Source organism: Enoplosus armatus, chromosome 2, assembly GCF_043641665.1.
Source record: "Enoplosus armatus isolate fEnoArm2 chromosome 2, fEnoArm2.hap1, whole genome shotgun sequence".
NCBI lineage: Eukaryota > Metazoa > Chordata > Actinopteri > Centrarchiformes > Enoplosidae > Enoplosus > Enoplosus armatus.
Window position 1 is genome coordinate 1,394,836 of NC_092181.1, and position 63,978 is coordinate 1,458,813.

Here is a 63,978-nt window from a genome sequence, read left to right on the forward strand (position 1 = left end):
CAGCACAGAGTTCAGACAAATTAGGTGTAACAATATATTGTACCATATTGTATAATTCTATCATGTATTATTACATCATAATGAATTTATGTATGAATTATTATTAAAAAATAACCATATGTTTTAGTCAAAATGTTACAGTGAATTTCATATTCTGCGTGATTATTTCCACGTCGGGCTGTCTTTTTGTTTTGTAACAGCTGCAGATGAACCACTTGAAATGAGTCAGGCGATGCTTCAGCATCTTATTCTTAAATCTCAAATGTCTGCAGTTAAGTTTAATGTTAGAATTGATTTCTACGTTGTCTTTTCCTCTATTTTTGCTGACTTTTCAGGGTTTTGTTTAGTTGCTACATGCAGGTCCAGAGAAAACAAACTGGTGACATGCAACCAACAAACTTCCTATGTGAAAGCTGAAACTTGCCAGAGTGCTTTTGATGTTTGGCATTAGGAGCAGAAGTTGGCCTCGTAAGCTATCAGCAAGTTCTCATGTTTCGGTTTTTCACAACCACACATAACACAGATAACTAAATGTAAATAATATAATGTATTAATAAATATTGTCTTTGCATTCTCAGCCTTACACCCATAGTTGTGTCCATTATTAACAGTGGTGGAGGCCATAGTCCAAGCCGTCTCATACAGTATCCAACATGGGAACACCCGCATTTAACTTGATGGTTGACTTGTTACAATGCACAATTATATGATCCTTCCTTCAGACACAGATGCAGATTGTCACAGTGTGACATTTGGCTGATGATGACGAATTACACTGTCCACTGATGTCATATCGTCTCCTATTGATTTATGGATGTTTTTCTCACCGGAAAAAAAAAGAAATCACTTGGGACCTTAAGATCACGGTTGCACTGTCACATCCAGACGCAATCATTCACTCAGTTATTACTTATCATTTTCATCATTAAGGGTCTTTAACAAGGTGACTAAAGCTTCATTAGTGACAGTTTTGTCAGGAACACACATGTTTCACTGCATTAACGTTTAGAATCATCACGGAGCTTTAACAAAGACACTTATGATAAGCCCTTTAAATCCTCACTTCTACATCAGTGTCATTGTTATCACACTGCTTTCTAAGTGCTTCATCTGATCACAATCAGTGATGATGAATTACTGCAACCTGAGAACATATTTGTCTTCATGGAGAATTTAGCACCAATGTGAGTCGTAAGTGGGATGATGGTTCCTGAAATATGAACCAATGTTTGCAGAGCACTGGTATTATATTTGTTTTTATACTGTAGTCTAAAAACATACAGTTTCTTTCTTTAGGATGTAGATATCAAAAGTTAATCATACGTAAAATCTTAACTTATAAAGTCACTAGTAACTATAGCTGTCAAATAAACGTAGTGGAGTAAAAAGCACAATATTTACCTCTGAAATGTAGTGCATCTCAAAATCTACTTAAGGACAGCACTTAAGCAAATGTACTTGGCTGCTTCTGAGCACCAGAAGACAAAACTGAATTAATAATATAACTTATGACATGGGGGTAACAGTGTATATCCAAGTGTATGAGTTCCTCCTTTTATAAGCTGAGTTTTCTTGCCATTTGGCCTACTGCCGCATTAACATTCTGCACATAATTGTGAATTGTAAACAGTGGATACGAGAGGAAGCTGTTGAAGGTCAAAGACTAAAGCCAGTTTACTTTGCCAAGATGTTAAACAACAAGCTTAATGTGGTTACAGAAATGCTTTACGGCTGCAGTTGTTTAAGTGTGAGAAATACTCAGCATACAGTAGGTAAGACCACTTCTCCTCTGTTATTACTAAATGGTTTCTGCACATTAAGCAGATTTATCTGTGGTTGATGTGATCATAAATTTGCAGTGGTTTGGTTTGGTCATAACTACTCTCCTTTCACACTTTACTGAAACAACAAGTGTAGAGCTTCTGCAGACCCAAATGATGACTAACTCCACATCGAGATTTGTTTTGAAAAGCTAAGGTCAAACATGGGGTTGTAAAGGCTAAATTCCACCATGAGTTCATGGCGGGACTGGCCAAACGTCACATTTGACAATAAAGATCAGGCATGAATACATATCACTATATTGTCAAAGGAGATGAGGAGAGCATCTATAAAATGTGTCTCAGCCATATACAAATGGCTCTCGGTAGAAGGAAGGGATGACGAAACATGATTAATTCTGGACAAGTGAGCGATCACATGGATCCTCACCTCTCCTGAATACAATGAGGCCTACACAAGCAGGTTTGGGGCGAACATAAAACAGAAGTGACCCTCTGCCTTTAGAGGCCTCACTCCCACCACATCTCTCAGACACAAGCGCACCGCTCAGAGCACACTCGCACTGGGAAAACAAGGACTCTTACAACAGGCTCTCTGAGAGTCCAGTCACGCTACACCTCAGAAGTGCAAAGTGTCAGCCCAAACATTTTTTCAGTGTGGTGCTGAATGTCGTGATCAGCTTGTCAATGTGGAGACCCAGGGTTGTGTTAGCTTTACCTCCCCCTCTGCCAAAGTCGTGAACCTGGGGAGAGTTTATTATTTCTACTCAATTAGAGGTTAATCTGATACTCTGAAGGGCCTGTTTTTAGCTCCACACCTAAATAAGAAAATTGATTCAATAAAGGGGAAGGCAAAGTGGCTCATTAATTATGTCCTTATCACTGTAACTGAGGATGGCATTAGAGGGGCAGTTAGCTATGGCAAGTTCTCGTTAGGGAATATACATCCACTAGGTGTGTCGCTGCACTAACATGTTGTCTCCATAGAAACAATCACATCAATGAATCACAGCATCAAAAATAATCCCCAATGTGTCACACATCTTGAAGTGCAATATCCCAGTTCCCATAAGGCCTTTTACATCTTGTGTTCGTCATCGGAGGAAAGCAGCGCGACCATTAACTATCAAGGTATTTGGTCATAAGGTATTAATTTCGCCGTGTTCTGAAGTCTTTTGTGCTTAAACACAAAACCATGATGACAGAAAGATGGAAACCAGCTGAGCTCCCTGCACAGTTGGCACTTTAAAGTTTACATAAACCTTTTGGTGCTGCTAATAAATTGAGCAGCAGTGATTATTGTAGAGGTGTAATTGTGATCTGTGGGTCCTCAAACAAAACAATTACTGGAGCCAAAGCCTTGATCAAGGCTGAAATTACACTGATGAAACCACAAGGTATTTTTTAGCCACTGAATAAATACTTGGGCTCATTAAAAGGCAACTCATCCTGACTGGTGATGGTTAATGAGCTGTTGGAGACAGTTGACCAAGCAGCTGGTTCTGGTGCCTGTCTCAACCTTGAAAACCTGGGGTTAAGTTAGCTCAAGAGTATTAAAAATCCCATAAATAAAGGGTTCTCTCTTGAAAGGGCATCAAAATGTTCAAATATGATTGAGGTGATGGTTCCAAATGATCCCAAACATCATGGTTTATACCATGTACAAGTACACCTGAATTAAAAATATCACTTACTTACTTAAGTGGATATTGTTACAACAGTTTATTTTCATACAAATTATGAGGTCAGTTTGATTGAGTTTGCATTTGTACTATTACCACTTGCAGAGACAGAAGTTGGACATTTCAACCATGACCATTAATTTAGCTATTTCAACTGTTTATCCATTACTTTAAGCGAACTATTAACTGTAAATCTGTTACTTTGAGATGAATATTTCCAGCTGGCTTGCTAACTCTGTTCACGCACTCTACTGCGCAGTCCTTGTGACAATACATTTACTGAAGATGGGCATCACAACAATTGTGTAATCCTATTTGGTTGTTTTTTTCCTCCTTAACACAAAGATGTGGATGTAGATATTTGTTCATATTTTTTCAATTTAGCTGAGCTACTATACAGTCTTTCCACGTACCCCCTGACAACTACAATGTCAAAGTCAAACAGTGACAGTACAGTGAGCTTGCCAAACACAACAGTTTGACCCAAAGTGTAGACCTAAGCTTGGCATTTCCCTTATACAGCCACCATAACAAATCTGGCAATAAACCGACCTTAATCTAATGTGATGGAGGTGTGCAGACAGTTAATGTCCAAGCAATAAGATGGGGATCGGTTGTACATGCAGCCTGCGGGACAGGAGTATGAGGGTAGATTAGTTTCCATTTGCCTGACATCAGTCTGTAGATCATTAGCATGGCAAAACAGTCATACCAATGCACACTAACAATGGATGCATTGATAGAAGGAGGACCCCAGGGGAAATTTAGGTGGCCCCCTTAGGATGCCTGTAAAGGGGTCAGGGTGGAGCTTCAGATGGGGGGTCCTTTTGCTCTGCTCTCTATCTCTCTCCTTATCTTCTGTCTTTCTCTTATTTTCTTGATTTAGGCTCGTGAGATTCATTTAAATTGAACTCGTACATATAAAGTTGCAGTGACATTTTTAATTTGCGTCACAGGATTACACATTATCAAAATAATGCTGAGATGAAAGTGAGAAAATTGGTTGAGACGTTGAAATAAGCCACTGGGCTTCTCTTATTGCCATGGTTAAATTTCCTGCAGTGTTAACTACACTAGATAAACTAGCCCCAGTGTTTGTCCTACCTACCTCACTCTACTGAAAACAGGCCACACACACGGGCACATGCCCGAACATACATCCACATGCACGCACACCCACAAATCCAATCATGCTAACACGCAAACACATATAGGGTCACCTACATCAACACGTACACATACGTCCCAACCTAGACCCTCATCAGTTCAAACACAAACACACCCAGAAGACCCTGCGTGACTGCAGGAATGAAATAAAACATCCAGCGAATCACAGTGGTCCAGAAGTATTAATTTGATTGAGTCGATAAACATTTTTATGCTCTGAATGAGGACCCAGCGGACCCCTCTTTGGAGGATGGTTGCTCTTGAGAGCCAGTTGGTTTCCATCTCGTTCTTTTTCAGGATGCGATGTACATTTACCACACTGTGTTCCAACTCCCAGTGAGTGACGATTAAAAGTGGAGCTTGCTTAGTTTTCCTTTGTTGCTCCTTTCAAATATCAGTCCTCCTGTAAGTCCAACATAACCCAGAGACCTCCTCTTCAACCTCGGGATACGGTGTCATGATGTTTCTGCCCTTTTGATGAATGACTGTCTGGAGCAGGTTCCCTCTCTGCAGTCTGTCCTCTTGATTACCGCCCAAATGCTCAGCAGCTGGCTATCAACAGTTCTGGTTTACAGAAATCCCCTGTATATCATTTTTCTGTGGTTAATTATTGTAAAAGTATGACCAGCATGTGCATACTTTTCATCTTAACAGCTTCTAACCAAAAGAGTGGTTTGGCAGAAATCTTTGTTTTTGCACAAATAATAAATAAATAAAAGAACCAGTTACATTGGACAAGATACCAGAAAACATTTTGCTGAGTCTGATAATTTGCTTTGCCCATTTTAGTCTCCAAAAAACATTTAATGTTTGTATTTAAACCTTCAGATACAAACAATTAATAACACTCAAAATATACCAAGAGTTATTTTGTGATGACGTATACATTTGTATTTGACTCGCAGTGTCCCTGTTCAAAACTTCATTCTGTGAAGGAACAATTTAGCCCTCCCCTTCTCCTTACAAACACAGAAACGCTGGTGGCAGTACTGAGCAGGGCAGGGATGAAACATTAAAGCATAAAGAAGAAAAGTGAAGGCCCTCCACACCCTCATCGTCAGTCTGTATTTGTGGTTTTCAATGATATCGGAAGTGACATCCCCTTCTTAGTGATTCTGTTCCAGCTTCCAAACTGACGCCGACCCTCAGAGACTGTAATTGGCGATCGTGCTGCTGATGATTTGTGTTCAGATTCTTTTAAACACAAACTGTTTCATTCCACTCAGTTTTGAGCCATCTGTGACTCCTCTGGAAAATGTCTATTCATTTTGTCCTGAACCCCCACATGTTTTTATTTTTTAATCATAAATCACATTGTAAGTAAGTCCAACAAAGTATGATGGAACAACTGTTCACAGCCACCAAATTTTTGCTTTTTTATGTCAGTGTCTTATGTCTTGTTTACAGCAGAATCCTCTTCATGCTTTTTTCTGGCACTTGATGTCAGTATGGGGACTTATTCTTACAATGAACGACCACAAGCCTAATTTGCTTAATTTTCAGTTAAGGTTTGGCAAGTCGTTATAAAGTTATAAAATGTGATTTAGTACTACAGACAGCCTCTGCACCTGCTTTGCAGGGGAAAAAAACATCCAGACGGTGACAAACCAAACAGAATCAAATCTGCAGTTGAGTGAGAGAGAGTCGAGTGCCAAAAACCATAAACACTCAACCACAAGCATCACAGAGGGGAGCAGCCTTCACCACAACACAGCACTCTGTGGCAGACAAGATCAGATCTAAATCATGAATCAGACAAAGCAGACGACATCCAGCCGAGGTGGAGCTCTCCATCTACCCAGAGTAAATAGACAAATCTGAACTTCAGAGCGGGTTTTAACGCTTGTAATTATTTGGTTTACAGTCGCTGCTCCAGCTAATGTAAAACTCACAGATTGTAATCTCGTGTTGGTATATGGTTAATGTGGATCTAGCCCACAGATCATTCATCAGTGTTTTCTCTGTATTAAAGAGCAGGGACTATTGTAAGTGCACTGCACTTCAGAAAGTGCATTTTTGTGCTGGAGGAGATGATGACATGTTATGAGTTATATAGCCTGAGGAAATAAATATAAAACAGTACGTCACTTCCTGGTAGTGATCAAAATGTGATCCGTTCAGTCTGGAATAGATTTTCTTCAGTTTGTTGTTGATGTTTTTTAATTTGGTGGAACATTTGTACATTCAAAGTGACAACAATTTGGGACACATTCCTCAAAAATGAATGACATTAAAGCGATGGACCCAATTTATTTATTTATTAATTTATAATCTCCTATCATATAGTGTGGTCAAGGTCAGTGGCTAAAGATTTTTAATGTAACATATATGTGTGTGTGTAAACCCGGGGGATAATCAGAGATCTGAATGACTTAATGGCAGCATTATGCTCAGTTAGCAGCCATTTCCAAGACTTTAATCTCATCTCATCTAAATCTACTACAAAACTCTGTTAAAAAAAATCTTTTGTCCAAGACACTTCGAAAAGGCCCAAGAAACGCTATCTGACATCCATATGAGGCTATAAATCATGATAAATGGAATTGCTGCCTTCTAAAGAGAAACAGGTTCTCGTGGCTCAATCACTTCCATATGAGACACACACACACACACACACACACAAGGAGTGCACGCATGAATAGGTGCACGATGTACTACACATCCTAAAGTAAACCACAGCCTTACAGACACACACATACATGTGCGATGCACACTCATGGCATGTTGGGTGGCGTGTATTCAGCCCTGGCAGGTGTTCACATTGAACTCAGCGCTGTTTGATTTTGTCAGATGACGGATCGTTCATCACTGGTTAAACGTGCTTCATCAAACTGTCCACGTCTCTTGTTTGAGTCAAATATAACTGCTTTTCATTCATCATCAGCTCACAGCACGCCAACATCTGCTGATATTCTAACTTATTTCATTAAATCATCTTTAAAAGAGCGAGATATCTGCGGTGAAAAACAGTTTTGGATGCAGCTATTTCTATAGGAAATGTTTTCGAAGCCCTCAGAATAAGTTTTGGCATGCCTCTCTGCTTTGTTTAAATTATGTTCAGCTTTAAGTCCACGCTGCAGCTTGTAGCCTGGGGGCGGCGGGCTTGGCCTAGAATTTTATTAAATCATGTTCTGGCATCCTTCTTGATCAACGAAGAAATGAATGTATTCTTATCTGTTTTCCTCAGAGAATAATAATTTAAAGTGAGTTGATAGATTTGTTGTATTGTGAAACGCAGACATGCACATTCACATGCTGGAGAGTGTCAGGTATTTGGCTGATATTCACTTGTTTCTGGCTATATTGAAACTTAATCCCGTGCTTTAGGCTGGTGCTGAACGCATGTTGGCTAAACCTTTTTGAGGAAGACCCCCTCGGAGTTTCCACAAGGACTTAATATTGCTTCAATAAGATGTTTATTGTTCCATGTATGAGAGGCTTAAGTGTAGGCAACACAGGGACACACTGAACCTGCAGCTCAGTCTATAGTGCAATATGAAAGTAACATATAGTTAATACATGGGATGAAAACACAATAAGGACATGCAGGTGTATTTAGCAGCTAAACACTCTGTGATCGCTTAATATGAGCTAGCAAACCAAATATGCACCTTAAAGTGCTTTGTCCGGTATGTCTTCATTACAACAACAACTCCAGCACATCCTACACATTCCCATGAGCACCTCTTCTCTCCATAGCGATAGCACTTCAGCCATGACATCATCACCCCGAGCAGCTTCGTTCCATTTGCTGCTCCCAAACGCATTTTAGGTTGAAATTAATTTGAGCCCCAGTGGGGGAAACACGACGTCGTGATTGGCTCAGACGTACATAGTTGTGATCGGCAGCTCGCAGGAGAACTTTCCATTAAGGGGGCGAAACTTGACCTCTGACCTCATTGGAACTGCAGATATCCCCGTTGGCCCCGGCTATCCGTGGGGCCAAAAGCTCGGTCGGTAAATAGTTGTGATGACCACACTGTGGGGGTCAGAGGTAAGAGGAAATGAGGCTTATAAGACCAAACATGGTGTTTCCTCTGTGTGTTGTGTAACTCACCGCTCCTGTAGCTTTGGGAATCTGGCGCTATCATAAACTTTATCATCATCGGTCACCAACATCATTATCAGAGAACATTCATGTTAAAAATCAAATAGTTCACATGTTAACTAGTAAGTGTCAACAGTTATAGTGATGGCAGATGTTTTGAAACAGGAAGATAACATTCAGCTGTCCTGTCCTTTTATTTCAATTTCAACTTACTTACTTCAACTGCTACTTATTGGGAGTTTAGACACCAACAAGAACTATTCTGATGATGATGCAGATCTGATCTATAAATAAAGTCACATCATAAAGATAAAGAGGTCAGTGTAAATGTGTGTTTTCCTAGCAGTAATCCTCTAATCAGCTTTCAGGTTGTGTTACTTTTCATGCACATTTTTGAACATTTAATAAACTCAAGTATTGTAGTTATATTGACTGTCTGATATGGAGAGTTTCTTAGTGGGCAGCAGTCTGATCTTCCTGAATGAGCTAAAGTCATGTTTCCACAGCGGTCCATCTGGTTCCCGCTGCTGTCCGCTGACTTGTTCATGTGGATTTAACAGGACAATAAACAGTCTGCTGCAGCTCCACTTTGTGATCTCATATCAACACCACATGAGAGGTGATAAAACATCCCTCTTTTGCACTGACTGTAACGTATTAGCAGTGGCTTCATGGTTACAGACGCTATCCCTCAGCCAGGAGGCCTGGTAGGGTTGCGTCTCTCCCAGCTCTGCATGTGAGACATGAGAGTTGCCATGCTGTGTTCAAAAATATAATAAGCATTATAAGTGAAAGATTGAAGTTACTAAAATGGAAATGGATCATTTAGTCAGCATAGAAGTATGTTGCCTGCTATTCTTGTGCCAGTGTTTATGTTAAAGTTGTGGGTGGCAACTTTTAAAATGCAGGACGGGGTGGTCACTTGCAAAACTTAAAAAACATCACTGCAAGTGACTGAATCTGCTTCTATCTGCATTAATTATACCCTGATGTAGTTTGAATCTAAGCAATGGTGTGTGAATCTTTTTATTTACTTTCGGCGTTGATACACATCCAAAATTCAAAAAACATTTAACAAATCAGTATATTTGGTGTAAATATACTGTATGTAACTGTGTAAATGCCAAGCAGGATGTTTCTTTTAGGCCCAGGGAGGCTTCTTGTGATGAAAAATGAGGATATTCTTATAATATAAATGACTTGATTCCAAGTATTCATGGCCATTTTTCTCGAACATCAGTTAACATGTTTTTTTTATGACAGTAACTAGAACAGAATCGAGCTGCCGTTCTCTGCTATCAGCTACCGTTCTTATTATCTTATCTGTTACTCCCCAAACTTAAACATATGGGTGCATGCACAAACACACACACACACACACACTCATTTGCTGACATGAGTACATATGGCTGACACACACGTCAGCCTCCCTGGTCAACCTCCATCACTCATCACATCATATGAACTACTTAAGCGTGACTTTCTTAACATTAAAAAAGTTTTGTGCAGATGGGGACTTTCTCTCTTGGTGTTGTTTCAGTTCTGGGATCATTTTTAATAATGTCTTCATTAAGCCTGTCTCGAAAACCAACTTCTGAACCCTGAGGGCTGAACTGGGACTGTTTTTATAAAGATTCAATAAAGACAAGTGTGGAGATTGTCCAGAAATCCTCCATTTTTTTTCCATTTCTCCTGTAATGACCTGCACTTGGCCAGTTTGAAGAGTGACTTCTGATTCCTATCAATGAAAACAGGAATGTAATGGTATACGTGCTCTTTCTGAACAACAGCGGACCTTGTGGCCAAAGTGCTTGTTTCATTCTGTGTATCAAGTTTCCTCACTTGAAAGAGAAACAAAGGTGTCCTGCTGCATACACCGACATCGCTGTGGCTTTTTCACAGTGAAATAAATCATTTTCGTAATGTTGTGAATGTTACTTTTCTATCACGATGCCCTTTAGCTGACAATTCAGTCAACGCTGGCTTTGCTTGGCTCCACTCAAATGAAGAACAGACAACATTTCAAAAACACAGCTATCTTGAATACCTTATGTTTCACATTTCTATGCAAATAAAGGTTTTTCAGAGTTGGAATCTTTTTCTTTTTTAATGCTAATCTTTTTGTGGAGTTCAGTTGATTCAGTGTTTCGGTGTGTTTGGCGTGGGCCTAAGTGAGAGATTGATAGATGAGCACTGTGTGGATTAGTCTGCTAGATGACTCTGAGTTGAAAGTTTAGAAAGCACACATCATGGTCAGTTGCCTACACACAGTATCACACGTGGATCATCTAGATAACAGATCCATTAAGACCACTTTGATATTACATTATTTCCTCCTTTCATTTGTGAAAAAGAACGGAGCTTTATATGTGCTGCATCCAAGTGCAACGGAGCAAAAACAGGCAACATCTGTGTGCTGAGAGGTGACGGGGGTGATGGCCAGTGAATGTAAACACTCAGAGGATGAATGTGGCTTCTTTTCTCGTGAGATATTAAAATATTCAGTAATAGAATTTAAGCCAATAGGTCAAGTCTGGATTTTTAAATGTTTTTGCCCTGAAACCCATCAGGCTGATTGTATTCACTTATGATTTATAAGTAAAATGAAAAGATTAATTTCGTTGCATTACAAGCCATGTAAATCTCTCAAGCCGTGTTTATTTACGCAAACAAACAGCATGCTGGGAACACTGGACTGCGTCTAATTGGCAGGACTTCTTGACCGCTCTCAGCCGGCTGACAAGTCGACAATGTCGTGCAGCCATGTGTGGAGGTAAACACACAGAGCCCCTTCCCCTCTCTCTTCCTGACTCCATCCTGACACCCCCATCTCGCCCCCTCCTCTCCAGCTCATTGGGTCGACACCAGAAAAGCATTGATCCCACTTGTTCTGGTTCACTAAGGCCTGGAATTCCCTGTTCGGATCAACAGGAAAAGTATCCTCTCTGTCCAACGAGACAGCTAAAAGCCTGTCTGTTTTAAAGAGGGGTGGGGGTCTCGTAAACCTGTCGGACCTGGCGGTGTCCTTTTACCTACCTAGCTTCGGTCTCGACTCGAAGCATTCCCGGACGCTCTTAAATGGCGGTTTATGAGTAACCTGTCAGCTCTGGGATCATCAGAGGTTTACGGGTGACCAATAAAAACGCTGCTGTGGTTCGGAAGCTCCCTAACTCATCTCCCCTCTTCAAAACCCACCCCCAGTTCACTCTTCCTGTCTCCAAAGATTAGAGGAGACCCCAATAAACTCACCACCCTTTCCCCACTACTCCTCCATTTGCCTCCCGTATTATCTAAACCCAGGTTAGATTTTACAGTGTGACGACTTCAGCTCTTCAGCTCTGTTTTCTATCATCGCAAAGCAGTCATGCTAAATGTCAATTATGTGATAATCTGGAGCTTATTAGGTAATTAAAAAAGTCAGATTTCATTCCTGTGACTTGTTTTGGAAAATACGCTTATTCACTTTCTTGTGGAGAAGATCGGTACCGAAGATCAGTACAGACATGAGAATCAATATTCTCTCTGCAAGCGAATCTTTCCAAAAAGAAATGCTCTAAATACTGACTTAATATTCTATTTCTTTATATCTGTGTCTATTTCACTCAGAATTCTTACTCATGTTTGACACAATATCCAGGAGTCCAAATACAAAACACAAAAGAATAAAGAGAAAGGAGTTAGATTTAACAGCTGAGGATCTGTTTTATCAGATGGTTGACTTGGCTGATGAGAGTGATTCAGAAGCTCCAAACATTCGCAGTGAGAACGTCGCATGACATCTAAACAATGTCTAGTCTGTAGGACCAAACCAGTAGAAACAGCTGGGAAAAAGCTTTTTAATTAATGACTCAATGTCAAGTGAACATCCATCACAAACAGTAAAGATGGTGTGTGTCGTTGCACCGTTTGTTGTGTCGAAGACAAATTGAGAAGGTTGTTAAAAGAAGTGGTCTTCTGTATTTGCGTTTGTTCTCTCGTTCCTTGTTTGTCTGTCTCTGCCTTTTCTAAACACAAACATTCACTAACATCATCGTTTCCCATGGCAACATGGTATTTTATGCATTTTCCCTGTCTACTTTACATCTTTCGATGGTCGAACTTTACGGCGGCTGACCTTCCTTTGCTCATAATGTCCATCAAAGAAAACATGCTGTTTTCTTACCTGCGACAGCTAAACGTGGTCAGAGCCGTCCATAAAAGCAGCGGCTGGGGTCAGTGCCACGGGTTTACATGATGGTCTCTGGTTATTGTTTACATGACAGATGGTGGAGTTAAGGCTAAATCAACATGTCGCCCACGTACAACGAGGCTGGGAGGACCCGTCGTCTCATACATTTCTGTCTTGGAGTGTTTGTGTCTGGATTTTATTCTCATTTAATCTAATTACTGATATCAGTTTCATTATATTTACAGTTTTATGGAAACTGTTTTGAGGTTGAAGTTCTTTTATTCAGAAATATTTGGCGCTTTATTTGATCTCGTTCCACTTTCAGTCAGCAAAAACTAAATATATCTAAATCTGCTGGACTTAAACATATTAGGCATTTAAATGAATTCTGGTGATTATATTAGTATGTTTTTATTCTACATCACTGAAAATAAATGACAACTTAAAACAAAAGCTTCTTTCCAGAATATCATTTGGCTATGGCAAAAGAATTGAGACTGGATTCTTAAATGTTAATTTCTTAGTATTTTGAGGTAGACAACATGATGTAAGCACACTTTGGTGTCGCACTTGAACCCTAAAGTTACAGCCACTGCCACACAGGTGCATCATATTTGGTTGATTGAAGTCAGTCAGCAGCGTGTTTTCAGCTGTAAACAAGATGCAGCAAACTCCTGAGTTACAATAGATTATTTTACATTTTGTTTAATAAGACATTTGAATGCACCAGTGATTTTATGTTGTGAAAACGTGGGACTGAAGCAGCATGCCTCACATTTTAAAAATGTTTCTAACAACCAACACAATTGCAACTGGATGGTAGCTTTATATTTTGTAATGTCTGAAAATGCAAACCGCATTTGGATATGTTGATTTAAAACCTTCAGAGCTAAGAAGTGAAAGATGTAAATATTACAGCATTTTTCTGTCGCACTAAGGATTAAAGCGTCTGCCCACAATCTTAATGAAACATAACTCAGAATCTATGAATGGAAATACAACAGAATGTGCACTGGCTCTGTGTGAGGCCTGAGATGATTGAACGATCCCCAGCTGGGGCTGAAGTGGGAAGTCAGTCCACCTGGTTTCTTTGCATTAAAGAACAACTCAATTCTCTTCACTCTGAACAGCAAAAGACCTTTGTCCCGGGCTTTTACCAGGGCAGTGATTTAATGTTTTAATGAAGTTGTTTCACTCTTGCATGTTCCCTTACTCTCCGTACAGCTGTAAAAATAAGTACTGGCCTCCACTGAGGGACTATTCATTTCAAATGATATTCATTCTCCCCAAGAAACAGAAGTGAGATCCGTCCTGATCGTGGAGAGATGCAACAGTGTCTGCTGACAGTGTCAAATTGGACAGGAGGATGCCAACTTCGACACAGTACTTGGTTACACACAGGTGTCCTGCATCAGTCAAGTTCACATCCATATAGGATGTGAAGTCCTTAAGATGCAACCTGGAGTAGCTCCCCATAACCATTACCAAAGCTGTCTTATCTCAAAGTTTCCACATATAGCAAAATCACCCTTATAAAATTCTTAATTAAATTAGAAATGCTAAAAAACTGGAATTTACACAATACAACAACACCAACAACAACGTATCAATGGAGAAGAGATTACAAGGGGGGGAAAAATACACCTTAATGGTGTTCAAAGGTTTCTAAAAAAGAGTAAAAATCCTCAGTACTACCACACTGTACTATAACAGTGTTGAATCTTGCAATATTTCTTACACTTGAAATGTGGGAATTAACACTGCATATTTGGCTAAAGCTTGTAAAATAACGGACTTGTTCTAAATGTATATCTCAGAAGTGGAGAATTGGAAAAACATCTGCCTGTGGTGACCACAGCACCTCAGCTGTCAGAGCTACATATTTTAAAAGGACATTCATCTTTAAAACGACACATCCACGTGTCTAGTTCAGGACATTTGATTTTTGCCTTTCAACACAATGCATCTTTAAAAAAATATATATAAATGCTGTGCTGACGATGAAATAACTACATTTTGACCGTGCATGTGAAACACAGCTGCCTCTGGTACCACAGCACCTCAGCTGTCAGAACATAATCCAGTCATCCATTAACTAAATCCCCGATAAACACATGCCAAGCCCATAGTAACACTTTCCCTAAATGCTTGTATGTGTGTCCCAGAGCCTGACCCTTTGCTCTCTCTAAGTGGACCATAACTCTCATCTAAAAGTCATCGGGTCTGGTTTACAGCCTGTAGGGCGATCAGAAGATGGAGCACTGTTAGCTCTATCGCTATCTGCGCCGACCAGAGCTGCTCTGTAACACTTATCAGTTATGTGGATTAGTGACGAGATGAGAGGGGGGACAAAGTGAGAGAGACAGAAAAAAAACAGACAAGGTGAAGAAAGATAGAGGCAGGAATGAAACAAAGGAATAGAAACAGCAAATGTTTATAAAAATGTACTTTTTAATTATAATTAAGCTCAAATGCCACAAAAAAGGAATCGGGCCATAACAATATGATGCGTTAGATAGCATGAAAATGCATTTGTTGAGCTATGGCAATTGTTTCTTTTTCCTTCGTCTGTCTCTCACTCTCTTTTAAGAGAGGACGAGACATGAAAGGAGATCCAGGCAGGTGTTGCCTTTCCAAGACGTGATTGCGGGGATCATAGCCTGTCAGCGATGTAACAGCGATCTGAGACGGCACTCAGACAAACTCGCTGATAGGATAAGACAGAGCTGTTGAGCTGAGAGAGAGAGACTGGTCCATGTACATGTCGAATAGCTGATGGAGAGAGAGAATTAGAGGATACTGAAAAATAGATTGAGGAAGAGGGAGTGAAATAGACAGCCCTGTGAAACTGAGAAAAAGACTGAAAAAGCTGTTTGAGGACCGAGGAGGACTGTTTAGAACTTGAGGTGATGGGTTGAGGTGATGTTTGTTTAAACTGTCTATAAATCTCTCTACAAGGAAGAATTGAATTACAACGAGCGTGGCTGCAAAGCAGATGGAGGGAAGTTGAGTTGAGTCAAGACTGAGAAAGAACAATCAAGTCCAATTCAGGCTGAAAACAGCTAGCCTGGCTCTGTCCAAAGGTACAAACAAATCTGCCTCACAGCGCCTCTAAAGCTCACAAATAAACACATTATTATCTGTACAAAAACCAAAGTGTAGAAATGGTTTTACAGGGTATGCATAAACAATTGCTGTTCCATTTTCCCAGGACCTGCCTCTTCAAGTTTTATCTTTTTTTCTGCTTGGGCAATGCACTTTAAGGTGCCTGGAGCACAAAAACATCACTTCTCAGGTTCTGTGTGAATCCAGCCAAACGCTGGGTTTCCATACTCACGAGGTAAATGAAAGACTAGACGGAGAAACACTCCAAGTGAAATCCCTCTGCTTTGCAAAAACAGCAGGGTTTCATGCCTCTTAAAGATTTTTACTGAGATGCTCTTTACTTCTCTGTTGTCCAGCTCCAAAGGTATGAGGGAGACGCTGTCTTAAAACGCTGCAGCAGATGTGTTACAGAGCTCATTTCCTTAACAGAATCCACACTTTGTGGATTTTTACTGCAGCGCAAAGCTCACCGTAATCTTTCATGTTTACCTTTTACAGGAAAGAGGTCACAAAATGACATCTGTGCATCGAAGACACAGTTGTTCAAGTGTTACTCCACAGCCAATGCATGTGTCGCAGATGGACGGACTGTGTGGATGAGTTTCTTTCCGATTGGCATGTCTGAGGTGCAAAACAGAGAGGTTGGTGATTCAGAAACATGGGAGGGGAAGCATAAAGATTTATCATTAAAGAGTGAATAGAGGTGGCCTTCGCTGGCCTCTGGACCTTGGTGTAGCTCAAGACGTTGTTAATGACATTCATTAAAAGCCTGAACATCACCAAAGGCTCCTTCACAGGCCGGTGCTCAAAGGTTGACCATGGACTTAGACACATGAAAACTCTCCCTCTTTGCTATTTTTTTTCTCAGCCTTTGTGGGTCGGCCACTGGAACGAGATGGGTTTTGAATGATGGCTGTCCGTTTGTGTGAAGTAAAAAATGTGGAGTGAAAAGGAGGGCCACTCCTGTTTGCGATTTGCCTGGAGACTTCACAAAACTAACATCCTATAGAGTGGTTTCTATAGAAGCCAATGTTTTTGTCTCTGGAAGTCATGGGGTTAATGTTATTCGGGAAGAACCTGGGTTCCAGTTGGTTGTTGTATGTGGTGAAGTGGCCCTTGTTGACTCTGTGTGTGTGTGTGTGAGTGTGTGTGTGTGTGTGTTTGCCAGTGCATGTTCCTGGTGTGCTCGTGCTGGTGTATAGACAATCAACACGTGTATTCATTTGTGTTTGTGCAAGAATTAGGAGACATGATCCTTAATAACTAATAGTCTCAGTGTGTGAAAGGAAAACTGTGAAACACTGATGTGTTGTGTGAATTTTACATCAAGTTTCTCATTAAGTTAAACTTTGGGGTTCCTAAACATTTAAATTTGCACTGCTGACCAATAGCAGGGGAAGAGGGAGCTATCATTAGCATATTAGCTGTGTTGCTACATCCACTTTTATTTAATCCTGCTTTGTCGGAGTAACTGCTCGGCAGAAGAGAAACTGTTTTCAGACAGTTATAAGACAAAAGTCAATGCTACAAACACATCTTGTGAATAAACTGCATTGTCCCATAGCGACCAAGCTAACAAGCTTGCTAACTGACAGTTAGCAGGTAACTTTCAGGATGTTACATTCAATTATGAGTTATTAAGAATTGAAGCAGGGGTTCTCTGAGCTAGCAAGAGTGCCAACTGACGTTTAGCAAGCCAGCTAGCTCAGAGAGCCGACCCCCTCCTCCATAACGCGAAATTTAATGAAATGATATACACTCCTGAGAGCAAAATGCATGGTGGGAGAAAACTGCACAGTCCAGAGAAAATAGAGCGCTTGTGAATGACGAGTGCTAGCATCTTGCCAGCTGGCTAGCGAGTAATCCTCACCTCGACCTTGTCATGCTCTAGAGGTCTGATGAAAATCTTGTCAAACAATTATGAAAATGAGACAATGAGAATCCAGCTGATGTAATAGGATTTATTTGTTTGAAGACTGACAACAACCCACTGTGACTCCATCCTTTTTGTAACTGCATTTTTGTTTGAATTTCTGTGGTCTGTCTCTGCAAAGTGTGTCTTCACAGCTCATGGTTTGTGATGGGGAAACAGATTTCTCTAAATATGTCTTTTTTCTTCAATGGAGAACCAATTTCCATTGAGTGCTGAGCAGTCTGGAGCACCTCTGTCATTGCCTTGGTAATATTAACTCAGTCTGCTTCCTTCTTTTCCCTCTTTCCACAGCTTCATCTTCTACTTTCTACTTTTTGTCTCAAACTTTTTCAAAATTTCCATAACTCTCGCCTAAAGCACGATTACAATTTTTCTTGGCAGGTGAGTCTACTGAGTTATCAGGAAGGAACACTGGCAGCAAAGTGGTAATCGTGGATATCGGAGAGCAAGATAGAGGGGGCTCATGACGGGGGATTTAAGCTCCAAGCAAACTGGCCTTTATTGAGGTGTAGAAAAAGGAGGGTATAGAAGACTATAGGAGTGCAGAGCCTGTATGCCAACAAACCCCTTAATCCTAAGACATGGAGGCATGACGAGACTCCCAACACTCACAGCAGATTGACACTGTGATTGAGACGTTTAGATTTGGTTTTTGTTTGGGGGCACGTTTTTCCTCCAGGCTGGCGGGCATTAGCTGTTTTTGGGTGTAAGTGCTGTGTTTGAGTATGAAGAGTATGCCTGGGGGAGTTTTCTCTGACCGAAGGTATTTGGAGAGTTCATTTCCAAAACACTGGATATCCTTTTTGGAAAATACCTGCAGTTTCTTACTCAATGTCCGAAAAACAAGAAGGTCCCAACTGCCACCATTTTTTAATCTTTGAAAAGTCAATTTGTTATCTTGTAACAGTTGTAACACTTATCTATTATTCATATAATCTGTTTATCGTATCTATTATTCCATTTCATTTTTACATCTATTGTCTCTCTTTTAGCATAGTGCAAAACCTCTTTTGTTGATGTTTCAAATGGTCCTTAAACTAACTTGGACCAGTTAAAGATACAGCTGAGTGTTTTCAGCGAAAGCTAATCACAGACAAATGATTTTGGCTCAGCAAGACTATAAAATAAATCATTTTGGACACATACAAATCCACACTGACCCTACATTTCAATTGTAATGTACTGGATCCATCTCCAGTGCAGCTGGTGCGTAAATTTAATAATCCTAAAGCAGCATTTGAAAGATAATCACTGAAACCCTCCGCTGATTAAAGCAAACACAAGAGAAAGTGAGAAATCTTCTGTTTATGCAGTAGGAATTGCCACATTCATTTTGGACTGAATTGCTATGTATGGCTGAATTAAACAGACGGCCGACCACATTATTGTGTGAGACTGTTTTGTGAAAACAGAGGAACATAGACTATTTTGATATTTCTGGGTGCTTTTGGGTCTAATTTGATATAATTTTAGACCAGTCATGTGGCTGATTTAAATACCCTTGTTTCAATTGTAAAAAGATAAACTTAATTTTGGTAATCATTAGTCATCACAAACAAAAAAGACATTACAACTTGATCAAATGCCTGGTGAAAATGAGCAGGGCTTTTATTTTTATGCCCTCATGATGATGGTCAGATGAAAGAGGAAGTGAAGAGGAAGTGATGGAGGAGAAACTGCTGTTAAGTGGATTGACCCCAGCCATCATGATTAAGGCCATAAAGAGGGCTCTGGTCGGAGGTTATTAAAGGATTATAAAAGGCTCTAAAGGGTTATAAAGGACAGGTCTGGAGAAGATTAGCCAACACTGCTGCTCAAATCAACACCGGTCCACATTCCACACCACACGTTTACACAGCAGACAGATATGGAGTCAGTTTAGCTGACTTGCAAATAACTTTCTATCACTGCCTTGTTGTTTAAAGTAAAATCGGATGGCTATGGAAATGACAATGCCAGTCAGTTGGTGGGTCCACTGCTTTGATCCAGACAGGGTTTTTAGCTGAAAATGATGCTATGAGATCAGTGAGAGTGAAGCCAAAACAGTAAAGTTGTGATCCGTGAAACCGAGGGGAGCTGCAGATTCATGTGATAATTCTCTGTAGGTTCATCACCTCTTTCACAGTGTTCTCACTTTGTCATTTAATATATCTTTATAAAAATATAGATTTATAGGGGCTTTAATTAAAAGATCTGAGCGCTCCTTCAACCACTGCCAGTACCCAACACTTTTAATTAGTGCAGAGTGCCTGAATTTGCCTGGGTCACCCAAATCACTAAATCCCTGCCTACATCATCCTCCCGCGCACCACACAGGCCCAGAGGAATGAACTGGGTGGTAATGGGAACCAGACTAGCTTCCTCAGCTAATCATATGCAGCCACCAGTGAAGACAGCAGCACCATCACTCTCTCGCTGCATCGCTCCATCACTCTCTCTCTTTTCCTCTCCTTGTATGACCGAGGCCTGAGTTTAGTCCCAGCTGGCCCCCCTCTGCATCCACTGTCCCCCTTTGCTCCCCTTTTCTTTGTTGTGCCCCTTTTTCCTTCGGTCAGTCTTGCTATAAGTTCTTATTCTCTCTCACACACACACACACACACACAGACTGTGTTTTAGCCATTCATCAGTAGCTAATCTCAGCTGTCTGCTTTGAGGTGTTTTGAGGCCACGTGCTCATAATGAGAAATAGCTCCCAGGCAGAGTGAAAGATAGATCACTGTGTGTGTGTGTGTGTGTGTGTGTGAGTTTCCTCACTAGTGACCAGAGGTCTAACTTACATAAATATTTGGTCCCATAAAGGCCGTTAGCAGCGGCTTATGAATCATAAAGCTCGTTAAACAGGAGTGTAAATAAACAGTAAAGCCAGTACTGGCGCCCCGCCGAGCTCCCTCTCCCTCCATTACTCAGTCTGGCCTCCGCCTGCTGTGGACGGACGTATTCGGCTCTCCACCTGGGCAACAGGTCCCACTGCTTGGCTTTCTAACCTGTTCAGCTTGGCTGAGTCGGACAGAAAACAGTAAATTAGCTGACGGTTGATGCTTGAGTGTAAACTTGTGTAACAGCTCATTGGAGGCTAATGCTCTGGATTTGGTCGGAAAAATCCTTTTTCACGCTTGTTTTCTCAGAGGTGATTTCTTTTACGGGGTTTGTCGTTAGGAAGGAGTCAAAGTTTATGATGCATGAAAAAGCAGACCAGACATGCGCATGTGTGTGTGTCAAACATTTGGGGCCTGTTTTGAAGTATTAGTACCTGAGGTTTTCCATTTTGATGGACTTTAAAGAATTGTTTTCCTCTGTACTCCACTATATTTACTTGACGTACGTGTGTAGGAAGTTACTTTGCAGATTTATGAGCTCATAATGATGTTACATTATTTTTATGGGCATCTAATTTTTAAGAAATACTTTCTGTCTGCAGTTGATACTGCAAATATGTTTAAGCATCAAATGTTATGAAATGAAATTATACAGTACCGGTGCTCCCATTCAAGAGTAGAAAGCAGCATACATTTAGAAATAAAAGTATGTACAAAATATAAAAAATAAGAAATAGAAAATAAAAATATACACATTTACAGTATTTAAGTGAAAAATAAAAGTAAGAAATATATACAACAGCAATGTATATGTATGTATATATACATACGTGTCTGACACTCAGAGGGAGGAGTTGAACAGTTTGATGGCCACAGGCAGGAATGATTTCCTGTTAAAGCCTTTGACTTCAAGACAAGAAACACACGAAGCTTCTGCATTCAGTGTTTCTATATTTCTGTTTTTTCAGAGGATTCAACACCAGCAGAGTATGTAATATATTACAGTCTGATGCAGCGAAGTGAGACTGAAAAGGAGTTATTTTATTTTTCAGAGTAACACCAGTTCATTTTATCGTGACAGCTTCTAATTTTACGTTAGTAAAGTTCTGACAGCTTTTAGTGTTTAGTTAAGAACATTGTACAAATGCAAAATTGGATGAATACTTGCTTTAGCAAAGCACTTGAGTACTTTTTTTCCCCATCAATAAACACAATTTGTGTTTGCATGCTTTGTGTGTGTTTTATGCAAAAGTGAGCAAACGCCCCTCCAGAAGCACATGTGCACATCGTCTGCATGGAACTACATTTATCAAACCGAACATCTACACAGATACAGAGCCGACACTGACAATGATGAAGTGGAGGAGAGATCTAAGGCCAGGTTGATGTGTGGACCATGATATCACTACTGAGTCCAAATTACACAGTAACCACAAAGATCCACACAAAGTGATCACCTGGGCCATTGCTCCCGTGAGATGAGAAATGTTAAGAAGCACTTTTATGAAGCATTTCCAAAATAGATAATGAGGTAATTTGTGTTTCAGTTGGACAGATGCTAAGTCATACTGGTAATACGATATATTGCACTTCATACCTTCCTGTCCCTCCTGACTCAGCCTCCACTCTCCCATATCTTCTTCCTCTACATGCTCTAATACACATCTTAACAAAACAATCTGTTGTATTAATCTCCTCAGCTTATCTTTCTCTTATACCTTTTCCAAGCATTTCTCTGTCCTACACGATCACACAGGTCACAGGAATATTTTGTTACAGCTGTTGTCAGGGCGCTGTGCCTGTGGCCTTCACACACCCCAATGCTTTTTCTTGAAGTCTTGGTAAACTAGAAATGTAAGGTACTTTTACAGTTTTACTTATTGTGAGTCACTCCTTAAAAGAGCACCAGCCGAATCAAATATAAAGATCAAAATGTAGATATGTCAAATAAAGTAAATTCATGATACAGTTCTGTTCTTTCACCAGTCGTCCTGCTGTCAGTAACAAGGTGTTACTTCATTGATCCCTGAAGGCAAATTCTTTTTTCACTTTTCCTATTCAGGGAGGTCAGAGCGCAGCGTCAGCTATACCCTGGAGCTGGAGGGGGTCTTGCTCAGGGACACTTCAGCAGGTTGGATGTTTGCTGATACTGGTTTAGACCCAGCCACTCTGCCTGAGATCATTACGTAGAAATTATGTTTATATACTTCTAACAGAAAATACTTTTTGAAGGACACGTAATACTGCTTGGAATTATGTTTGGCCATGCTAATGACTTGAGGGATGACAATGTCAGTCTGTTGGTTGGTCTACTGCTGTGGTCCAGACTGAAATATCTCAACAACTATTGGATTGCCATAACATTTTGTACAGATATGGATAATCCCCAGAGGGTGAATCCTATGACTTTTCCTCTAGCGTCACCATATCTACTGCTAGTGGATGGACTGCCACGAAGTTTGGTACATGCATTTGTGCACTCCTCAGGATGAATTGTCATAACTTTGGTGATCCTCTGCTTGCGTCGTCATCAGGTCAAAATTTCAATTTGTCCAATATTTTATTGTTTTATCCCATCTGCCTCGGCTGTACTTTGTGTTTAAGGTTAATTAGCAAATGTTAGCATGCTTACATGCTAAACTAAGATGGTGAACAAGGTAAACATTATACTTACCATTCAGCTGAAAGCACAGCCAGGCCAAAGTACAGCCTTACAGAGCAGCTAACATGAATGTAGACTCTTAGTTTTGTTTTATCAACATAATGCAGAAACGTTGTTAATCAACATATTTGCCAAGTCGGTAAATGTTGAGACAGAACGTACATGCAAAATGTTGAGTGACAACGTATTTCATTTTGTTGTGTTTAGGCAACCCAAAGCACTTGGTTAAGGTTCAGGAAAGATCGTGGTCTTGGTTGAATATTGGGACAAAAGTCGTGCGCTTTGAACTCCCACCATCCACCTCGACCACCTCCCTACGACTTCTGTGCAACACAAGAGTGTCATACTTCGTTCCCGGGAAAAGACATCCATGAGGATACGCAACTGCATCAGCTGATTCCATTGCCCAAGAAGAGCCACACTTGGCACAGGAGAGCAACCACTGTTCCCTTATTAGTCACTGTGCTGTATATGATTCTGGTAAAATGGTAAGTTTGTCGAACTGCACTCTAAGTGGAAAACTTGAATCTGTTCTTGATAAGTAAACAGCTCAGACTGCAGCCTGATGCAATGGAAAATGTATTTTATGATTTAAAGTAGAACACAGTTAGATTCTTACCCCGCCACTGTCAACTGGTGTAAATAAAATGACTTGCACTTATGGATCCTAAAACAAAAAGTAGTTTGACGCCCACAATGCAAACACACCTTCAGCTGGACCGTGTAATCCAGGCAGCTATTTTCTTTTTCCATTCATTAGACATCTGTGTGAGTGGTATCTTCAGTGCTACCGGCTCCTGTGTTAACCTCCGACATGCTCTCCTTTTGTTTGCTGCTGCACGGTTGATGTGGTGACCTCGTGAACCCTTGCTGTGATTGTTTCGCGCAGTTAAGTGCCTCCTGATTGTGGGCAGAGCTGAGGGGTGATAATGTCTAACAGATTCTCCGCCTGTCTCGCACGCTGTGCATACATGCAGCAGCACGTAGGCACTCATTTCAACACCCAGACAAATCTACACACTGACCGCTCTCGATCCCAACAGTAAACAGTTTAGTGATTCTACTGATGCTTCCGAATGTTTTCAGATGGAGGAGGAAGCCTCGTCAACACGCAGCTGACATGTTGACGAGAAGATGTTGAAACATGTCAAGTGTTTTCTGGTGTGTTTGTTTTGGGGGCTGCATGACTGTCTGTAAATGTTCATGTTGCTGACCTGAACCTCCACTTCGCCTCGGTATCCCTGTGATTCGCTGTGCTAATATCCTGCTCTCAATAATGTGCACATTTATTTTGTAATTTTTTTTATAGTGATCGAAGGACTTGATGGAGGATGAGGTCTTGTATGAGAAGTGTGTGTCAATAGAGCCCACAACATAAAACACATGTATACATACACACACTCAAGCATGCACCTCAGCGACCAATTTCACATCAGCCCCTCACCCTTCTTCCTCCTCTCACCACTGTAACCTCAGCCTCCACTATGGTGACTTGAGCTGTCAACAGATGGCCAATCCCACACGGAGAGTGTTGATTTAGTCAAAGATGTGAAAACAAACCAGGTGTCCCCATCTCCTCTCCTCTCTTCTTGTCTTTTCTCTCCTGCAGCTCCCCTACTTTCCTGTGGTGATGAATCTAAATCAGTGGTGATACAAAAGCCACCAGTATACTGACACTGTACATTGGGACCATGACTGCAAGCATATTTCTCATCAATTTCTCATTAAAACCACTGTTGGCTGGAAGTTAGAAGCTAGCAGCATTGATGGACCTTTGGTCCAACGCTTCCTGACACAGATCAAGGAGAAAGTGCTGACACTATACAAAATTATAGGAAACCATATTGAGGGCTTGCTCTGCTTAAGATAATTAAGAAAATTAAAGATATTGCTGGTGACAGGGCCTGGGAGAGGTGGGGTGTAACATGACAGAAAAAAAAGCCCCGGCCACCTGGAGGCAAGGGAGCTGCAGCACCCTCACTTACGGTGACTGCCGGGCATCTCACATTTCTATCCACGTTGCCACTTATTTCTACCTTTCACACACTGTTAGTACCAGACCTTCCTGGTCTGAACTTTGTAAAACATTTGTTACAGAAAAAGAAGAAGGTCACTGTAACCTTCGTTGTTTATTCATTGGTACTTGAGCAGGTAGATACCTTCCTAATCTCAGTTGGTCTTCACCAGGCACATCACTAAATAATAAAAAGCCAAACAACACAATATTCAAGTACATCGTCATCTCACAAATTATCTGGGAACCCAGATTCCCCCTGAGTGTTGCCAAAGCCATGGAAACTTTGTACCAATAGGCAGATCCAAGGTCAGCCCTGGCCACTATTTTAGGCACATTTTATCATCTGAGGCATAGCTCTGCACTCTGGGGCTTAACATTCACAAATCTAATGGAAACTCAGTTTGGGAATCTGTTTATAGAAGCTGCTGAGTACAGGAACAAAGATGGGGCAAGGGACTGGTCATCATGTCCTTTTTGACATGAAACATTATTAAATGCCTGCCTACATGTTTCTGTTCATCTGGCTGTTAAACATGGCTTAATTCCTAAGAAAAAACATTTTAGTGAAGCAACAGCTGCAGGTAATTGATGAATAAAAATGTGTGTCTGCTGTGTGTGTGTGTGTGTGTGTGTGTGTGTGTGGACACTCAGTTAAGTCTTATGCCCTGAATCTGCTAAACGTAGAGGCAGATGTCTCACACAGTATTCCCCCTGTAAGGAGTTCAGTTACACAAGATCTGGTTTAGGCTTGCGTGTATATGTGTATATTCAGTATATCTGCAAATTCATGCATGCTGCATAAACACTGTCCATTTGCAACGATTTTATTGCCTGTTGCTGGATAGAAAGATGCAGAGAGATACAAATTACACATGCGTGGAGCAAACCTGCACACACTCACATTCACACACACCTGCCCGTCTCTTTAGGCATCTTTAATCCCGGCCGTCCTCCTGATCTTTTCTTCTCTTCCTTGCTCTGTTTTTCTTTTCTTTCTCAGTTTCCATTGAAGGCACTCAACCATCTGCTCTTCTATTCAGCAGGGTCTTCGGCCCCGGGCCTGGCACCGAAGGTCAGAGAGTGTGTGTGTCAGTGGACAATGACCCAGCCGGACAACCCCCCCCCTCACACACTTCAAACACAACTCACTGAGACCTTACACCGCGACCAGTCCATCGGCATCTTTCAAGATGGGTGTTAGGTGCATGGAGAGGTGAGAGAGGAGGATGGAATTTATGTGTGTGTGTGTGTTTGAGTGTGTGTTAAGTGTGTGTGTGTGTGTGTGTGTGTGTCTCCATATGAGCTTTGTCTGCTCACGTCCACGTTTCTATCCATCATCTTTTCATGCACAAGAGGATCAGGTCCTTGAAAGCAGCACAGATGAGCATCTGATCAATATAAACAGTCCAGAAGTGCTCACGTCTGCTCGTCTCCCATGAGTAATTCTAGCCTTTACTCTCATTGATTTCTAAAGGAAAGATCATTGTGGGTGGCTGAGCTGTAAGACACTTGAGGTTTTTTTTTCTTTTTGTGTGTTCCTTCATGGCTCAATAGTGCACCAATCTACCGTTGCCAGAGATAAAGCTTTGAAGGACCAAACACTCCGAAAGCTTTTGCCGTGCTTAATTTCATGACGTTGCATCTGAGGAATATAAAGATTCAAATTGAATTTTAATTTCAAAGATATAACAAACAACGATAAACAGTTGTTTATTTGCACAACAGCAACATTATTATTTATTTGGAGTCATATTTCTGTCCAATATGCACTCTCTTTTAGCTCTGTTTTTGGTCTCTACCGACTCCTGTGGGACATATCTGTCTCTTCAGCTGCTAAATGCTCCACTATGTTCGCCAGCTAACTCTTTCTGTCTGCTGTTTGGTGCTGAGCAGTAGCATACAGTGGGTTTTTTTAAGCTTTTTAAAATTAGTGTGGGAAATTGTGAATGAAGCGTCACCTTAAAGACGGATATCAAATGTTAAACGACCACAGGATGCTCAGTGAATAAAGTCATATTCCATATTTGACAAACTGCCCTGTCGATGTCATACGTTATCTTCTGAGAGATTTCACTTTGTTTTAAAGATATAGACATGAAGCTCCATTCGACGTGTGTTCACTGGTTCAGTCGTTGTCCACATCTGCAAGAATGGCCGCTGTAATGCCCCTCATATTTCATATTTCCTCAGGGTATAGGAGAATCGCTTTTATTCAGCGCAGGGATCAAGACGAAACCTGTGGCCAACCTGTGCCACTGTTTCAGAGGAAAGCGACACGTGGACTTTGATCTGTCACGTCACATTTAGTGTGAGGATTTATAACTCTCTTCCATCTGGGAACCATCTCACAGAGACTTCAATGGGCGGGTAAAGGTCTCGTCTTGTTATCCCTCCGTCTAGAGAGAAGAAGAAGGAGGAGGAGGAGAGAGAAAGTCCTGTCATGTTTTCACAGACGGGTTATAAATTGGCGATACTGAGAGGACGGGACTCATAATACCAGTTAATGGGCCTCCAGTAAAAAGCTGAGTGGCCAAAAATGGTTTGAGACAGTTTTTGGTCTCAAAATGAAACTCAATGCCCCACATGAAAATATATATTGTATTAGATAATGTGAACAAGACAAAGTGTAGGATTAAAAGGGGGATGTTTACACCAAAGTGCAGTACAACCAAGTCTTTGAGCCTTTATATTTATTACAGAGGGCTTGTTTTGAAGTTCAGGACCTCTTAGCTATAATGAAACCACTTTTGTCACATTATTCTTTCTTGTTTCTACAGTCTAAATATGCATGGCCCCCATTCAAAACATTTGCTGATTAATGGTTGGTCATTTCAAGGATATTGTATTCTATTATGTCTGTATTTTTACAGCAGTTAATCATAAAAGAGCCCATCATAAAACAGCACATCCCATGAGAAGCGCTGCTCGTTTGAGAGTTCAGAGATTGAGCAATAAATTGAGCAACATCTGTGTTTATTCCTCACTTCTCCAGAACTGGACATTTGTTCAGTTTAATTTCACTGCCAGTTGCAGTCCACCCACGTATTTAAACAAACATGCAAGATTATTTTTAGTCTTGTAATGCAGATGAAAAATGGAAAAGCTTCACACAAAGGTGCAAGGAATGGATTAAACAGCGCGTATCATGTTTGTTCATTCTTAAGGAATGCTCTAAAACAGCTACTGAATGGACCTCGTGACGAGATGATCTACTGTGAAACTACTACAAGGTCAAGAATGAACTTAGCGTCTCGTTATGTCTCTGGTTTCTAAAAGGACACTTTGAAGCCTATGAAGCTTGGGTTTACACTTGGAGCCAGAAATTTAAAATTTGGTTGGTTTACGTGGAACAAGCAAGCAGCAACCAGCACAGCTGAGTGTGATTGGCTGCCATAGACCTTTTTCACAGCAGACATTTTGGCATGACGTAATAGGAAAATCACAGGTGTAATTGATAACATTAGAAATTGCTGCATTCCATTTAGTTGAGCTAGTTCCAGGGTCTTGGTTTTCTGCATGTTGGCTCACTGGCTTTGCTTACTGGAACACTTCATGGAACTGAGCCATTGTTAGAGAAATGTGCTTCACCTGTGCTTTTCCTGTTTTGACAAGTCAAAATGTCTGCTGTGAAAAAGGCCTATTCACACATCCTGAAGTCTCAATATCCCCACATTGAACAGCTATTTTCAAAATGCCCTCTAAGGCACACAAAATCACAAAAAAATGGTTTAGTATTTTGAGAGAGAAGTTGTGGGTTTTCACGTTGACTTTAATCCACTCAGTCACTTTGATCGAGGAATTGACCATTTATTGGAAATGGTTGGGGTGGTGGAGGGAGCTGCATCAGCAAACATTAGCATGAGCATATCAGCAGTAATAGTTCCCATTACTTGCATTTCCATCCACCTGTTTTATGTGCAATTTCAATTTGTAAAAAAAAAAAAAATGGGGGTGGAAACGCAGAAAATAAAAAAAACTTGTAATATCGCTAAAAAGTTTCCACTGCAGAGACGAAAACATTCCTCAAATGAATTAACCAAACATAAATGCTATATTTCTAACTTGTTTTCTACAGTGTTTTTGCTTGATTGAGGTTTGATTGGCGCTTGCACTTTGCACCCTTATCTCAATGAGTCCAACTCCTAATATTCACATAACACCAGTGAAACTAGCCTTGATGCTCGTCACACAGCTGTGAACGAGCCGATGATTGTGCAGTATGAATGACACAGCTGATGTCAATCAGTGGGACTCCAGTGAGCTGCCTGAACTCGTGCGATGCTTCATTACAGCCACATACTAGTGACCATTAGAACAAGTGCATCATGAGGCACGTCTGCAACGGCATTAGCACTCACCCATGGTGGTAACTGCATGTGTCACCAACATTAACATTGCGTCACTACATCCGCAGTCTTCAGCCACACAATAACAACATCTAGCATATATAGCCTTGCTCAGGCCAAGAGCAAAGAAAGCAAAAGAAACACGTTAAGTGCAAGACTTCTAAGGGGAGTTGATAATAAACATGCTGGTGTGTGTGTAGGTATATACATGCCTTCATGTGAACTAGTCTTTGGATTCTTGCTTCTGTATGTGTGTGTGTGTCTGGCTGCCCTGACTGAGTGCACTTCAATCTCTCTCTCTCTGGAATATGTTGGCAGGACAGCTACTGAGTTCCCTATAGTAGATCCTATCGGCTCTCGCTGCTGAGTTTTCTCTGCTGGCGGGGAGAACGGGCTCTAATGCTCTGAAAACAAGCCTGCCGTGGTCTGTAGATGGACAGAATAAATGACTGGTAACATTAGAAGAGGCAAAGAACAGAGATGAGGGGTGAGAGCGAAGACAGGGAAAATGACCAAGTTGGGGGAAACTGAGAAGTGAACCAGCTTGTCATGAAATGGCAAACAATAAGACGAGACCATTCAGAATGTCTCATGTAATAATCTGTCTCGTCAAGCAGCCTGACATTTATCTGAGTGAGGTGTTTGAAGCAAATGTAGTCGGTAGATCTCAAGATTTTTTATAAAACATACATTTGTATTTGAAACCTGTTTGGTTTGAGTTAAAGAAACGCAGCTTGTGATAAAACATGTCAAAGACAACATCTTGTTACAGGTAGGGTAGGGGTTAGGATGGCGAGCTGTGTCTTATTTACATGTTGTGTGTTGTTGAGCGCCAGGCTTTTCAGTCAGTCGGTGGGAAACACTGCAGAAAACATGATGCAAATATGGCTTTTATGTTAGTTTCACGTATTAATTGGAGGAACTTTACAGTCTTCTTATCGCTCCATACAAATCTGATGTTTTTGACATTTTTCGTGTCTTCAGTGGAGCGGAGGCTTCAGTGGATGTTTAAGTCACATCATTTTTTCGCTGTCTGTCTGTCTTGCATTTTGCTTTTATCAATACTCCAACTTTTCCACCCCAGCCAAAAATGTTATTTTGAGGTGTCATTTTCCACATTTTCAGCGTTTCCACTTTTTTCAAGTGCAAATTGAAAATTAAAAACCCATTTAATGTATTCAAACACATGTTAAATACTAAATAAAATTATGAATTACTTTTGAGGTTAAGCAATTAGTAAAGTAATGTGATTTTTCAATACTGAAGATATACATTCATATTGGGACATTTTGCCATACACAGGTCCATCCAGTGCCAGCATTCAGTGCCAAGTAGGAACTAGTAGGAACTTCATGTTTATTAGCGTAGTTAAAATTAGGCATGTGGGGGATAATACAGTATCCTCAGCAACAGAGTCAGTGTTGGCTTTTGTTTTGTTTAACCATGGTAACCTAACTTTAACCGATCAATGCACCATAGCAGCGTGACCCTCGCAGGTCTGTTTGGCGAGTGGATTGGAATAAAACACCTATCCAGAAACAGGCTTTCTCTGTTTAACACAGGATTATGTTGGCTGTCCAAGCACAAACACTCTGTCAACTATTGTAGCTTAAACAGTTTAAGAAGAGAAAGTACTGCCTGCCTGCCTCCCACCTGCCAGAGTGTGAGTCCTGGCCAGACTGGGAGCAGCGAGGAGGACTCACGCTGATACTGGCGGTCCAATCTGCCGGGGTCATGACCTCAGCTCCGTCCCAGGTCTCGGAGGATCTCTTCCCTGCCTGGCGTCAGCCCTGGCCTCGTTCCGCAGCGCCGCTCTGCTTGTTTGTGTGTCGATCACGAGGTGCTGAGAAGCCAGCGCTGGAAACAACGTGGATGTGTGCGGTGTTTAAATAAAAGTTATGTGTGAGTGTGCCAAAGCCAACAGATTTGTTCCTGATGTGCCAGACATACATCCCATTAAGCCTTCAGAGTCCATAAGTAATTTACATCACAAAGACAGCATCCTTTCTCATTTGACTGCACAGGTTTTACACAGTGAATCGCCTGAACAAACCACAGATTTAGCGAAGAGTGAACTCGAGAAAATGCTGCTGTTTGCAGAGTTGTTACCATCAAAGCTCGAGCTGCAGGATGTGTTTCAGCCAAATCGACTTTAATTTGCCATAGCTGAAAAGCTCAACAGAAGAATATGTTCTTTAAAACTCTGCCATGTAACCTGGTGTTTTCAATTTATCTCCCCTTGGCCTGCGTCAGCTTTGGCTAAAGACAAACTATGGGAAATTAAACTTGTCAATTTGAAATGGACCCCTCAATCACTCATCGCCATGGGACTGTTGAAGGAGGAGGGGCGAACAGCGGCCGCAATTAGTGTCTTTTCTACCGCGGATCTCAGAGGTGATGTCATGAAGTCTGCATGTGCTGTCAGTGGCACAAAGTGAGAACACCCAAAACCTTTGCATGTGTCATCATGCTCAGTGCACATTCATGCATCTGCACGCAATCTTGTTGATTTGTGAAATAATATAAATACATTGCAAACTCATTATTCACTTTATACTTCTTCTAATACCACTTTCTTTTATTTCAACACCTTTCATGCTTCTTTTTCACTCTGGAAACTGATGCTATTTCACAATTTTCTGTTCCCAGTCTGCATCCAACTCTTCAGTCGTTGTGTCGATTTTTTGTTGTTGTTTTTTGATGCGGTCATTTGTCTCAAGTCAATATTTTCTCATACCACTGACCAACATTCACGCTGTTTACTCAACTGTTTCCTGAGCACAAAACCTCTGTTCTCAATCATGGGCTCCCACAAATGCCAACCTTTATTGTTCTGAATGATAAACTTGATTATGAAGATGAATTCCAGAAAGATCAAGGGAATTTTCTGACCTCCATGTTTAACAATTTATGGGTATTTGATGAACTGGTTTTGTCCCAAGCCCTTGTTCTCATCCAGGTCTATAAAGAGCAGCCTTTATATACAACAGACGTACACAGTCATTTATAGAAACACACTCATGTGGTTTGACGACGCGCTCACGGTCACTGAGCGTTCATGGTACATCCCATCCAATTAGAGTTGGAGCTGTGATGAGCATCCCTTCATATGGCCTCCTGCTCTCGGCTTTTCCCTGAGAAGAGGAGCAGACAACTGCCTAGAATTAAAATCACACAGTCTCACACACTTGAATGTGGCACCAAAGGGCACCAGCACTCCAGTCCGCCCTGTCTTTTCTCAGCATCCCATAATGTATACAGTAAACACATGTCCTGTCTTATACAGGAGCTGAAACCATGGAAATGGGGTCAGATACAAACCGCGCTCTTGACAAATATATGAAAGACGAGACGGATTCAATGTGCTTGTCAAGCAGGAAACGAGGAGCGAGGAGGAGGAGGAGGAGGAGGCGGCCATTTTTTTGCCTTTGTTTGGAAAAAGCATCTATTGAGTGGCATTTGGTGTCATGCCAGATTCTCTCCTCCACAAACGGGCACAAAGTAAACTGGATTAGTCACTGAGAGGCCTTTCTCCCGTAACTGACAGCCAAGGAGAGCTGAAAACTTCAAACACGTTCAGGACGTTTCTACCTAAAGACCAGACGCTCATTCAAATGGAAATGCCTTTATCATCACTCTGTGCGTAGCTTTCTGACTGTATGTGCTGTACATGTGAAGGGGAATGCAGGATTATAGGCCAGGAGGCGGACTCAATGAGGAGCTCTCTCCAGGTTTTGTTCAGCCAAGGCCTCTTTGGTGTTTAATCAATGTTTCTTTTCGACTGCTACTACACTGCTGCCCCCTGAGTGCTCATATAATGTTGTGCTGTTGTTTGTATTCTACTCATTTAACCTGTTAGTGTGTGCCTGCAACATTTCTTGTCACGCTGGTGTTTTGTCGATTGTTTCTTACTTTCAGTGGTGCAAATTTCAATTTGTTTCAAAGCTATTAACAGTGTGTTATTTTGTTTAATTATGTTGTACTTAATCACTAACCACATCATATTAGCCAGTGTAAATGAATGCTTGAAAGTCCAAATTACATTTGAAATGTAACAAATAAATGTTGTCTAATTTGTACCTCAGAAATGGATTGTTCAACATGTGTGATGACAAATGAGAATAATAATTATCATTATTAGATTTCACTCTGTTTTATTTCTACAGTAGCTCTACAGTATGATATATTCTAATGATTTATTTACCTGCTAAAGTACTAATAAATGAAAAGCAAGACTGTACTTGGGTACAGCAGTACTTTGATATGAATGTTGCGTTAATTTAATGTGTTAGCATGTTAACATTATGTCTCTGAGGTTACCTTTTTCATATACTTTTTATTTATTTAGATTCTCTATGAAATCAGTAAGTCTACGTTAATTTAAGTATAGTTTTGATGAAGTACTGTGCAGAACTACATTCAGAAAGGTGAGATTTACAGATAAGCCTACAGTTGTGCTGTTATGGCCTTCACAGGAAGATAGTGGTTTTATAATATATAATGACAAGGTGATCTCTCAGAAACCTCAAAGCTTTGTGACTAAAGCATCACTGATATACTTGGATACACTTCAGTACCCACAACTGTTACTCTGCCTCTGAGTTTTACTGAAGTAGTTTCCAGCACAAATACAATTGTTGTCCGCTGCAGCATTTTTGATCCATTAATAATTAAACAGATGATCATTTTGGCATCTGGAGAGAATTTGATTCATTACTTATTAACAGACTTAAGTGTTTAATGAAAACATTTTCTCTGCACTGCAGGAGGCCCCATCTCACTAATGTGTGTGTGTGTGTGTGTGTGTGTTCTCCCTGAGAAGCCAGCTGCTGAGGCTCAGGGAAAAACGTGCTAACTGATAACAGCGACCCCCCAAAAAACACATCACACACCTGCCCCCCCTCTCTAACCCACACACACACACACTTTAAACCCCCCAAACCTCCTGTTTATCCTGTTTACAGAACCCAGCTTCAAATCACCACCATAAAGACACACACAGGCAACACACAGACAACTCCAGTATATCTTGAAGTTTTTTTCACTCAACATAAAATCCAAATCCATTGCCCTCCTCAGACTGTAAATCTTTTATATACTGTAAACTACTCAGCCACTTCACAATACTGACTAGATGTAGAGGGCATAGTTTTAACTCAACACTTTCCCTTTTTTATGATCTAGCAGCCAATACATTTGGTGCTCTTGAGAATTTTTCCACATGTTGATTAATGTGTGTTTACATGGCACATTTCGAGCCTCTCATTCAGCGTGAGTGTGTGTGATTGTGATTGTGAACTACTGTTTATCTAAGCCCAGTGGAGGGAAACCTTTCATCTGCCCTGCCACCATAAAATAAAACTCAGCACCAGACTCAAACCGCTGGACAAACACAATAAACTGTGGATCACAGAGCAATCTCCACACAGAGATCCCAACAGGAAAGTCTGGATCTGCTGTCGCATGGGAGATTACCGAAAAGATTAGTCTGTGTTTATTTGGGTTCATTTTTACATGGAGGGGCATTAAAGACCTTAATAATGTGCTTGTGTGGGTTTGGTTTAAGTGCTATGACACATCTGCTGGTGAAAGATGATTATTGAAGTGGACAGAGTGCATGTATGTTATACTCTTTAGTTCATAATGGCATTAAATGTGAGCTTATATGTATATTATTCTATTGGGTTGTAGCCTGTTTAGAAAGATTTTTAACATGTGTGTTACTTTACTTCTAAGACTAAATTCTTGTGCAAATTCACTACAAAGCATGAGCAGAATCCCAGCAGGAAAACAGCAGGTTTTGTTAGAGGGTAAAAAAACATTCGGATGTTTTCTTCTCTCATTAAAAACCCCATTCGTTCCTATTTAACCACATCCTCAGATGTCCTGTTGTGATCAAGGTTTTGTTTTACAAGAGACAATCACATTTACAGGGAAAATGAAAACATTTATTGCCTCTAATAACCTTTATTTGGGCAATTATTTCATTCAAGTAGGAGGGTGTTGCATGTGTGGACCTGATGCAGACCATCCACCCGGACTAAATACTCGTCTGCTCTCCATCATGTCCCTCATCATGGCAGCCATTTGTGCAGGCTCGTCTATCAGGGCTGGTCCAGAACAAAGACCTGGCAGCCCAATTGCCCGTAACCCTATACAGGGACATGAAACACTGACCTCTGACCCCACGTGTGATACAAGTGGCAGTGTTGTCCCACAGGTCAGCGGTAAACGTGCCAAACACATTCCCGGCCTCCATCGCGGCCGTGCTCCTGTGGCGTGTTAGCGCTCGAGCAGCTAAAACACTTCTGACATTTGTTTTTGTGTCTCAGTAAATACAACTCTCGCTGTGAAGATAAGATTGACAAGGTTTCAGGTAGTTTGGGAGTTTGGGGTTTATCTGAGCTAACTTGTAAATGTTAGTGTTTGCATGAAACATAATACAGAATTATTCAAACATCCCATCATAGAAACATTACATGCCTGGAGAAAATCCAAACAGAGTTGTATGTTGAAGGTGTGGCAAGCTTCACTGTGAGGCGCTGTGTTTAATCAAATCAAACCTTATACACCTACATCTGTTTCCCAGCCCTGCTTAAGAAAACTAGTAGTGTGGTCCTTTATAAACCCATAATCTAATACACAAGCATACATTAAAGGGTCAGTTCATCCAAAAGACAAAAATTATATATATATACTTTTTTAACTAACCTCTAGTTGAATCTTGGCATGCAGATGGTTTGGGTTTTATTTGTCCATTTCTGTTCCCACCCCAACATAATGGAGGTGAATGGAACCTGGTTTGCTGTGTCCACAACACTGAAAAATCACATTTTAACAATTCCTTAGCAAACAATGTCCTGGTTACTCTGCATAACAGATGAAGTTGTGCTGATGATGGTCCTCAACCCTGGAATAAATTGTTTCTTTTCCCATCTTAAGAGCATCTTCTATCTTTTTGTCAGTGTGCCACCAATTTTTCTATGAAATGGGACTCTTGATTTTGGCTACACAAACCTGACACTACAGTATCTCTTGAAACGCTTGGATTCAAGAGCGCAAACTCTTTCACAACCCTTTTACTCTGGATAATCCACAGAACACACTGTCAGCACCAAAAACAAAGATCCATTCACCTCCATTATTTTAGGGTGGCAGCAGAAATCACTGAAGCAGGTATCTCTGATCAAACCTATCTGTATGGATGGATACCACTTGAGGCAAGTTATGAAATAATTTGCATGGTTAAAGCAGCACAACCACACAAAAAATAACTGTTGTCTATCTTTATGACCGTTAACTGAATTTTGTGCTGTTTCTTGGACCATAAAACAATAAAAACGCATTGTTTGTGTCAAGAAAAGCTGAGTAAATGCTCCGAGGTAATTTGATGTTTGTCTTTTCACGGCTCAGTTTCATCTCCACACTGTTAATGGCGGTTATATTGGATGACTCTCTGGCTAATAGTAAACACCCTCTCAGGTTTACAGCTTACAGCAGGCCTCAGACCTGCGAGCACTCTCTCAGCACGCCGGCATGGTGAGGGCCTGTAAACTGCAGGGGAGGAGTTCCAGTGTATGAATTGACAGGCAGTCTTTAGCAGTGTATGGTTTTATTACTGGAGGTGGTGGTAGGGGGCTGCAGATGGGGAGGAGGGGGTTGAGGGGGGGGGGGGTCACCTCCAACAGCTCTGACAGTGAAGGCGTCAAGTCCTGGCATGAAGACCAGTTTCAGTTTACCAGCTGCTGGATTCAATGCAGCAGAACGGAGGGAAAGGAGACATGAATGTGGTGCATAATTGCATGCATGTTTGCAGATACACACACACACACTCACACATGTGCAGACATGTACACACATGCATATACTAAACTAACTGCACAGCAACACCTACACACACACACACACACACACTACTGTGTCCCGTTATGCTGTTAATAATAGTTTTTCAGCCATCATATGTCAACTGCTATATGTTTACCGTTAACATGCAGACTACTACATGTGTTGTCCCCAGCCAGATGTTAAAAATCCATCCTAAAATGTATCCATCGTTTTATTCTCAACTATATATTTACATATAATTCCTTATAACCGTCCATAAATATTCATTGCAAGAGGGGGAAACAAGAAGACACTTTTAGTCGCCGACATATGAGGAAATCAAACTCAAACCATCCTTTTTTGTAGCAAATTGACATCCTCACATCTGGTCAGATATGCAGGTTTCCAAAAGTGATTTGTAATTTATTCTGTTTGCAAAAAAAGTACTACATGGTTCTTTTCTTCTACATCCTTTTGAATCTGATTTGAAATGTCATTTGAAGCTGTGGAGAAATCAGATAACATCTGATCATTGTCATTAGTTATTTGGATACAGGAGCATCCTTTCCAAATGTCAGCTTATTCTTAATAATCTTAATAATCTTAATAATCTAATCAGAAAAGACCTGAGTCACAGAGGTAATCCACAATTTGTAAGTTTCTATAATGAAATGTTCTCATTTTTATTCCACACAGCTTTCCCTCTTCTCATTTTAATGGTACAAGTGTGACGGTCCTTGAATAGTTTCATCACAGAGCAGACAGTGAAACTGACATGAAGTCCAGAGGAGACCAATAAAGACATGAACCAGATGACAGGGAGTCAATAAGTGGGAAAAGGAGAAAGAGAGACACAGTCAGAGCGAGAGAGAGAGAGAGAGCAGTAAACAATAACACAACTCTCAGCTGAAATATACAACAATATTAGTCCAACAGCAGGGAGCTCTGGCTCTGAAAATAGTCTGTGAGTGACTGGTTGGACACGGTGCAGGTTGTACTGTGTGTGTGGCAGGTGGCAAGAAGAGGAAAGAACCGTGAAATAGAGATGAAATAGACAAAAGAGCAGAACTAACAGAGAAAGAGAGAAAAAAGAGGAAAATGGAGAGAAATCAGTGCAAAGAGAGAAAGAGAGGGAAAGAATTCCCCTCAGACTTCTCCTTGACTCCCAGCCAACACATTTACAATCGAGGAAGTCTCTACTGACTCGCTGCTGCTCCCTGCTTCTCCTCCCCTCCTCTCCTCTCATGCTGGGACCCCCTCCGCCCCCTCCCTCCTGAGAAAGTGGGACTCCCTCCCTCTCCCTCTCACTCTCTCTCTCCCGTCTGAGCTTTAACACAGTGCACAGCGGAGCTGGCGGTCACAGTTGTGTCCTGGATTGTAGCAGCGAGAGTGAGAGAGAGCAGCCCCCCTGCAGCCTGTGAACCCACCACCATGGATGTCAAGCTGCTGGCACTGATGGCTCTGCTGGCCGTGGCCACACATGTACCAACCTCCAACGGTGAGTCCAAGACACTATTTATAACCTTTAGTGGTTGGTCTGATCACATTTGAGGGTTTTGACTGATTTTGCTACATTAAGTGTCTCAGTCTGAAAGATGGGGGAGAGATTTTGTTTGTATAGTCTGGATGTTGAGGCTATTTGGATCATTTTAATCTCGGCTGTGTGTCAAGATATATTAGAAAACCAGGCAGATGTCTTAAATCTAAGATTCCTTTTGGCTTCAGAATTTAACTTCTTTTTCATTGTCAAAGCTGAACTTGTGACACTGTTGGTAGTTCTCTGTCTGGGTTTATTCAACTCAGTTTTGATGGTTGATGAGTTTTGTTTGTTGCAGACAAGAAAGGTAGTTTTTAGACAAAATCCTTGTTGTACTTGTGGCTTTTGTGCTTTGTTACATCTCATGTTTTTCAGAAATGGAAAAATAGCAACCAGACAGTGGATTTATATTCCAAAATGTATTAATCTGCAACTAAGAGAAAAGTGCCAAAACTTCACTGGTTTTGCATTTTCAAAGATGCATTTTTGTTGATTTTCTCGTTTTTTATAAATAATGGTTAATTGCAGAATTAGATTACTAGTATAGAAGTTACATTACAGCATATTGACTGTAATCAGTAATCTACATTACAACTGCAACATGTTAGGGACTTTTTTTAAAATTAGAAATAAATCAGGTTGCAAATGTTCCTGTAATTATGATATTCAGTATTCAGGACTAAATGTACCACAGGAGGAGTGCAGTTTCCACAGTGACCCCACATTAATCTCCCACATGTTAGCCTTGGTAGGAGACAAGCCGGGGTGTTGACTCGCCTGGCCTGCGTTATGCTAAGCTTGTTGTTTCGGCCCCAGTAAGACCCCTGATTGCATATTAAAGAGTTCAGTCTTAATGTGTGTATTTGTCTTTTCCCTTTGCTTTCTTTTAATTAGTTTCTAATTAGGGATAAACAATGCGGTGGTGATAGGAGTCGATGCTCGCCTTTGGCCCCGGTGCTGCATGCTGCATAATGATCCCTTTAGTTTGCATGAGAAAAGATCCTGAATGGGTGTGAATCATTAGGCTGATATTACTGAGGATTTAGCCATTTGTGGCAGGACATTTGGCAGTTGCATTATAAACATGCATATCAACAGGAATATGTTGAAGCCCAGATCAAAGGTCTGTCGGTTACAGCAGATGCACTTGATTTAGTTCATTTGTGTGTTTATTTGAGCAGGAAACGGCTGAAGAATGACTTCTTGTAATTTGCCAAATATCTGCAAAATCAGTGAAATCAGCTCAGTGATATTTTAAGATTTCTTGACACATACTGCAGCCTCAGTGAAGCAGTCTTTCTTTTAAACCATTTGTACGTGATATGTGGAGTATACAGCATCAAGGCTATTAGGATGGAGTCCTGATTTAAAGTTTTATAGCAGGGTGTTTCTCTTCATCTTGTCACTGACATTTTTACAACATCATCATTTCTTTGGAAAATGTGTAAACTGTAGCTCAAACAAGGCAAGTGAGTACAAAACTACAATCAGTTTGTAATAGCGTGTACTTGGAGTTATTAGTGTGCATCTGTGGTCCTCTGGGCCTCCACAAGCCTCCATGGAGGCACAGCGGTGATTTGTAATCATGTCAAGAATGTACTCGAGGTGATTTCCACAAAGGCTGCTGATGCCGTCTGAGCCGCAGAGTGGTCTTTCAAAAAAGAGGCAAATATTGGAAATTGAGTGTCGAGGACCCTTCTCCATTAGAGTGGCCGGGCTGAATGCTCTGGGAGTGAGAAGCTGAAATTCTGCGTGTGTGTGTGTGTGAGACACTGGTCAGAAAAGGGCTAATCTCTTTTTAATGAACATGTTGTTCAGAGCAATAGCAGGTAAACTCATACGTTCCCATGCTTTGTGAAGGCTTGTTACAGTAGATTAAACATGCTTTTAATTTGTCCACTGAGGGCAGCGATGCATTTGATCACAACTGAAATGAAGTAGAAGCTACTGTGTTTGAATTTTGATTTTAATTTCAGTTGATGTAAATATCTTAAATCCTTCTCTGTTTCAGGAGCAATGAAACGTTTAAATTCTTATAAACAAAATGCAGGCAGTTTACCATGTAACTGTCACTTCATCTGCTTCTGAATAGCACAATCATTAAAACAACTGAGTTCATTATGTGGGAATTATGAGAGATTATAAAAGATCAAACCAAAGTGAATTATTTAACTTCACTTCATAAAACTGGTCAATGCTTCTGTAAGTGGGCTGAAATCACAGCTTGTTCCCACAACACTGAGAGTCCTGTGAATCTAGTCTACTTGTTTTAACTGCATCATTTCTTGTCTTGTAGTTTTAGCACTTTTTCTTTCATTAACACTAAAACGCAAATCTTCCTTGTTGTGTGTTCGCAGCAAAGCCCATCAGCCTGGTAGAGCGGTGCTGGTGTCGTTCCACCCTCAACACGGTTCCTCAGCGGTCCATCAAAGAGCTCAAGTTCCTCCACACGCCCAACTGCCCCTTCCAAGTCATGTAAGTAAATGAGTGTAAAATGACTGTGGTGATTAACTTCCAAGACATTTGTTCCCTGATGTGAACGTTTGATGGTCGTTTAAAGGACTCTGTCACTTAGGAAGCTCTTTTAAGGTCAATCTTTTAGAGTTTGGTGAATTTTAATGGCTGCGTCGGTCAGAGTCACGAGTCAAGTCAACCTTCTAGTATCCTGCTCTCCATGAGCTAAAGGTTAACGCACCTGGTCCACCTGTCTGACAACCTCATTTGTAGCTCGTTGCGTCCACATGCAGCGCTCGCCTGGAGGTGATTCTCTCTTGATTACGTAGCTGAACGCAGCAGCACCTCGAAACACGCCTCGGCATCATGTGTGGAAATCACTTGTTGAGTTTTTGTCTCTCCGCCAAGAGGAGAAGTAATGTGCAGGCTGTAATGTGACATCTTGACAATAATTCCACCGAGTGGCACTAAACATTTTCATTGATCGCAACAGTGCAAGAAGAATCTAGCTGATCTCGTCATGTTGGATATCTTTGATGTGCTTGTGCAAGCGAGTGTGATCTCCCACCCAGAAACATCTTCGTAGTGAGATGCATTTGTGGGGACAATAAGTGGGGATGTACCAAATGATGAAACTAAAAAAAGAGCTTAAAGGAATACTACAGAGGTACATACTTACTCACACGTTTGCTGCAGGAATAAATCTTCATTAAATGGTAACTTTCTACAAATTTCTACATATATGATATAATGCTATTTTATTGAAATTAATTTACAAATTATTACAATGAAACTAACAACCAACAAGAATCAGAAACTCTTCAAAAATAATAATGAACAAACATATACAACACCATTAAAAAGCACCATTCTGTTGATTTTATTCCATTTTGCTTTATCAGCTGATTTCCCCGTCTACCCAAGCTGATGACTCTTTTTTCTTCGCCTTACTAAAAAGTCAATCATTCAGATTTCAGCTGTTATTCATTTTTTCCTTTCATCCTGATTGATTTATATCATATTATTATTGATTATTTCACAAGTTTGATGTCTGTGTCACATGACATCTCATCCTTCTCACTATATGTTACAGGCCTGGTGCTTCATTATCCTTTTTTACTTTTACTTTCCCTCACTGTTCATCATTATTTGGTATATAAAATAAAAAGGTCGTGGTGAATGCAGTGTAGATAGAACGAGAGTGTGAAGCATGGTGTTAATATCCTTCTATTCTTCCCCTAATGAGAGGCCTGAGTTTAAAACAACATGATCCTCTTAGAAAGAGGAAAGCGGTGACGGCCGGAGCTCAAGGGGGCCATTTATGTTTTGCAAAGGAAGCAATAATTAAGGGTCAAAGTGATTACCTTTGTATTTCTGCTGACCCCCTGTGTTCCCTTATCCACTTTTTTTGGTTTTATTTCCCGCCTCAAAGTGCCCAGCAACACCAGACAACAATTGTCACTGGTCTGGAACACATTAACTAAAAAGCCTCATTCATTTGTTTGCAATTGAAAACTGGATGGCAGAAGCCTCACAGCCAAAAGACTAAAAGGCTGTGGGGCTTCTGCCAAAAAAAGGGAGGAGGGCTGGTGACTGTTAGGAGGGGTGAGCGAGTGGCAAAAGGTCAGAGAGGGCACACGGCGCTCCAGCCGGGCCACAAACTCCCTCTAACCTCCCTCCAGAAAACTGCCAGAGGAGTCAAGAAGTCATTGGGACGAGGAGCCCGCAGAGATGCTCCGATATCTCCGTTGAGGCAGATGAAAGAAGTAACACTATACCCTCTTCCCTCCCACCCATGTCCCACCCTGCGCCTTCATCCTACCCCCCGCCCCAGCATGCTGTTGGTATTAACTTGCTGTGAAGTAATTACTACCTGCTGCTTGTGGAACTCCGGCCCTCAAATTCCAGCCAAGTCAATTAGGTTTTAGGCTCTCAGCTGGTCATCCAGACAAGCAGACAGATAAACAGGATGAAGGGAGACTCAAAACAACAGAGAGCTCCCGAGCAGATGAGGTGGCCACCCCTAAAATAAAAGAGGAGGGGAAGAAGGAGGCATCCCCGGAGGAAGAGCAAACACAGATCCAGTTACTGAGCTGTTTGGCCTCCTGACTCACATGTTAGTTTGAGGGATTTGGGGGCTGATGCTTGGATTGATGCTCCTGAACTGCTCTTTTAAGTTCAGGGGCCATTTGCTCATTTGCTCGTATGTGTGCATCTAAATGGGGGCGAGGAATAGGGGAGGTGGCATGTTAATGGGGTAGCAGGGGTGGAGGAGAGCGTGGGGGTTCAAATTGAATCAGAAAGCAGTGAAGAGGGAGCAGTTTGAGACGCAGAGGAATGTGTTTAATTTGCAGCGTGGTGTGATGGAGAGATGGAGGGAGGAGAAAGAGGAGCAGTGGGGCGAGACACCTCTTGAGTTGTTAACTCTCATACACGACCTTTTGCCACCGAGGTGTGAGATCCACATGTTTGGAGGGGGCGAGACCCCGCTGCCCTCCCCATGGTCGCCCCAACAGATCTGAAAGTCACCCCGCAGATAACAAATCCTCTGCTAAATATCTGGCTCAGCTCTGCATCAACAGGCCACAAGAACACACACACACTCTGTGACCACAGAGCTGTTCACCATGAAGTGGGATCACTCAGAAATCCTGCTTCACTCTCATAGATATATCTAAAGCAAATGATATCCATTCTGATCAGTAAACACAATCGATCTCTGTAAAATCCAATTTTTCTCCGAGCAGAATTTATATTTTCACTGGTTAAAAAAGAAATCACATTGTAAAAGTATGTTTCTGTTTATAGTCTCTTGAAACAGCTGTCCAAATTAAATCGCCCATTTAAAAAATAATTTCAAGGCATTCTTTAAATTTTATTTACGTATTCATATCAAATACTGATTGATATAAAAAAAATCAAATGTATTATTTGTTATTATTTATTTATTTGACCTTTATGTAGAAAGCCTCATTGAGATTAAAATTCAAGTGTTCTGGCCAAGATAGGCAGCAGTAACAGATATAACATATATATAACATATAACACAAATCAGAATTAAACAGAAATACAATTATACAATCATGACACATACAAAAATCTGATAAAATCATTTACAAGATTTCATCCTATAAATAATATACATAGCCCCCAATAGTGATGTTTTGCCAAAAATCCTATTGAGCTCTTCCACACTACAAATGCACCTTTGAGGGCGTGATGTGGGACGTATCCCTCCCATAATGTAGGAGCCATGACTTTTAAACCAGCCTGAACAAAACGCTTCCCCATACAAACTCGACATCAAACTGTGAGTTAAGATGTTTTGTGTGCAGCGTAGAGACAGCTTTACAAGCCACACAGTACAGTGTGATCCGCGAGGTGAGCCTCCCCTCCAGCTGTCCCTGAGTGGAAACAGAGAGCTGTGATTTTTCACCGCCGACCGGAGGGTGACAGCCTGTTATGTGCAGTAATCCTCTGGTTTTCAGCTTGGATGTGTTGTAGGATGTGCTGAGGTTTTTAGGGCTTAGCTGAGGTGTTTCTGATCTCGGCCTTCGTAAACCGTATCCGATATTATCCTGACATATTGTGCTCGTTTCAACATCAAGGTCAAGTGTCAAAACATAAATACAGCAGATATTTTTATTTTATCTTATCATGTGCACTAACAAAGGAAAATGGGTTCCTTTTTTGGCTAAAAATAATGCAGGTTAGCCGATATTAAATTAAGCAGCACCAGTGTGATTTGTTACTCTCGACATAAAGGTGACAGCTTGTTAGAAGTAGTAATCCTCTGGTTTTAACTGGGATGTGTTGGAAGATGTTGAGGGGATTAAGTTGAGCTTTTGTTGAAGTGAGCTTTCATATAAAAAAGCTGAAGTTAAGGACATATCTTTAGAGCATTATCTCTTCAACTTATTACAGCATATACAGTATTACAATCTTTATAGTGCTGTAGGGAATTATAAATGTTACTTATGGGGCATTTATGTTTAAAAGACCATGCCAGCATTTTGTGTGTTTAGGTTTATTCTACATTATATACCATTATCCTAATTATAGGCCATTGTGGGTTTTTAGTTAATTTTCCTGCGTTGCAAGAAGCTATTCTTTTCCATTCATTTCAGCCCTTTATACATCAACTTGCACAGAGTTGAAACTTGCTTGAGAAAGGTATTCATCACAGTGAAAAAAGTCGTCAAGTCAAAGTTATGTTTACTTTTGTGAGTCGGAAAAGTTCTGAAAATGATGTCGATTCATTCAAGGACACTCCGACATCTGAAAGGAGGTTTTAAAAGTGTTCCTACACAGCCATGATGTGGAAGTTGGAAGATCAACTTACAGTATGCTTTGGAACAGAGGTTCTCAACCTGTGAGGCAGCTGAGGGAGAGTTGAAGGGGGGGTGCGGAGGGAGAGATATTACGTGAGGGAAAGATAATGTGTGAGGTGAAAAGTAATGAAGGTACTTTAAAACCCTTAGCGCCCAACTGAAGCAATTATGTGTCAATTCATACTCCGTCTCATCATAACTCTGTCAAGCCTGAACACACAGACACAATACACACACTTTTAGATTCGGTGTGAGTTACACTTTCCAAGGATATCGTATTATCTCTGATGTCCATTACAAACAAACATCCATAAATCCCCGTTCAAATGTCTGCAGAAAAAGACAAGAAGAAAGAAAAGAATGAGCTTCTTTAAGGATCCATGTTAATTAAAATGTCAGTCACATTTCCTTGAGGCTACTGAGAGGTCTTGTTACAGTCTGGTTGACCACACAGCTAATACAATAGATACAATCTCTGTACTGTACACCATCACCGGATGTTTGGCTACAAAAGAAGCCCAGAGGTGAACATATTCTCCAGTGCACGTCCTTGATTTATTAACATGTGAGTTTGGATAAGGCTAAAGTACTTTGCTTCCTCTCTTTCTCTGCTGCTCCTGCTTCATGTGAACAACAGTGTAGGAAGCAAACATATATTTATATATATCATGTCTGTCATAACAGTAAAATTCATCCATAGGACATTTTAGCCGAAATACATACACAGAACGTGGTGTCTAATCCGTCACATTCTACCTTTTTCTCCCACAGTGCCAAGCTGAAGAGCAACAGGGAAGTTTGCATCAACCCTGAGACCAAGTGGCTGCAGCAGTACTTAAAGAACGCCATTAACAAGTAAGAGAAACACCTCCTCGCTCTCTCTGTGCAGACACAAGCATCGCTGACAAAGACAGAAGTGAAATACAGCTCTCTTCTCCACTCAGTTTAGATCTTACAAAGAAGAAATAAACCACTGTTAAAAATGGCCATTTCTCAGTTTCCTGCTGACAAGTACTCTCTGAAATCACTGACGCGGTTGACGTAAGCAGCTGAGTTATTATCTGTGAAATAATTAGCATCAAGTAAGAATAGTTATAAATCTGCCACTGGTTGGTCTGCTTCCTTCTTTCTCATAAGGATGTGTGTGAGACTTCAGCCAAGACTGCAGAAGAGTCACATGTTCAGCACGTTTACCCTCTCAGCTCACACTTAATGCACCTTATCATGAGTTTTATGTTGATGTATTTTTTAAAAGTGATTTTTTTATTTTAAGAAGCATTTTCCACATTATTATTATCACTAATTGCAGATCAGCGACGGAGTTGCTCCCACCATTGTGGGTGAAAACTATTCATAGTAAAAACTGCAGCAGCTCGTTCAGTTTTTAATGAGCAATGCAGTTAAAATGTGTGCATTCCTCATAAAAACATGTCTGGTGGTGATTATCACCAGGCTGCATGTCTGCTTCTTAAAACATCTTTAAACGCTTCAAACGCAATGTGAAAACAAACAATAAAGTAATTTCTGAGGATTTATGAGATATTGTTTATTGTGTTGGTGAAGTACCTGCATGAATACAGAATTATTTTTATTATATGTAGTTTTATCCTGAGAGTTATCACTGTTCATTGAGGCCACATAGCAGCAAACAGTCTTTCATACTGTAAAACTATGACTTCTTATTCTGTCTACTGTATGTGTCTCGATGCACACTGTGTGTAGAGAGCCGAGTATCCACTACACGTCCTAACTGCTGGGCAAAAATGTAGCAGCAGTAGCAGCTTTGTTTTAAGCCTTTCCGCCAGACAGTTGTAGCTTATTAAGTACGTTTTTATGTACAGCAAAAATGTCTAAAAATGACTAAAACAGCAGTTTTGTGTGTGTGTGTGTGTGTGTGTGTGTGTGTGCGTAGAGTGCGTTGAATTCTTCTCCTTCCAAACCGTTTTTCATAGAGAGAGGGATTTTTTTTTCTACAGCATGGCTGCTCTTTGTCAGCGTCACCCTCTTTCATGTTCAGTTACACTTACACATAAATTACATTTATATTCTATGATGTTCACCTATCAAAACTGTTTGCCAGCATTTGAGGCCCCTACCATGTCCATGACCGCTCTGCTAAGAACAGCATGCACACTTAAATGGATTTAACATGAACAAATTCAGCTAATATTTACTCTTTCCCACCTTCGAACATACACCTTAAACCTCCTCAGACATGCAGACTTTTTGGTGTGTCAATAACTGCCCATTGAACATTTCTGTTCTCCTGAGAAACATTTAACCTAAAGAACCTTCATTGGAGTTCAGATAACAGGATTTCCAAAGATACCAATAATGATATGTCTCAATTAGAGGGAAATATGTATGAAAATGTGCATCAAACACTAACATTTTCCATTTGATGTAATGTAGCCACAGAAAACTGGGATTGCAGATGAAATATTTGAGTTACTGTAATTAAAGAGCCAAAACAACACGAAATATCCTTTTTAATCTCTCTCCAGGGTGAAGAAATCCAGAAGACGCAACAACAAGAAAAACTAAACACAAGGGAAGACATGTATGTCGTCAGACCTGGCCTCCCGTGGGTCGAACGTGTATACCTCCCTGTCACTGCTATGGATGTATGTAAACACGCTGTATGTACCTGTCCACCTCTCTGGACCGCTTGCAGAACCAGCACTTCACCGCCAAACCGCGTCGTCCCCAGCACCACCACCCATCCCTCTGGACACTCGCGCAGTCACCTCCAACTCTCCACGTTAGCACCAAGTGCCTTTACACCTTGGAACGACGGGACGCATGCTGACGTCAGATATATGTGTGTGTGAGTGCTGGGTGATTGTGACTGGGTGTGTGTGTTTGTATGTGCTTCACATGAACTAACTCTGTGTGTCTGTATATAGTATTTTCTGACTTCATGCAGCTATAAAGGAACAATTTGAGCTTTCTGTCTCACACAAGGCTTTGTGGGTAATGCTACCTTCACTTCCTGTCAAATTAACTCTAAATATGAGCTGCTGAAACGCTCACATAAGCCTCCTAGGAAGAATCTGTTGGCAGGTTCTGGCTAAATAGCCCAAATGTGGTTTGGCAAACTGAAGAAATATATCATTCACAAACGATAAAACCCAAGTGAAAGCCATCAGTTATATTTACTCCAAGACTTCCACTTTATTGGTTTTAGGAAAGAGTGAATTCTTCATCGACTTTACATTCATTCAAAACTATTTGGGATGGTGGTGTTAAAGACTTCTGATATGAGGTGAAGTTGGCATTACTCCAACGCTGAGGGGTCATGGGACAGACAGAGAGGCTGGCCAATGGGGTCACTAGCAGTGACCAATCAGGGCAGGCCATGCTGCAAAAGTATCTTGAATTGTCTTCAAGCTCGCTCCACCATCAGACAGATGGACGCTCACACACACTGCTAAGAAACAAGCACTGATCTTATGGTGCTATAAGGGGTCAGAGCCATTGACATCATTATATTTCACTGTTTATCTTATGCAAGATTTAAGATGGGATGTTGTGACCTTTATGTCTTATATGAAACACAATTATGTTTTTACCAGTCACAAAATATTTAACGCGCTGTTGTTAGAGTCTGAAATGGAAAGCTGATGTTATGTCAAGGCCATACTTTACTGATAAATACTATAAAGAAGTGGAATAAAACACTCATCAATGCAGCTTTTTTGTTGATTGAACATGTCAGTAGGTATATCAGAGACCAAATATTTGAACAGTGAAACATGCAACATGAAGAAACCTGTGAACCTCACAAAGCATGACTTTCTATTTGATTTATTGTTAGAAAAAGGTAGAAAATCATCATACGTCTTAATTTTGTACATCACAGGGACTAGGTAAATGTTTATCATGACAACAGAGCAACTCAGCTGCAGTATTTTCATACCAACATCTGTCCTTGGTGGGAATGAGAAGCTAATAAATTGTCATATAAAACAGCTGAATTATAAATGTCACAAAGGGAATGTTCACGGTGGCAAAAAGAAAGTTTTTGATTATCCTTTTTTATATATATATTTGAGCCACTTTATTATCAGATCTGTCTTTTAAATGTAATTGTTTTTATTTTTATATTGTGTATAATCTTACTAAATGCTTTTTTAATGTAATGTACAGTAGGCAGTAGCTACTAAATGAAGGCTCATCCATAAAATGCAAGAAGCAGTATTAAACTTCTTTTTTAAGGTTTCATGCAACATTTTATATATATGTCATGGTTTATTTGCAAATATGTTATACACAGTATGCAACACCTTCATTTTCCAAAGGGATGAAATGCATTTTGTTACGATGTTGATAAAAAAAAAGGGACAGCCAAACAAATCAAATATGGTCCGTTGTTCTCTCCACAATCTGAGGTGAAACAAGAGTGAACTGAATAAACTCTGTGAAGTCCAACAGACAGTGACTGAAAACAAAAGCTGCTGTCATTGTGTTACATGAGTCAGGAAACTATTCGGCTCAGCCCACCGGTCGTCCCTGTCCAACACTTGATTCGTTTTTTACAGTTTTACTGAGGTTGATGTATGATGTGTCAATAGAGCCACTGAGCCAAAGCAGAACAAGATCTTTGAATTGAGATCCAAGCGACCAACATGTGCTTTCAATCTGGACACTCCCAGCACCCCATGGGCTTTCTTTTCAATTTCACTCAACTGCTGCCATGCCGCAGGATTAGAGCCCCCCCCAAAACAAAAAAAAAAAACTGTAATGGGAGTCCTGGTGGTTGTGGTCATCGTTATGGTCTTGTGTTTTGTTTTACATGGTCTATTAGCTGAGTGCCTGCTTTCGGGTGATAATCATATCAATTTGCACCTAATGGTGCAATAATCCTTTAAGTGTAATTCACTTCCCATTAATGTAATAGAAGTTAATGGACATTCATTTTATATCATTATACTAATTTGTTTAAATATTGCTAAATAAGATAAAATGTTCCAGTTATTAAATGATATGCAATGACAAATGTCTAATTTTATTCATTGTGTGCATTTCATCACAAAAACCGCCATCCATTCCCAAATTAGTTGATTAACTATAGAATTACTTGTAGAAAGAAGTTACGTCTTGCACTGGCTGTGGTAAAACCTTATTAACAACACAGTTAGAGGCATTTGTTTCATTACTGATTTATGTTAATCAGATACAAATGTAATAACGGGTCATTTGTTTTATTAATCAGACTTTTACGTTTAGTGCTGTGGCCCCTATGAAAACATGCAATATTTTATAACATTATATAGACTCCTTTATCATAGTGCAAATAGAGCTTTTACAGAAAGTTTTTGAGTGTATTATTTGGACCAAATACACTCTTACTCGCCATTATTGTGTTAATAAATTAAAGTGGGTGCATGTGTTCTACTTTGGACCCCGAGACAATGTGAAATAATTTCTTTTGAGGCAGCTTCTGACATATATTCTTTATATAAGTGAGATGTATTAGAGTATTACCCCCTGTATTATCACTGTTTGTAAACCAAGAGGCAGTATTTTAGCTATGATACCCAAGCTCCTTTTCAATAAATTCATGTGAAATAAAATCAGTTATACGTCTGTATTTTATCTGTCCAAAACTTTGTTTATTTCTTTGATTTAAAGCTTCCTTCACCAGTGACTGGTTCATTTTGTCTCTCTGCACTCAGTTTGTCTGTAAACTGTCTCTAGTTTTATATGGACTCATGGCTCACACACAGTCTATGTGGGTACCCTGTCTCTGTTTACATGCTGCTTATCTGCAACATAGATTTTGAAAGAAACATTATGCCTAAATTACCTTTTTTTATCATTTAACTTTTAACAAAATGTTCGTACTGAGACTGTCCTCCCAAGAAGAACGACAGCATCAGTCGTTTCAGCAAACCGACAAATGTTTACATTCAAGAGTCAACAGGGATTTGTAACGGTTCTGGAAATCACAGATAAATGGCATCCTGCAGATAGTGGAATCAGATCAGAACAGACTTCTATGTGGCTTTCTATGAGGGCAGACTACATATATTGCCAGCAGAGGAGTTGTTGTTCTTACTGATTCTATCTGTAAAATGGTCAATGCCAACAAATTTAATTTGTTTTCCAGACAATTTCTGCTCTTGCAATACCGTATCTGCTTGTAGCAGCTAAAGCATGTTTCGTGTTTTTATTTTCGGCACTCAAAGCACTGAGCAGGGTGTTTTTAGCTGGTTAATATTTACCCAAAAGAAAGTGTTGAGAAATGTCTCTCTTTCAAGAACTGTCACGAGGAGTTACTTACACACTGTGATGGCAGAGAGAAGTGGCTGCACCACACCTCAGACAGGTGGGTTAAGTTGCACCACAGACCGTGCAGCCTCTCTTTCCACAGAGAGAAGTGAATCACAGGAGACCAGACTTCCTGCTGCAGGTTCTTTAAAATAAGCCTGTTCAAACAGAAAAGCATCACCAGGCCAAAACCTCACGCAAACAGTCGCTGCTTTGCGTATTAACAACCACTTTGAGCCTCGATGAATAATTCAACAGGACTATCACTTGACATTTTCTATTCAGCAAATCTTTTTCCAGCAAAGGAGTAAAGAGGAAAGGCCCATTAACATCCCTGTCTGATATTTTAACACCTGGGGTTTCAAAAGTATTCATTTGTGCTGCTTCATTATTCGTCCTCAGCACCAGGGGGGGCATGTAGTTTTATAAAGCTGTCAGCTCCAATAAAGTGGAACCATGTAGAGCGGATTAATTTCATGGTACAGCTCTTACCTCTGACCTGTGTGTAGATATATACGAGGAACATGAGACATGGTTTGGACGTGGACCAAGCGGTTTGGAGGGTGAGAGTTGCATGTTTGGGCCTTTTGGGCACATTCAGAAATGATTATGGGATTTCTATACTGTGCTTACTCAGCTGAGACCCGGCCATGATGGAGGCGGCTGACACATGTACAGAATGTTTATTAATATGTGTTTTCACTGACGCGTTGCTCTGATCCGGTTCAGCAGAGGAATTTAGAGGTTTTTACAAGAAGAGAGAGGCCTCAGATCAGTGTGTGAAATATTCTTAATAAAACTAGATAAAACATTACAAGCCAGTTGTGACTAATAAAACATGGTCCAGTGGGCTAATTAGAGTCTGAATCAGACGTACACTGTCCAACCGAGAACAATAAAAAGCACAGATTGATGAAGAGACATATCAACAGATGAAGCAGCAGAGTAAATGTTGACACAAATTGTGCAGGAAAACTGGACTTCACATACAGTTCAAGGAGACAGCGAAGGATCTATGGTGAAGTGCACTGCACGCTACACGCTTATTATACTGTACAGTATGAGAGGTCATGCTGTGAGTGCTCCCAGTCAGCATAACATTATGCTAACGTGGAAACTGTATATGAGGTCCAAAGGTGATGCAGAAACAGTTTGGCTGATCAGTAACATGATGCATCACTCTTAAAATCCAGATATGGTGTTGAATTAATACGGACTCTCAAAGACTGAGATTTTGACTTTTAAACAAAGTAGTTTTTGCTGATGTTTAGCAGGTATGCTGTTGACCAGGTTCACCATCTTAGTTTAGTGTGTTAGCATGCAAATATTTGGTAATTAGCACTAAAAACAAAACACAGCTGAGGTAGCTGGGAGTGACATTAGTGTTGCAGGTATTTTGATGGTCGCGCTAGATGAAAAGTTAAGAAATCACTTAAGTTATTACAATTCTTCCTGAGGGGGACATGAATGTCTGTACCAAATTTCAGAGCAATCTATCCAATAGTTGTCCAGACATTCCTCTCAAAACCACACATGTCAACCTCACTGTGTCGCTAGAGTAAAGGTCAGGGAATCACCAAAGTCAGTAGGAGTCATCCTCCGGGGACCATGAATGTCACATTTTAGTCTGGACCAAAATGCTGAACCAGCAGACCGACCTTGCCATTCCTATTGTCAGGCTGCTAGCATGGTTAAAGATAAAAGTGATTTGTAAATAAAGCCTTCATCCTGCATTGAATATAACAGTCAGCTAAACACCTAAAATGTAAAGAGATGTTTTCTGTGAATCTCCTCTGATATTGAATCAAGTTGTAACCACATGAAAACAACACTGCTTCGCTCAGCACACAGCAGCCTTCAGCTCAAATCACCTGAGACAGAGGACATAACCAGGGTGGACAACAAATTGCCCGGCTGATTTGGTCTTGGAGGTTGTGGGTAATCCGGTGTGATTTGAGGCTCTTGACTGTACATCTTTGAACAACTTGATACCCAGCCGGCTGAATGGAAGTTAATAGGAAACACGTTGGCTGCAAAACTGCACAGGGCAGAGAGAGAGTGTGTGTGTGTGTGTGTGTGTGTTTGTGTGTGTGTGTGTGTGTGTGTCATAGGGGTAGTGACAGTGAAGGATGTCAGTGGGACGGGTTCACAATCTGAGTCGCTGTATGAAAAGAAATCCAGGGGAAAGAGACACTAACATGATGTTTCCTGCTCAGGATATGTGAACATGGACCTGGTGCTGAAAGATCAAGTGAACATACACACTTGCACACACACACACACACACACACACACACATTTGGTATGGAGGCTGACTTTACACATAAAAGGAGAGTGTAAACACACACACGCAGAAGCAAGCATGCACATACCATCACAAGCAAACACAAGAGCACTAAGTTGTGACTCTAAATATGAAGACGCAAATTTTTATGTAATTAACTAAATGTGCCATCCATCAAGTTCACATGGTTCCTGAAGTTTCTTCCATTTCTTCCCTGTTAAAGGTGTTTTTACTTTTTGTACTTATTCTAATCAAGGCTCTGGGGACTATATTTTGATGATAATACTTTTGTACTTTTACAATAAAGCTTTTACTTGGTATTTTTACATTGTGGTATTACTATTTTTACTTAAGTAAAGACCCGAGTACTTCTTCCACCACTGCTTAAAGCACCTGTTTACTGATATGAGATGATGATTTGACATACAGTTGGAGATATACAGCTGTGGAGGCTGCACATACTATCAAACTTTAATTAGGCAGCGTGCGTTCACACAAGTCATTGCAGGCTCTGAATATACACTGACGTATATGAAGCCGCAAAAGACGGCACACCTGATTAACCTCACCTCAGAGCTGACCACTCTGTGATCCCCTCAGCAACATGTGCTTGAGTCCCTCATCTTTCTGACTGTGCGGTGACCCCTCCAAATACATGCAAGACGTACAGCTCCAGGCCTGAACACAAAGACTATCAACGATGGCATCAACAAACACAGGCTCTAAAAGACAGATGAGGTTTGATCTGCCGACAGTGATCGCTCTTTTCATGTGAAAGAGGAGAGAGACAAAGGCAGTGCCATTGTAGAGGGAGAGAAATAAGGATTGAAGATTCCAGCCGTCACAGAAACCACATATCCCACAAGACACTTCTTCTCTATCAAACCGACAGGCGTTAGCATAAACAGCTCTGGGGGTTTTGGAATGTCCTCAGATCCATCATGGCCGAGCGTTCAATGTTTCCCTAACCTTACAGCGGAGAAAAGGGTCATGGGTCACGCTATTGGAAACAGGTTGATCACTGTTTCCATACAGGCACATTCCTTATGTTTGAAGGGGAGACAAGGCAGAGCAGAAGGGGGGAAAGAAGGAGAGAAAAAGAGACGAATATCATCATTTATCAGCAATGAGTCCCAATTGTTCCATTGCAGAGAAAAGGATGTAATACATCTTTGTTTATTAGCATTTCCAGAAAAAAGTCTGAGGGAAAAAACATAAGGGGGATGTCATCATTCACGGCTCATTTTGGAAGACGTCACATACAAAAGACTTGCAATGATCCTCATTTAATGAGTCATTCCGTCTTTGTTGCCTGGTTATCAGACTCCTCTGCTGGCATTTAACAGACAAGCATCATTAACTTAGAGGAGAGCTGACTTCCCAGCTATTTCCTTTTGTGAGGCGGGCATGCCCTGCAGGCCATTACTACTGAACCACTCTGATTCCACTGTAAAAGGTGGCACACTGTTTCACAGTTCATTCACTATTTAATGTGCAACCAGAGAGATTTTGATAATTCCACATAAGAAAATAATCACAATATGCAATGGTTTAATACAGTTGATAATGAATACAAAAGAATCATTCATATCTGCAGCATGTGAAACTCATGTAGAAATTGTTATCTATTATGTAACAACTAATAAGAAACAAGTACTAAACACTACCAGTGGTTGAATGTAACGTGTATTTGTACTTGACATGAGTTTTTCCATTTAATGCTACTTTATACTTTTCTCCATCACATTTCAAAGTATTTCTTGTATTTCTTTACTTCACTTCATGTAACTGAATGCTTTAGTTACAAGTTACTCAATATTTTACATGCAGTACATATGATGAGCTTATAAAATTAGTTGCATCGTTGTGGATTTAACAACCCAACAGTATCAGTATATAGTTACAATTAGCTCCACCTCGACCAACAACTAAAAACTACTTGCACATTAATGCATCAGTGATAATAATCCAATAATAGACTGGTAATATATAATAGTATAACACTCACAGAGGCCATTTTTCTGCATTATGAGTACTTTTACTTTTGAATAAATTATTGATAAAAATACTTTACTTTTACTTAAGTGACTAAGTGAGTTCATCAGCGATGAGATTCCTCATATCCTTTCACGATCATATTCCTTTTAGAAAATATCCCGGAGTGATTATATAGTATACATTATATATTATATATATAGTTTTTCAATTTTGCTTCAACATTTACCTATAATTACCAAACTGTTCATTATTCGATTAATAAATAATGAAAATGATCACCTTATTTTCAAGATAATATCACTTCACTTTCACATAAAGTGAGAACTTTTCCATTGTTTTAGGGATTAAGGCCTGCCTGAGTATGTGACTGAAGTTTGAATATTAGATAAAACCCGCCATGACAGACATTTCTTACAGCGTAACTCCACACAAAGAGCCGGCCCTTTGAAAGCGACATTTCTCTGAAGTCTGATGAACCACGGAGAGCAGAGTTCAGGCAAATCTGCCAACATTTCTCTACAGCACATCGTAATTCGCTCCCCAGGTCTGAAACAACATACATTTACGGCCACTGCTTTCTCTCAGCCTCCTCACTGTTTACCATTATTCTCAGTGTATTATTGCTTTTACTGTCTGCTGTGTCATCTGTTGAGTTTTCTTTACACATCTGTAACACTTTCTGGTGACGGAGGAGACGGTGTGAATTTTCTCTGTGGTGCTTTAGGAAGCCCTCCATCACAGAGGTGCTGTGGCAGAACCAACTTAACAATGTTCATCTTTCATACAGCTGGATGGAAGAATAAGTCTGATAAGAATGTTTTAAGGAATTTTCTTTTAGTATTTGATTATATCTTACATGTTAGTCACACTAAAGTGAAGTTTAAAGTAAAGCTGCATTGGAAACATATAATGTTTTCATTCCGCAGGTGGATCCTCTTACTTGTTTGAAGAAAATTAATATTGTACAAACCTAAATACAGCGTTCAATACATTTTGCCAAATCCAAATTCCACACCAAAAAATCCTCAGGTAATTGTTAATGCAAATATTTTATTTTTTTTCAAAGGTAAAGCTTTTAGTGGTTTGGTCTCAAGTTAGATCTGGTTTCAAGCCAATGTAAATGAATTATAATGTTACCAAAAGTGTCAGTTCCTGTAAAACCGGCAATTTGAGCAAGGTAACGACAAGCTGGGTCCCTCCTGCACAGTTTCTAAGGCTTTGGCCCAAAGTAGAACACAAACAAGCTCCCAACATTTTCTTTTCAGTGTGGTTATTGGAATAAGCCATCAGATTATATTGGACTGGACTTTCCTGGCTGACCCTTGAGAGGTTAAGTTTTTCTCATACCCAGTATGGAGTCCAGACCGTGAACTCGCTTTACTTGGGAAAAGGGCAAAGTGAAGTCCTCATATGTGTTTCATAAGTTTCTGTCTCATATGGCCTCATTTTGTAGGTGTGATGTTAAATACAGTGTATGGACACATGGGCGGGACACAAACACCAAAGGACATGACCAAATTTAAACACATAGAACTAAACTCTCATTGGAGATAAATTGCAGGCAACTGATTTACAACAGTTATTTAATCATGTCAATTCAAAGTTCAACACATGTATTTCAACACTGAGCGCGGCATTACAGGTTGAGTTTTACGTCAAGACTTTCTAATTTTTGGATGTTGTAGACACTGTACAGAAATTCTCATGGCTCACACGGGAGGCAGGGTCACTCCGTGCATTTGCCAAGAATTCAGACGTATCTTGACCGTTTATTCCTATGTGAACTTGAATGATAATTATGTAAATGCACGAGTATTGGATGGATTCCTCTGGTATTACTGCTCTGTTCTGAAGGCAGCAGTAGCATCAAGTTTAGAGATGCAGGCTTGTTAACTGTAAGGTCACCAGTTCAAATCCCCAGACTGGCTCAGAAATGTGGGTGGGAAACACACTGACACTTCTCCATTCCCTCATCAACAATACTCTTAACCCCCATCTATTACAACAGAGCTGGTCAGCGGCCAATGTGTGTGTGTTGCAAAGGGCAGCTTCCAGGTGTGCATGTGCTGAAAAGAAGTTTAACGACATAAGCATCTATTGTTCTATTACAAAACACTGAGGGAAAACCATACGCTCCATGGATACAGCATCATATGGTACATTTTAAAGATTGCATTTGGGTTTACTGCCCAGTGGAGTCTTTGTCAGTTACTGCAGCCATAGTCCAAGTCAAAATTTGGGCAAAGGGGCACAAGGACACTTGGTAGGTGGGATGAGCGTGCAGCAAGTCTGCTTCTTAATAAAACTATATTGTTTTCTACTCTCTCTACTCTGTTGTGGTTGCTTAGTGTAGCTCCTTGCCTAGCTTATCTTACTAGCTCGTCTTCTAATCATGCACAGTTAACATAGCATCTCTTACTATAGCACAATGTGCTAAATGTACCACCTTTTGCAGATAGAGTGTGTCTTCTCGAGGTGCGTGTCTGTAAGTTAGAAAAGCTCTGCTACTATAGATGTTATGGCCACTCCAGACAGCTTTGGCCCAAGGCTTCCCTGCCCCGCTGGTAGTCCTGACAGGGTTAAACGCATACTAGTAATAGGGCACTCCATTACCTGCAATGTCAGATTAGCATCATCAGTCACAGAATACTGATGACCCGGAGCCAGAGCATCCAACAAGCTAATCTCAGGGTGCTGGCATCTGTGTCAAAAGATGATGTTCATACATAACAGGACAATGGGCTTTGCAGCTACAGGGTTAAACCTCTATCAAAATGGCTATTTGGCTTTATATCAACAATGCAGGGGCACCTCCTTACATGGCATTCAAGAAATGCTAGCTATAAATAAAAACAGAGCTTTTTCCACCTCCGTCAATCACGAGAAAATTTCTCACGACTCGACAGCTTTATATTGTGGACATTAAACTGACAACAAGTGAAATACACCGACCACTGGCCCTGTTGGTCAAACATGATTCATAACATTGAAATCCCTCATTCAAAAATACACACACACATATACATAGACACACATACACACACTCAGAAATACACAGAGGCCTCATTTAACGGTGTAATTTTGGGTGCAGATTTTATCAATTTGCAGTTAGTAAACAAAGCGCTCACCATGGGTGGGAAAGTACGATAAAATGCTGCAGTGAGAAAGCGCTGAGCCGTGACTCCCTCCTGTGGCGAGACAGGTCACATGATTTGACAGCCAGAGAGGGATGTCACATAGGTCAAAGGTTGTGGAACTACCTTGGGTGGCATAGTTTTGCTTTCCCCTGCAAAATCCTCCCTCAGGGAGCCATGAGCGGACTCATAATAGATGTGAACCGGGACAAACACATGCTGATCCCTCGGTACCCTGCTGTGACTTCAAATCTACACACTATTCCCCTGCTAGACATCAGGGTGCGTTGGGAAAGAGCTGGTGAGAGATTTTGACGATGAGTGTATAGATTTAGAGCAATGGACGGACGACGGCCCAGCGGGGTTTTTGTAGGCACATAGTCATGGGAGACTTTCAGGGCATGTCCATGCCAATGTGAATAGAGTGAAAGAATCAAATACTTCTTCTTCCTCCTCTTCTTTTCCCTCCTTTTTTTTGATTTACTAGTTGTTGATGAAGAACAAGATTGTTCATTAGTTCTGGTAAGGTTGAGGTGGTCAGAAATTCTGGTTCACATTTTCATTGACACAACTTTGTCTTTCTGTTCAGACGACCATCATACATGTGACGTTACCCTTAAAAAAATGACATGATTAAGGTTTGGTTAGGTTTAAGAAGAAAACGACTTGGTTTAGGGTCAAAATAACTACGTGGTTAAGGTTCGGAAACATAATGGTCATCATTCATAAAGATTAGGGGATCTTCATCGTCATGGTTACAATAACAACCACTTGGTTACGATTCTTCTCATGAGCTTTTGTAGTATAATGAGCAAATCTCGGTCAAAATGTATGCACTGTATGTTTTTTTTCAGCCCATTCATTAAATTACAATTACACAAGGTCTTACAGCAGTGAATTGGGTATTGTAACCAAGTATAACAATTCATGATCTGGTGAACAGTAACTGACTAACCTGTGTTATTCTAACATGCATCACCCACAAAATCTACTGCTTACAAATGGAAATCTGCACATATGCAATTCCTTTCTGGTGTATGCAATGCATATGTGCATGGTTTGCCTTGCTATGTATGTGTTTGTGTACGTGTGTCTGAGCATAAACTGATTCACGTCAAATGTATTTATAAATTGCTTTCAACAACACAGGTTTACAACAAAGTACTTTTTAGAGAACACAGGATATAAACAGAATGACTATCAACAATCAGACATTCAAGACATTGCAGGCAGGGTAAGGTTGGTCTAAGGGGATTTCAGAAGGCCACAGGAGGCCACTAAACCAAAATAAAGACTGCTGGTGCTTTCCCCAACCCGCCAGTCCTCTGTCAGTCTTCACTAGATGGTCTGATAGCCACTTGTAAACAGCTGGTAGATCTATAATTCTAAGCACTGGCCGTCACTGGGGCTAGACAGAGACAGCATTAGACGTAGCCCACCGCCGCCACACATAAAGCACTTTGATAAATTCAAGGGGAGGACCAGATTAGGTTGGAAACAGCGAATGAAGATGTAAATCTGAATGAGAAATGGGAATTTAGGGTCACGGCTGCCACGGTCACTGAAACAGTGAATTCTTTGTTGGAGAAATATGGCGTTTTGAAGTCGAGAGATGCATCAGAATCATGTGTGGTGAGCAAAGACAGAGATCTGGAAGTGTGTGAGTCCAATAAGTAATTTGTTCCAAGATGGGACTCGCTGTGGAGCGCAAATCTTTCGCTTGCATGTAAATATTCAAGATATATTATATTGCACATACTTTTCGGACGATTGTCTGTGTTGCATCAGAAGCATCAGATGCAAATCCAGAGGTAGTTTGTATTTGGCCAAAGGTAGAGCTGGTGCGCTGGGAGACTATCAGGGGATTCAAAGGACGTCTGAGTTATCCAGTTCTTAGCATGTATAAGTATAATTATCAGTTAAATGTACATGATAATAACAATTAACATAGTGGATTTAAAACTGCTACATGACAAGTTGTGTAAATGTACCTGAGATGTCAAATGTGACACCTCATGTACATTCACCATAAATGGTGAGATGTCTGTCTCACGTCATCAGTGTTATTAGTGCCAGTTTTCCATAAATGAAGACCACCCTGTTGCTTCCATATTTGCGCTGTTTGTGCTTGAATAACTTGCATCATGACCTTCTACAAAATATAAGTTGGCGCACAATGTAAAACACAGCAAAAAATGCTGCCAATCTCGTTCATGTTTGTTTGATGATTTAAATATGTAACAAGACAAGGAGTCTACAGCCATGCCAGCGGCTCGGTGAGGCTGCAGTACTAACATTAAAATGCTAACATGTTCACACTAGAGGCTCACTGCTAGCTTGGCTGAAGAGTAGTAGCTGTAACTAGTTATTTGTGTGAAAATACTGCACACTGTTACATCTGCTACATCACTGAACAACCTTTGGTAGGCGCAGAACTTTGAGCTGTCATGTTTGTTTTGTCCAATGCTGCTTCCCAGGCCAATTACACAGCGATTCATGTCTTCTGGTGTCCTAATCCAAAATGAGGAGTCTTCAGTGGTAGATGTGTCTGTGTATTCATGTATGCATACGTGTGCGTTAAGCATATCACCGCCAGCACAACAGGTCATTCAGCCATGTTGGGTGTCTGCCCAGGCCTTGGTGTCTCTGTCGACAGCTCTGTCAACAGATCGTGACCATTCACGCCGCATTTTATCTGTTGACTGAGGAGGGAGTGATCACCTCTAAGGAGAAAACCCGGTGTTAAAAAGTCATTAGTCTTGATTAGCTATCTTCTTAATTATTCATGTTATTAATGAGCAGGAACAAAGGCTGCCATCTGGTCTGGCAATTGCTGAAGTTAAAAAAGCCTGAAATACAGAGTCAACTGCACGCAGGCTGTTTATATTCAGGAGACATGCAGCAGTATGAATGGCAGCGCAGTGGGGCAAAATGCAAAAGACAGAGGATGAAGTGGCTGGTTAGCAGTGCTGCGGTTTAGACACAAAAAAGAGAAAATTCTGTTGAAATTCTAATGAGCAACCAAAGTGAGAAAAAGAATATAAGAAAGTGAGAGGTTGAGGCATCTGTGTTATTATATGCTGTTATTCTAACTGTATAGCCAGTAGAAACACAGAAAGATGAAGAATGAAAATTGATTTTGAAGTGGATCAAGAGGAAAAACACAAGGAAAATAGAGAATAAGATGGTTGATTGTGACCATAATGGGCAGAATTAAGAACCAGCTGTGTGGTTTGATTTCACCAGTGATGCCTTTGTGCAAAAAAGCTGATAAAGGTAATAACGGTATTTTTCTCCATGCAAGACTCATTCTCAGCACACTGATGTTTCCATGCGTGGGACTAGTTTTGCCAACACGTTTAAGGTGCAATTTAGACAAAAGACAAATAAGCAGCGATTAAAATGAAAATGGACAATGAAAGTATACAAAAAGACACGAGACAAGTTGGTGTGCTCGTCGTCAGAGTAGTGCCATGTGGCTGTGCCAAAGTAAGCATGAACTCCTGACACTGGCCTTTCAAATAAATAGTGAAAGAAGCCAATTCAAACCTACTAACATGTTCTCAAGACAAGATAAATGATTTTATTATTACCAAATACAACAGGATGAATGTTTAAATATATTCCTTCTCTTTTTTCTTGTTATCAAAGTACAGAGAGATAATTGCTGAATAAACTTTGGCTAAGACATAAAATGATGAGTTTTCTCTCCCACTGCTGATACATGAGACCTCCTGAGAGGATTTGTTTTTTTATTAAAATATTGTATGACAATTATGATGATTTTATAATGTGTTATTTAAAATGTAACTTGTCTGACTCATCACCATCATATAGTCTGTCAACTAGTGTCTTTACATACACACTGGTCTCTGTTATGTCTTCTCCTGGTTTTAATCATTTGTACAATTAATTGTGTCAAGACTACAAAGATTATTAAGATTGTAAAAGAGTTCTTGCAGAGAGATCAGGCCTTTTTCAGGGTTTTTGCTTTGAGTGTGGCTCTTCGAAACACGTACACATGCTTTTGGCTTTAGACGTGTTCCGACATCACATCATATGAGTTACTTCGTTTTACATACTGAACCCTACAGCCAAGGATGAGTCTAAAATATCATGAGCACCACCTTAACTTTCCCCTCCATGATCTGAAAACAGTCAGGTTCACAAAAACAGCCTGCCTACACAGCAGCCTTTGTTCCTACGTCCCACAGGGCTGCTGCACCCTGCTGTTAATGCAACGCCACGTTATTCACACAAAGGCTCAAATCCACCGACAGCAGATACATCATGTTCAGATCCTTGTCGGCCCATTCTGGACGCTGAAGGAGAGATCTCAACACTAAAGAGGGTCAAGCTGTTACAAATTAAATTATCTTGGACTTTTAAGGGGAAGTGGGGCAGTTCTGTTGACAACA

General features: G+C 40.6%; 1 protein-coding gene across 1 annotated transcript; it reads left to right on the top strand.

Moving 5' to 3' along the window:
- Positions 1–38,938: 38,938 nt before the first annotated feature.
- Positions 38,939–48,415, top strand: cxcl12b (chemokine (C-X-C motif) ligand 12b (stromal cell-derived factor 1)). The gene is made up of 4 exons (XM_070918549.1): positions 38,939–39,047; positions 41,444–41,561; positions 46,643–46,726; positions 48,376–48,415. Exons 1-4 carry the CDS (start codon positions 38,981–38,983, stop codon positions 48,413–48,415), a joined length of 309 nt encoding a protein of 102 aa, XP_070774650.1. The 5' UTR covers positions 38,939–38,980.
- Positions 48,416–63,978: the final 15,563 nt, after the last annotated feature.

Coding starts and splice junctions, on each gene's coding strand:
- cxcl12b (XM_070918549.1), top strand. CDS start 38,981: ATGGATGTCAAGCTGCTGGCACTGATGGCTCTGCTGGCCGTGGCCACA. Junction 41,562..46,642: donor AACTGCCCCTTCCAAGTCAT/GTAAGTAAATGA, acceptor TTTCTCCCACAG/TGCCAAGCTGAAGAGCAACA. Junction 46,727..48,375: donor TTAAAGAACGCCATTAACAA/GTAAGAGAAACA, acceptor ATCTCTCTCCAG/GGTGAAGAAATCCAGAAGAC.